At 38.4% G+C, this 72,089-nt stretch overlaps 3 protein-coding genes, 1 non-coding gene and 1 pseudogene across 22 annotated transcripts; all 5 read left to right on the top strand.

Annotated features, from left to right (window-relative positions):
• Window positions 1–2,066: 2,066 nt before the first annotated feature.
• On the top strand, window positions 2,067–7,558 carry LOC142163339 (uncharacterized). The gene is made up of 6 exons (XM_075220613.1): window positions 2,067–2,185; window positions 2,266–2,554; window positions 2,795–2,933; window positions 3,069–3,120; window positions 3,165–3,360; window positions 7,469–7,558. The coding sequence occupies exons 1-6, from the start codon at window positions 2,067–2,069 to the stop codon at window positions 7,556–7,558; spliced, it is 885 nt and encodes a 294-aa protein (XP_075076714.1).
• Window positions 7,559–35,387: 27,829 nt separating this feature from the next.
• On the top strand, window positions 35,388–46,971 carry LOC107765513 (RNA-binding protein 2). Of its 19 annotated transcripts, none has more exons than XR_012694246.1 (9): window positions 35,388–35,699; window positions 38,424–38,545; window positions 38,621–38,855; window positions 38,933–38,994; window positions 39,193–39,274; window positions 44,013–44,189; window positions 45,589–45,668; window positions 46,079–46,151; window positions 46,731–46,971. XR_012694246.1 is itself a non-coding variant. In XM_016584173.2 (7 exons), exons 1-6 carry the CDS (start codon window positions 35,606–35,608, stop codon window positions 42,498–42,500), a joined length of 699 nt encoding a protein of 232 aa, XP_016439659.1. In that variant the 5' UTR covers window positions 35,390–35,605; the 3' UTR covers window positions 42,501–42,518; window positions 42,625–42,969. The 19 variants fall into 19 exon arrangements, 3 of the variants coding, with proteins under 3 accessions (XP_075075797.1, XP_075075796.1, XP_016439659.1); XR_012694244.1 differs by having other exon boundaries at window positions 46,725–46,971; XR_012694245.1 differs by having other exon boundaries at window positions 46,071–46,151.
• LOC142163721 (U2 spliceosomal RNA) lies at window positions 40,729–40,895 on the top strand (annotated as a pseudogene).
• A 2,263-nt stretch (window positions 46,972–49,234) lies between the features above and the next one.
• LOC142163710 (U1 spliceosomal RNA) lies at window positions 49,235–49,395 on the top strand. Its single transcript, XR_012694652.1, has one exon. It is a non-coding gene; the product is annotated as a U1 spliceosomal RNA (small nuclear RNA).
• A 1,869-nt stretch (window positions 49,396–51,264) lies between these two features.
• On the top strand, window positions 51,265–53,417 carry LOC107765512 (rhodanese-like domain-containing protein 14, chloroplastic). The gene is made up of 6 exons (XM_016584172.2): window positions 51,265–51,546; window positions 51,638–51,684; window positions 52,549–52,641; window positions 52,719–52,857; window positions 52,936–53,038; window positions 53,130–53,417. Exons 1-6 carry the CDS (start codon window positions 51,342–51,344, stop codon window positions 53,242–53,244), a joined length of 702 nt encoding a protein of 233 aa, XP_016439658.1. The 5' UTR covers window positions 51,265–51,341; the 3' UTR covers window positions 53,245–53,417.
• The last annotated feature ends 18,672 nt before the right edge of the window (window positions 53,418–72,089 follow it).

The raw sequence follows: 72,089 nt of genomic DNA, 5'->3' as shown, positions 1-72,089 counted from the left end.
ATGCATCGCTCGCTCTACAATGGACTGAGTTTATAGTTTTAGACAAGGTTGGTGAAGAAGCTGAATGGCTCTAGAATTTCTTAGAAGACATTCCATTTTGGCCCAAATTTTTGGCACCTGTATGCATACATTGCGAGAGTCAAGCAACAATAGGAAGAGCTGGGAGCAATATGTATAACGGGAAATCTCATCACATTCGACGAAGACATAATACTGTTAGACAACTACTCTCTAGTGGAATTATCACAATTGACTATGTAAAGTCAAAAGATAATGTATCGAATCCGCTTACAAAAGGCCTACCTAGAGGGGCGGTTGAGAAGTCATCAAAGGGAATGGGACTATGGCCGAGGATAGGTCACTATGGCGGTAACTCTACCTAGAACACTGGAGATCCCAAGATCTAGGTTTAAGGAGATCAAACAAAGTCATTAGTGACGGTTCAACATTGTCAAATAAAATTTTGATCCATTCTCATGATGCAAACAATATTCAGTACCAAGGATAAAGTGTTAGGACTTTTTAATGGTTTCTAAGTTTGATACGGGGTATATCAAATAGTGTATCTACGGGATAATACATTTAGGAATCACCTATATAAGTGTGAAGTGTAAGGCGCTTCAAGGATAATGTTGTAAGGCCAGTTCTCTACGCACTTATAAAACCAAGCGGTGTTCATGGCTAAAACAAACACAACAATGAGAACCAAAGACGGTTAAGGGTTGATTGTGTGACATATGGTTGTCTAGGTATACACCAAAGTTTGACAGTTCAAAGATATCAAATCTACCGATTGAACGAGTATATCCGACATATGTTCACTACGGAAAGTTCAAAGGGAAACCTACTTATCAGATGCGGTTAATCCTTACTTGCGAATCACACACAGTTTTTCATGCATATTTGTTTCAGATAGCCATTCCCCATTCATGTGGGGGATTGTTGGGTTTTGTTATTATTAACAAAAGAGGTGTAAATGAAAAATTGTGGGAAAAGAAATGGAGGAAAGTGAAATTTTTAATTAGTTCACTGTACAAATGCACTTTGTCCCTCATTGGAAGAAGGAAAGAAAATCTTTGGGTATAAATATAGAAGCTCATGTTCTAGCTCTTAAAGAGTTAAGAAGAAGTGGTGCCTCGCATTATCGTCATCGTCGTCGTCTCTCGCTCGGGTCGGCTTCGACTTCGGATTCGGATTCAGATTCGGATTCGGATTCGAATTTGAATTTGGATTTGGTCAATTGATATGATTGATTGATTATTTTTTGGACCAAATTTATTTCCTTTTACATTATTTAATATTTTCTTTTCTAAAATAATTTCGCGTTGGAAGATCGCGGGATCATTTTCGCGCATTGGAAGATCGCGGAATTAATTCGTGACCAATAGCTGAAACATTCCATTCAATAGTTGAATAGACACCTTATCATTGAACATGCACCTTTGCACCTATTGGGACTCAACCTTGCTGACTATAAATAGAGAGGTTTAGCCTCATTTTCACTGCCAAAAAAAATCTGAAATCACTCCCCTCGAACTTCTGCATTCTGCATTGTTTTTTCAAAACCAAAAACGTAAGCATTTTATGTGATTTGCTCCCCCATTTGAATTCGCCGAAATTCTGTGATTTGAAGTGTCGTTATAATAGAATAGTTATTCCGGTCTATCTTGGGAGGAATTAATCTACAACCTTAAGCATTGTGAGGGGTTAAATTCCTTAAGGAAACACAAGAAACTTGTGGGCTCGGAATTTTTAGCTTTCGTATTTAAAATAATGTTTGTTCATTTACTGAATTTGAATACAGTGTTCTAACAAGCTTAAGGAATTTAACGTTTTATTTCTGTATTCAATCTAACTTTTTGCTTTGGGAGACTAAAATCTAATTGATTTTCTACTTCCATTTTGGAGATTAAAATCTTCGAATTTTCTACTCCAGTTTGAGATAAAAGTCTTTGTGACTTTCTACTCAATCCGAGATATTAAAACTCGGTTGTTTGTATTTGGTTTGAAGATATAAAAACTTCACCGAGATACTAATTTTATTTGTCAATTTTTTTGACAAAAAGATGACAACGAGTGCGGAACCACAGAATAGTTCTGTTGGGACTATTGTTGCAACGACAAATGCGTCTTCAAGTCGCACAACTCCTGCACTGGCGATGGCACCGGCAGAAAAACTCGAAAAGTTTTCCGGTGTCGACTTTAAGCGTTGGCAGCAAAAAATATTTTCTACCTGACCACACTCAGTTTACAGTGCTTTATCAGTGAAGATGTTCCAGTTCTAGGAGAAGAAACTCCTGAAAATGAACGATTTGTGGTCACTGAGGCATGGAAGCATTCTGACTTCTTATGCAAAAACTATATTTTAAGTTGCTTGGAAGATGGCTTGTACAATGTTTATAGCATCATGAAAACATCAAGAGAATTATGGAATGCTCTTGAAAAGAAGTACAAGACTGAAGATGTTGGACTAAAGAAGTTTGTGACCGCCAAATTTTTGGATTTCAAAATGGTTGACGATAAATCTGTCATAACGCAAGTCCAAGAATTGCAAGTTATTGTTCATGGCCTCCTTGCTAAAGGTATAAAATGAGTAAATGATTTTATTCAAGATATTGATTATTGTACTAATTATAAATTTATGATTGAAGGTATGGTCATAAATGAAGCGTTTCAAGTTGCGGCATTTATTGAAAAGCTGCCTCCACTGTGGAAGGACTTTAAGAATTACTTGTAACATAAGCGCAAGGAGATGACGCTTGAAGACCTTATTGTTCGTCTACGAATTGAATAGGACCACAAGGCTGTTGAGAAGAAGTCTCGTGGAAATTCAACAATAATGGGTGAAAATATTGTTGAGGAAGCTTCAACGAGTAAAAAGAGAAAGAAGCCATCTGGACCAAAGAATTACCCAAGCAAGAAGAAGTTCAAAGGTAATTGCCACAACTGTGGAAAGGTTGGACACAAGGCTTCTGAATGTCGTGCACCATAGAAGGACAAGAAGAAAAGTCAAGCAAACATGATTGAGAAGAATGATAAAATAGATGATTTATGTGCCATGCTTTCAGAATGCAACCTAGTCGGAAATCCTAGAGAATGGTGGATTGAGCAAGTTGACATGTTTGTGCTAACAAGAAGTTGTTTACTTCTTATGCTCCCGCTAGACCCAATGAGACAGTGTTTATGGCAAATCCCTCTACTGCAAAAATTGAAGGAATGGGCAAGATAGCTTTGAAGATGACTTCTGACAAGATTGTGACTCTAAATGATGTTCTTCATGTTCCTGAAATGCAGAAGAATATAATCTCGACATCACTTCTAGTCAAGAATGGCTTTAAGTGTGTTTTTGTTTCCGATAAGGTTGTAGTTAGTAAGAATGAAATGTATATAGGAAAAGGTTACCTGACTGAGGGCCTTTTCAAACTCAATGTAATTGCCATTGATATGAATAAAATTTCAGCTTCTTCTTACTTGCTTGAGTCAAATAATTTATGGCATGAACGTTTAGGCCACGTCAAATTCAAAACTTTGTGAAAAATGATTAGTTTGGAAGTATTGCCTAAGTTTGAATGCAATAGCTCGAAATGTCAAATATGTGTGGAATCAAAGTATGTTAAGCATCCTTATAAGTCAGTTGAAAGGAATTCAAATCCTTTAGACTTAATTCACATAGATATTTACAACATGAAGTCAATACCATCTTGCGGTGGAAAAAAGTATTTCATAAATTTCATTGACGACAGTACTAGATATTGCTATATTTAATTACTCAATAATAAAGAAGAAGCAATTGATGCATTCAAGCAATACAAAAATGAAGTTGAAACGCAACTAAACAAAAAGATCAAAATGATAAGAAGTGATAGGGGTGGCGAATATGAATCTCTTTTTGAAGAAATATATTTGGAAAATGGCATTATTCACCAAACAACTGCCCCTTACTCACCGCAGTCTAATGGAATTGCAGAAAGAAAGAATAGAACGCTAAAGGAGATGATGAATGCCTTGTTAATAAGTTTTGGTTTACCTATAACTTGTGGGGGGAAGCTATTCTTACAGCTAATCAAATACTGAATCGAGTTCCCCATAGCAAAACGCAATCTATTCCATATAAAAAAAATGGAAAGGAAGAAAGCCCAACTTAAAATATTTTAAAGTGGGGGGGGGGGTTGGCTAAAGTACAAGTTCCTAAACCCAAAAGGGTAAAGATTAGACCAAAAACCGTTGATTGTGTTTTCATAGGATATGCAACAAATAGTAAGGCATATTATTTTCTGGTTCATAAATCAGAAAATTCCGACATTCATATTAATACGGTAATTGAATCCGATAATGTTGAATTCTTTGAGAATATTTATCCGTATAAAATGGAATGTGAGTCGTCTAATGAAAAATCTAAGCGACCTCAGGAAGAAACAAAGGAAAGTACTTTTGATGAGGATAATCCAAGATGTAGTATACGTCAAAGGACAACTACTTTCTTTGGACCAGATTTTCTGGCATTCTTGTTAGAAAATAAGCCTCAAACATTCAAAGAAACAATGTGTCCCTCGGAACAACAATACTGGAAAGAGGCAGTCAATGGTGAGATAGAATCCATATTAAGTAATCATACTTGGGAATTGGTTGATCTTCCTCCGGGAAATAAACTTTTGGGTTCTACGTGGATTTTCAAGAAGAAAATGAAATTTGATGGTACTATTGACAAATATAAGGCAAGATTAATTGTTAAAGGATTTAGACAATGAGAAGGTCTTGATTACTTTGACACATACTTGTCGGTAACAAGGATTACATCTATCCGAGTGTTAATAGTGTTAGTCGCCGTGTATGGCCTTCAAATCCATCAAATGGATGTAAAGACATCCTTCTTAAATGGAGATTTAGATGAAGAAATCTATATGGAACAACCTGAAGGGTTTGTAGTTTCCGAAAAAGAAAAGAAGGTGTGTCGACTTGTTAAGTCACTTTACGGACTAAAACAAGTACCAAAACAATGGTATGCGAAATTTGACCAAACAATGATGTCAAATAGTTTCAAGATAAATGAGTGTCACAAATGTGTTTACATTAAGAATACCCCAAATCAAATAGTCATTATTTGTTTATATGTGGATAATACGTTGATAATGAGTAATGACATTGCTAACACAAACGCTACTAAGCGCATGCTTACTAGTAAGTTTGATATGAAAGACTTAGCAGTTGCCGATTTAATTTTGGGAATTAAGATTCTTCAGACTCCTCAAGGTCTAGATTTTTCTCTATCTCATTATATTAAAATAATTCTTGAAAAGTTCAAATATTTGGACTTTAAAGAAGTAAAAAAACGCCAATTGATTTAAACCATACTCTTGTAAAGAATAAAGGTCAAAGCAAATCTCAGTTGGAATATGCTCGAGTGTTGGGAAGTTTGATGTACATTATGAATTGTACATGACCTGATATAGCTTGTGCAATAATCAAGCTTAGTCGATACACAAGTAATTTCAACCAAGCTCATTGGATAGCAATGAAACGAGTTTTGGGATATTTGAAATATACTCAAGACTATGCATTGCATTACAATAATTATCCCGCAGTTATTGAGGAATATAGTGATGCAAATTGGATCAACAGAAATAAAATCCACAATTGGATATATTTTTACCATTGCTGGAGGAGTAGTGTCTTGGAAGTCATCCAAAACGACATGCATCGCTCGCTCTACAATGGAGTCTGAGTTTATAGCTTTAGACAAGGCCGGTAAAGAAGCTGAATGGCTCCGGAATTTCTTAAAAGACATTCCATTTTGGCCCAAACCTTTAGCACCTGTATGCATACATTGCGACAGTCAAGCAGCAATAGGAAGGGCTGGGAGCGTTATGTATAACGAGAAATATCGTCACATTCGACGAAGACATAATACCCCGTTAGACAACTACTCTCTAGTGGAATTATCACAATTGAATTTGTAAAGTCAAAAGATAATGTATCGAATCTGGTTACAAAAGGCCTACCTAGAGAGGCGGTTGAGAAGTTATCAAAGGGAATGGGACTATGGCCGAGGACAAGTCACTATGGCGGTAACTCTACCTAGAAGATTGGAGATCCCAAGATCTAAGTTCAAGGAGATCAAACAAAGTCATTAGTGACGGTTCAACATTGTCAAATAAAATTTTGGTCCATTCTCATGATGCAGACAATGTTCAGTACCAAGGATAAAGCGTTAGGACTTTTTAATGGTTTCTAAGTTTGATACGGGGTATATCAAATAGTGTATCTACGGGATAATACATTTAGGAATCACCTATATAAGTGTGAAGTGTAAGGCGCTTCAAGGAGAATGTTCTAAGGCCAGTTCTCTACGCACTTATAAAACCAAGCGGTGTTCATGGCTGAAACAAACACAACAATGAGAACCAAAGACGGTTAAGGGTTGATAGTGTGACATATGGCTGTCTAGGTATACACCAAAATTCGACGGTTCAAAGATATCAAATCTACCGATTGATCAAGTATAGCCGATATATGTTCACTTCAGAAAGTTCAAAGGGAAACCTACTTATCCAGATGCGGTTAATCCTTACTTGTAAATCACACACAGTTTTTCATGCATATTTATTTCAGATAGTCATTCCCCATTCATGTGGGGGATTGTTGGGTTTAGTTATTAATATCAAAAGACGTGTGAATGAAAAATAGTGGGAAAAGAAATGGAGGGAAGTGAAATTTTGAATTAGTTCACTTTACTAATGCATTGTGTCCCTCATTGGAAGAAGGAAAGAAAAATTTTGTGTATAAATATAGAAGCTCATCTTCTAGCTCTTAAAGAGTTAAGAAGGAGTGGTGTCTCGCGCCGTCGTCGTCGCTCGCTCAGCTTCGGCTTCGGCTTCAGCTTCGACTTCGGCTTCGGATTTTGGTCTATTGATATGATTGATAATTTTTTGGACCAAATTTATTTTCTTTTCCATTATTTAACATTTTCTTTTCTAAATATTTTTCGAGTTGGAAGATCGCGGAATCATTTTCGCGCATTGGAAGATCGCGGAATTATTTCGCGACCAACAGCTGAAACGTTCCATTCAATAGCTGAATAGACATCGTATCATTGAACAGGCACCTTTGCACTTGTTGGTACTCAACCTTGTTGGCTATAAATAGAGAGGTTTAGCCTCATTTTCACTACCGAAAAAAATCTGAAATCACTCCCCTCAAACTTCTGCATTCTGCGTTGTTTTTCCAAAACCCAAAACATAAGCATTTTGTGTGATTTGCTCCGCCATTTGAGTTCGCCGAAATTCTGTGATTTGAAGTGCCGCTATCACAGAATAGTTATTCCATTCTATTCTGGGAGGAACTAATTCGTAACCTTGGGCATTGTAAGGGGATTAAATTCCTTAAGGAAACACAAGAAACTTGTAGGCTCGGAATTTTCTGCTTTCATTTCTAAAACTAACGTTTGTTCATTTACTGATTTTGAATACAGAGTTCTAACAACACCTTCAGTTTGAGAAATATAACCAAAGGCTTAAGATTTAGAATTAATCAAGTAACACGCCATGTGAAAGCAGCTTGAGTTTTTCTGACCAAAAGAATAATCAAATCCTTCCACGATCTCTCCTTGTGTCGTTACTTTTGACATTTACAGTTGCTATTGCTTTCTTGTTTGGCAAATATTTTTGATTACATAGAAATCAAAAGGGGCATGTTTTACAAAGTGATAAAGCAATATTGTAGTATATTTTTTGAATTGCTGTTCTTGGTATTTCCAAAGTTTAGTTCATCATTACCCTGCCAACTCTGAAGTCTAACACATTTCTTTGGCCAAAATATAATGTTCCCAATATTTCTATGTTTTGCTATACCTGCATCCCGTCTCGTTCAAGTGCAGCACGATTGGCTGATCTTGCAGCCATGCCTGACATATAAGTAAGCTCATTACTGAATTCTGCTTCAGTTGTTGTCAAAGCAGTATCAAGAGACGCCATATGTTCCAGTCTCCTGGTAGGATCCTCACAAGGATTGAAGGGAAGCAATCTTCTCCCCTTCTTCGACACTGCCAAGCTACTACTACTACGTTTTCGTTTCTTTTGGCAATCTAAAGAAACAAAGGATCAAGATCACTCACTTTTCAAGTAATAAGAGGCATGGAAAAGTAATGAAACCATAAACAAATGAAGAACACAATGACGAGACCTTGAAACGACTTTTACCTGGATTAAGCTTGTCAATGGAATTTGTTGGTCTCTGAATCCGGAAAAAAACAACAATTTTTGTCTGAGCAAGAGGAAATTCTGCATATCACAGGAAAATGAAGCTATCAATCACCAAAAGGAATAGATTTGAACCAATCATGGGGTATTCTCCCTTATATTACGGAAACAGCAAAATTCAAGATACATATGCTTTACATGTTGTGAAGTTAGTTGTTGCAATCATCTATGGAAACCAGGTTTCTGTAAGACAAGCACAATTGTGATTATCCGCCTATATACTACTTAAAAAAGATTAAACTTTCAAATATAATCTGGTTTACAAGTCCGAAGTTGAATCCCACGGAGAATTAACCTATTAATTACAACCACTAGTTTCGCAAGAATTCAAGTAATCAACTTGCAGAAATATTGGATAATGAATTGAGTGTTTACTAACTAAAAGATAAGTAATTAAAAAACTATAATTTTATTACTAACAAAGCAAATATTTATAAACAATATTGGAAAGGTCTAGAGTTATGATTTTCCCCTTCTTCGAAATTCTCCCCGCTACGTTTCCTATAAATTTGCCTAAGTATTTTCTACCGATCGTGAGTACTTTGGGAGTCATAATTCTCTTCCGAGCAATTACCATAATTTACTAGGCGTATTCTTTCGAACTACGCTAGCTGGCATTAGTTCACTGCTCACTAAGATAGCATAAATGTTTCTTTATTCCTAATCCAACCTTTAAACCCTCCATATTTAGTCCTCATTTACGTTAAGAGTGATGTTATTCAACAACTACCTAAATGTGTACTCTTTTTCAAGCAATACACAGTAAATAGGCACAGTCAATTGAGGACCCTTCAATCAACTACAATAATCACATAGTTGAACAAGTAGAGAAAATTCAATGGCAAACTTATATTAAACGTAATGGAATTTCGTTCTCCAAAAGGTTCCTTCAAACCCTAGATAAAATAGCTTAGCTACTTATAATTGTTTGCACCCAACTACAATATTAGAATTCATCACCAACAATATAAAAAGGAAGAAGAAAGATAAAAACACGTTTTCGAATTTTCCACCTTGCTCCTTGCTTGTTCTTGCCTTCAAAGATAATGTCTAACCCTTAAAAAGTCATTCTTTGATGTATTTATATCACTTAGGGCTGATATGGGGTGGAACTAATCAATCCAAACTCGAACGGAAAAGGCTGGAATCCATATCTACGCTCGCACGCCCATGGACGCCGATTTAGCTTTTGAAATTCTTTCGATTCGCGAAGCGATCCGTGCCTCTGCTTCAGTTCACTGTTTTGTGCCTTTAGTTTTCTCCTTTTTTGCGTCCGTTTCGTGTCACGCTCAAGATAGACGAGCTCTCAATCCTTCCATTTTTTTCCTTTTTGCAATAATTTGACATCTTTTGATCCATTATCATTAGAACTCACTCCTACACACAAGAAACACATAATGAGTATATTTCACTTCAAAAATTATGTAATCTCCCATAACTCACACGATAAATAAGATGAAAATACCCCCAAAGTCATGTACTTTTGGTCATTTATCACACTCCACACTTAGACTTTTGCTCGTCCTCGAGTGAATAAAATTAAGCACATCGCAAGAAATAAATTTCCAAACCTACTCAAGCATCATGCCAATGATAATGATTTATACTAACGCTTAGAACCTAGCATAAGCACTATTCATACTTTTCCTCAAGATTTTCGTCATTCCAAACTAATTAAAATAATTGTGTGACTCTTTCTAAGATCCTAGCCTCAATATTTGACTCCAATACATTTTAAACTAAGTCTCGCTTATTGTGCTAGCTCAAAAACCAAGGACTTTACCAATCTTTTGCAAATCATGTGCCCTCACCAACAAACCAAAGAGAGAAAGTAGTTCACAAACTCAAACATATGTTTGAGTATATTTTAAGGACACTCAAATCGAAAGGATTCGCCTATTCTCGCAAAAATAACCCATATGCCACCCAAGTTCGTACTATGGGTATGCCCATAGTGTAAGACTAGGCTAATTTTAAGCTTGCACATGCTCGGATCAAGTAGGACTTCATATGTTGTAATGAAGGCTACAGTACATGTAGTATATATTTGGAAAAAATTGGGATTACCCCTGCTAAGCACATTAACACACTTTACTTCACTTTCAAACACCTTCTCGTCACGACCAAGTCAATGTCATGCCACGAACCAATACACGATTAGGCCCTTCTTCTTTAATCATATCATCACGTAGATGTTCACTAGCCCGGATCAAGACATGGGAGGTGTACTATAAATTTTTTCTTTTTTTTTCTTTTGCGTTTTCTTCAATTTTTGAACACTCCCTTTAATTTTGGTGTTTCCTGCTAGCAATTCACTTAAATACAATGCACCTTCTCGGCCTTCTTGTGGTTCAACTCAAAAGCTACCCAGTCTCTCTCTCTTTAGTCTTATAGCGACTTAAGTGCTTTCAGAGGTAAAGGGTGAACAAGATTTGGTTAAAAACAAAGGGAATTCAACTTGTAATGTGGGCGCCAAAGAAAAAGTCAACAAGCTCAAAAGGATTGACTATGGATAATATTAGCACTAGTAGGCAAAAGAGGCTCAATAATCAATCAAATAAATGCCTATATCATCTTCTAGTCTTACGAGACTTAATCATTTTGCTTCGACTCAGACAGGACAAGTTCTAGACTAGCCCGGGATGGCACAGAGTACAATCAAAATTCTCACCTCGCCAATGTACATGACCCACTCAAGACGGCTCAGAACCGACTCTCAAGTGAAAGTAACTAAGCATCGTCATCATAAACTAAACCATATCGAAAGTACATAACAGGAGTCAAAATATGAGCCCAAGAGTCAAAATAAAGTTACATATATTATCAAGGCACATAATCGGTAGAATTACGAGGAAAGTGCTAAGAACAAATGTTCCAGGTCTAAGCCTTGATATAAAATATGTCACGAAGCACAATACTCAAGCTTTTCCCACTCCAATATCAGTTCAAAACAAACAAAGAAAAACAATCTTTTTGTATTTTTTTTCTTTAGTCTTTAATCCCTCAAGAAGACTGCCTAGAAAATCCATCGCCGGGCAAAGTCCACCAATTTTTTACAAAGTTAACAAAAGCTACCTAAAAGAAACTACCTAGTTTAAGAAAATGTCATCCTCGGGAAAGAACCGTAGTTTTAAGAAAACCCAGGACTATGCCAATAAAAACCTAACTATGATTATACAATTACGATGTCCTTAAGTGTGATCATAACAAAATATATCACTAGCAATTAAATACATGCCACAAAAATCAAATTCTAACAACCCCACCCCACACTTAAGAGAGTGCATTATCCCCAGTTGCACAATATCACAAAAAACATACAAAAAATGATCAATAGTAGAGTGGGTGTCAGAAACTCCCTCATCATATCTCAGGTTGCCGGGAGGATCGGTCGCGAACATAGATCCTTAATGCTGATGGATCCTCCAATGCGGCACTAGATGTGTTGACGGCTGCTATTAGATCACCCTCCATAGTTGAAGCAGCAACCCCAACAACCTCCTCTCGAACCTTAGTCAGCTCCTTAGTAGCAGTGTCATCAGTAGCACTCAAAACAGACAACTCTGCATCTCCCAACTCCTCAAAGTCTTTCTATTATGTCGTTGATCACGCCCAACTATGCCTTATAAAAAGGACACGCGGACATTGCAAATATAATCTGAGTATTTAGCCCAGAGTCGAACCTACAAGGAATTAATCTATCAATTACTCTCGTTAGACTTACTAAATTCCATGGAATCAACCTCCCAAACGTTGTAAATAATAGTTGAGGGTATTTCTACTAACTACGAAAGAATACAAATAATCAACTAAAAACTAACTATGATTGAGTTGTAACCAATTAAGAGAAGGTTCTAAGGTTATGATTTCCCCTATTGATGGAATTCCTTCCGGTTATGTTTCACATAGATTTACCCAATAATCGTCTCTATCAATCATGAGCACTCTTATTACCGTAAATATCTATCGAGCAATCACAATAATTTACTAAATGCACTCTCCCGAGTTACGCTAGCTGGCTTTATTTATTACAGCTCACTTTAGATTACACCCAAGGCTTCGTTATCCCTAATCCCACCTTTAAACCCTCAGTTATTGATCCCTCATATACTTTAGGAGTGGTGTTGTTCAACAATTACCTAAATATGCACTCTCTTCCGAGTTATGCACACTAAATAGGCACAGCTAATTGAGGATCCTGTCAATCAAGCACATAGTTGAACAAATAGAGATTAAACTGGGCAAACTATATTAACATAACAAGAAGTTCATCCTTCAATAGGTTCCATCAAAACCCTAGACTAGGAAATTAGCTACTCATGACAAAACAAGATAAAATTACTAAATTATTCATAATGGGTAATTGCAAGAAAATAAAAGGAGATAGAAAAACTCTAATGTTTGGTTGATCTTCTCACACTTGTTCTTGCCTCCAAAGTAGTCTAAAAACAAGCTTCCCCATGTCTTGGGCGAACTTCTAAAGTTTATAAGGGTTTGGAATAAGTTTTTCCCGAATTACACTTTGGTCCTCAAATTTCTGGCACGTGAACAGTTCACCGCGGTCGTGGCAAGACCGCGGTTCGACCGCAGTGAACGCTGAACATTCTTCCTCGAACACTTGGTCTACCGCGGTTCCACCGCGGTCGCGGTGGAATTCACTCAGTCCATTTTTTGCTTCTTTGTGCTCGGGTACTTCTTGATTGGGCATTTTCTTCACATTATTGCCTCCAAAATACTCTGTAGTGCTTCCTCACTTAGAATATTCCCTGCGAAGTAAAAGAACACCATTTAGATCATTTTGTTATCAATTTACCTATAAAACAACAATAAAGCATGATAATATTAAGGTGTAAATATCATCTATATAGCCTAATATCAACACCCCACACTTAAATCATTGCTAGTCCTCGAGCAATCCACTGCATTCTACCAAAAAAACTCCCTTAAGCCGTTCCCTTAACGATTCACACCTTGAACAATTTACCAAAATTTGTACCTAGTGGTGAACAACCTTTGCCTCAACAGTCGAATCTCTCGTACCATGCAACACTCGCACTCACTCAAACTACTCTATACAAGAGTCGAGACTTACCTTTCCTTTGTGAATCACATGCCCTCACATCACACAAGAGAGTAGTTCCACATATAATGATATTTAGAATAATTAGGAACCTAGATGGACAAAATTCTCTCACTCTCAAAAAGAATATTCACATGACACAAAGATGCATCATAGGCTTGCCCGTAGTGTACTACTCTACTAATCGAGCTCACTCAGTCTAAGATCAATAGGACTGCACTTGGTTGTAATATAGGCTAAAGGACGGGTAGGATATATTTGGATAGTGACTAACCTCCCTAAGCACTTTTAATACAAAACACATTAACACTCCATATCATTCTTATGTCAACCAGACATTTCCCACAATGTATTATAACATCCCATTCCTTTAGGTGCATTTGCATCAAGCTACCACTTATCAACCATCATATTTATTTACAAAATTTTGTTTGTTTTTTTTCTTTTCGTGGTGTTTCTTCTTTTATTCTTCAAAACTCTGCACCTTTTCTCTATTTCAATGGTTCCACTCGAAAACCAAACCACCACTCCACACTTTTGCTTTTGCATAATTTCAATACCATTCAAGTTCTTATGGGAGGTAAAAGGGTTCAAACATAAGGCTATTCAAACAATTGGGTAAGGTTCGCAATGTGGTTGCCAAAGAAACAGGATTATAGGGTCAACGGGGTTAACTAAGATGTATTACATTCAGGTGGATTTATGTTATATATATCTGGCTTAACAAAGAAATGCCTATATCACTTCTAAAACTGAATGAAGCTATTATTTCGCTTTGCAGACACACATGGCAAGTTCTAGGCATCAAATGTAAAGCATAGAATACAGTATAGCTCACACACACGGCACATGACTCACTCCGGATTGATTTATCAAGACATCCTCTTTTGAGTGCTCAAGTTAGCTACAAACATACAACTTTAAGGCACTTTAGCAAGATCCAACCATTGAGACTAGGCATTACACTCTAGTGTCGATTATGTTCAGGTGTACTAACGCTAAGGGATTCTCTTACTATTTTAGCTCTTAGCCCATCGATGCTAGCTAAAACAAACAAACAAAATAAACAAAAACTACCTACATCCGGTTCAAGCTAAACTCTTGGAAAAGGACCGTGGCCCAAAGAAAAACCAAGGAGGAGTTACTACACTACCCAAAAAAATCTTTTTGGTCTTTTCTCTAGACTTACTTCCCTCAAGAATTGTTTCAAATATCCGTCATCAGGAAGAGTCCTTAAATTCCTTTTTTTTCCGACTTAGTCCCTCAAGAACCCCGTCGAAAGAGATTCATCATCGGGACAAGTCACTTACCTACTTTAACTTACCTAATGAAACTATTACTCAAAACACCAAAAATGATTAAAGCAAAACACAAAAAGAAATCAAACAGCCAAATTGTTACAAATATATACATACATTGAAGTATCCCCCACCCCACACTTAAAATGTAAACATGTCCTCATGGCATACAAAATTAAAGAACAGTGAGGTAGACGAACTTCCCTAAAAGATCACTCCTGATCGGAGACGGTGTCTGGGTTCACATTGCAAGCACGACCCAAAGCTCTCAGCCAGTCAAAGAATTTCTTCTCCGACTTCACCTGCCGTTCAGCCACCGCGTCTATGCAGGCACCCAAATCATTGACTGAGGTATGCAACCTCGTCATCTCCTTCTCCAAAGCTATCATGCGGGTACTCCGGCGGGGCTGTGATGGGCCTGCCTCTTCAACTCTCGAATGTGGTGGACCTCAGCTGCCTCAGCATTATTATCATCAGATTCATCATCTGATTCATCAACATTCACCACCGGATCTATCCCAATTCTGATTTTTCTTGCCAGGAAAGGGGCTTTCAGTGGCAATTTCCCATCAACCCTAAGGTCTTCAGGGACTCTAGCAAGACGGCACAGCATGTGACTAGAGAAGGGAAGTAGAAGCCTTTGAGTAACTCTGGTGATCTAATAAGCATCTCATCATGGAAGAGTCGGGCCACATCAAACTCTCTGTGAGACAATAGATCGCTGACGCCCGTGGTAGATTGACATCAGTCGTGTTGCTGGAGGGCAACAGCCAACTGTTGATAATAGTTAGCCAACACTTAGCCTCCCAATTGAGAGACTGGGAGTTAAGTGTGATCCTGGGCTTTATCCATATGTATTCTCTGTCTGGTACACAGATAGTTTCAAGAAGAGTTCCCCACAAGGCACTTGTTCGGCTAAAAGTACGATACGCATCAACTTCTCCCCTGAACACTGGTAGCTGGTATACCCTGTGGATGGTCTCGAGGGACGCATTTACCCGGGTATTGGCACAGTAACAACCCCATTCTCATGCTCTGGGGAGTTAGCATAGAACTCCCTGACCATCTGAACATTGGGCTACCTCCGGTACCTCGAAGAAGATGTCCAGCTGACACCTCCTCAATTCATTGAAGATATTCGGGCATTCCACCTCTAAGGCATGTCTGTCAATATGCACCTCATGTAACAATATCTTTGCTGCCTTTGCATTGTACCTGTCCTCCGCCAGTTTGGAGACAAACCTATTGCTGTCAAACTATGGCGCACTAGCCTTGACCCCTGGCCCTCTAGGAGCTTCCCGGTCAACTAGCGGAGGACCCGGTGTTGCGTCTCTTCCTAGATGGATTCATTGTACCTGTCAAACAGAGAAACGCTTATCAGTGAGTGTGTGAAATGTGTGACTATGGGTGGATACTCAAACTTCACCACAACCATGTCACATTAGCCCTTATAACTCCATTGAAGCAATTTCCCAAATACCTTGTGGGCAAGACAATTTCTTCATACATATAGCCCATATGAATACATCAACGCTTCCCCCAAATCACCAATTCGACTACACCATTACACCTCACACAATTAGTGCAATCACCCATAAACCTCCACCTTACCACCACATTATACACACAGACCCTTCACCAATAAGTCTAAAAACAAATTTCAAAAGAAAACAAGAAGAAAACTAACAAAAATCTACTAAAAATTACTACACAATTAAAAATCACTACACAATGACTAAAAATCATACAACTACACAAAACACAAAAAGAAAAGATAGGGGTGGGTGAGTTGCATACCTTGATGGAGGAAGGAGTGAGAGGAATGGAGATGGGGGAGTAGTGTGAGTGAAGAAGAAGGAGGAGAAGAGAGAATTTGGGGAGTTAGGGTTTAGAGAGAGAGAGATTGAGATTGAGGTCTATGGGGCGGGTGTTTTCTTTTGTTTTATTAAAGGGGGGGTGTTGATTAGGGGTAAAAATAGAAGAAGAGGAAAAGAATGGGAAAAAAATAACCGAACCTGGCGTCCAATGCGGTCCCACCGCGGCCGCGGTGGAATAAAATTTTTGAGGCAGAAAAGTTACGTCTCAACGCAGTTTTACCGCAGTCGCGGTGGGTTGGGCGACGCGAGGCAGAATACTCGCCTCTCACCGCGGTCTTACCGTGGTTCTGCCGTTGTCGCGGTGCTACCCAGTTTTTTTTCCATAGGAAGTTACTTAAGAAAACACTAACAACGTTCGTGGGTTGCCTCCCACGCAGCGCCTGATTTAACGTCGCGGCACGATACAGACAAGCGCATTTAAGGCTCGCTCAACCTCTGATGTTCCGTCAGGTGGATCTCTGACACTTCCTTTGGTTCTTTCATGCCTATGTATAGCTTCAATCTCTTCCCATTGACTCTAAATGTGTGAGAGTCTTTCTCTGAGGACTCGAAACGGACCAGACCATCGTGACTTAAGCATACCCGGGAATAGCCTTAATCTTGAATTATAGAGCAATACCATGTCCCCGGGTTTGAAATATCGCTCAACAATGTTCTGCTCGTGCAACCTCTTCATTCTTTCCTTGTACAACCTTGTGCTCTCAAAAGCAAGATGTCAGAACTCGTCAAGCTCATGCAATTCGGTGATTCTAGTTGTGCCCGCAGCCTCAATGTCTAGGTTCAGCTGTTTTAGTGCCCATCAAGCTTTATGTTCAAGTTCCACTAGCAAGTGGCAGGCCTTCTCGAACACCAAATTATATGGTGACATACCAATTGGTATTTTAAAAGCAGTTCTATAAGCCCAGAGTGCATTATCTAGCTTTTTCGCCCAATCAGTTCTTATGGTGGTTACAGTCTTGGTCAATACACTCTTTATCTCTCCATTAGACACTTCTACCTATCCACTGGTCTGTGGGTGATAAGGGTTTGTCACCTTGTGGCGTACATCATACTTTGCTAGCAACTTCTCGAAGGCTCTATTACAGAAGTGGGTGCCTCCGTCACTGATAATCGCTCTCGGGGTCCCAAAACGGGTGAATATGTTCTTCTTCAAAAACCCCACCACCACTCTTGCATCATTAGTGGGCAACGCTGCAACTTCTACCCATTTGGACACGTAATCCATAGCAACAAGTATGTACTTATTGCTAAAGGAGCTAACGAAGGGTCCTATGAAGTCAATCCCCCAGACATCAAACACTTCCACCTCTTAAATCGGGTTCATGGGCATCTCATGGCGACGGGAAATGTTCCCGGTTCGCTGACATTCATTGCAGCCCTTCACCTATTGGTGCGCATCTTTAAACACTGTTGGCCAAAAGAAACTGGCCTCTAGCACTTTCGCAGCTGTCCTAACTCCTCCAAAATGCCCTCCATATGTCGATGCATGACATGCCTGCAAAACAGAAGATTGTTCTATCTCGGGGACGCACCTCCGGATCATATTGTCAACACATATTCGAAACAGGTAAGGTTCATCCCAATAATACATGCGGCAGTCATGATAAAACTTTTTCTTTTGTACAGAGGAAAGGTCATAGGGAACTATACCACTGGCCAGGTAATTTGCAAAGTCTGCATACCATGGCACTTCCTCAAGACTAGTAGCGAGTAGCTGCTCGTCTGGAAAGGTTTCCAGAATATCCTCAACCTCAACTAATTTTTCAGCTCCCTCAAGTCGTGATAGATGGTAAGAGACTTGGTTTTCTGTGCCCTTACGGTCACGAATTTCGAGGTCAAATTCTTGCAGTAGCAGCACCCAACGAATCGGCGCATCTTAGACTCCTTCTTCTCAATCAAGTACCTGAGCGTTGCATGATCAGTGTATACAATTACCTTAGAACCAATCAGGTACGATCTGAATTTGTCGAAAGCAAACACCACAACCAACATCTCCTTCTCAGTCACAGTGTAGTTCAACTGGGCTCCACTCAGCGTTCGACTGGCATAGTAGATTGGATGCATTAGCTTGTCCTTCCGCTGTCCCAGCACTACTCTCACTGCGTAGTCACTAGTGTCACACATGAGATCAAAAGGTTGCTCCCAGTCGGGGGCAACAATGATGGGTGTTGTGACTAGCCTCTTTTTCAACTCCTCGAATGCTACCCTGCAATCATCAGAAAACAAGAAGGGGTGATCTTTTTCTAACAACTTACAGAGAGGGTTGGCAATTTTTGAGAAGTCTCTTATGAATTTCCAATAGAAACCAGCATGCCCGAGGAAGCTCCTGATTGCGTTGACTGAAGTTGGAGGTGGCAATTTTGCTATCACGTCAACTTTCGCGCGATCCACCTCAATTCCTTTGCTTGACACCCGGTGCCCCAAGACTATGCCCTCTTATACCATGAAATGGCACTTCTCCCAATTAAGAACCAGGTTAGTCTCAATACACCGTTTCAGCACACGCATCAGATTTATTAGGCACTCATCAAATAAGTTCCCCACCACTGAGAAATCATCCATGAATACCTCCATTATGTCCTCTACCATGTTTGTAAATATGGCCATCATGCACCTTTGGAATGTGGCGGGTGCATTGCATAGGCCGAAAGGCATAAATGCCATATGGGCAAGTGAAGGAGGTCTTCTCTCTGTCCGCTGGTGAAATGGAGATCTGATTGTACCCTGAGTACCCATCCAGAAAAAAGAAGTGTGACCTCCCTCCCAATCTGTCTAACATCTGATCAATGAAGGGAAGTGGGAAGTGGTCTTTCTGGGTGGCCAGATTTAACTTTTTGTAGTCTTTGCAAATTCTCCAGCCCGTGACGGTTCTTGTTGAAATCAGTTCATTGTTATCATTTTTGATAACCGTCATGCCACCCTTCTTAGGCACACATTGCACTGGGCTAACCCAGCTGCTGTCAGAGATTGGGAAAATGATTCCCGCATCTAACCACTTAATCACTTCTTTCTTCACCACTTCCTTCATGTTTGGGTTCAACCTTCTTTGGTGTTCCTTGGGCGGTTTGTGTCCCTCTTCCAGCAGAATTTTATGCATACAGTAGGCAGGGCTAATCCCCTTAATGTCTGCCATGGTCCACCCAATGGCAGTCTTACACTCCTTGAGTACCTGCAAAAGTTGTTGTGCCTGTACATCTAACAAACTAGATGAGATAATAATAGGTAATGTGGAGTCAGGTCCAAGGAACTCATACCTGAGATGGGCGGGTAGTGGCTTCACTTCCAGCTTTAGTGGTTCTTTGATGGATTGCTTGGCTGGAGGAGTTTCTCTAATTTCTAAGTGCAAGGGCTCAAATTCAAGAGTTTTATCCCAGAACCCTCTGCCCTCTAATGTCAACACCCATTCTGCCAGTTCTTCTCCATTCACCTCATCTAAATTCATCAGACATGCAGCAAGAGGGTCCTCAATAGTCAGCATCTCATCATCAATTTCTACAATTACATCCACGGCATCAATAGGAGAGCAATTGGCGAATTCACTTGGTCGCCTCATAGATTTTTGCATGTTGAATGTTATCTCTTCATTGTTCAATCTCATATTGAGCTCCCCAGTCTCACAATCAATGAGAGCTCTCCCAGTGGCTAAGAATGGCCTTCCCAAGATTATGGGAATTTCTTCATCCACCTTGCAGTCTAAGATCACAAAATCTGCAGGGAACACAAATTTCCCTACCTGAATCAACACATTATCCAGGATACCAGAGGGTCTTTTCACAGTCCTGTCAGCCAGCTGCAACAACATAGAAGTGAGTCTAGCTCTTCCAATCCCTAGCCTCTTATAAATCGCCAGGGGCATAAAATTTATGCTAGCCTCTAGATCACAAAGTGACTTAGCAAAAGCAAAATTACCAATGGTGCAGGGAATTGTGAAACTCCCCGGATCAGATAGCTTCTCAGCAATTGGTCTAGTCACCACCGCACTGCAGGTCTGAGTAAGAGTCACTGTGGCCAGGTCTTGGAAATCAAATTTTCGGGACATCAAGTCCTTCATCATTTTTGCATACCCAGGCATCTCTTTCAAAGTATTTATCAATGGGATATTTACCTGGATTTGTTTCAGCATCTCCAAGAATTTCTTGTATTGCTCCTCTTTTTGGTACTTTGCCAGCCTCTGAGGGAATGGTTCGGGAGGTCTCTTCTTCCCAATGATTTGGGATTACTCTTTATTAGCTGCCACCTCAACTACTTGTTCCTGGCCTATCTCAACTTCTTTCTCAGTCTCAATCTGAATGTTATGTTCTTCCTGGGCAGGCTAGATTGTCACCTTTGTTAGTCTCGTTGACTCATCTAACTCAATGGGCACTAGTATGAGTGTCTCAGCCTGTCTGCTTTCTCGAGCCCTCTCTTGCTCCACGTCTATATCTCTGCCATTCCGTAGACTCACGGCCATCAGCTGCTTTGGGCCTTGATCTTTTGGGTTTATTTGAGTGTCTATAGGTAATGTCCCATGAGGACGATTATTTAGAGACATCGAAATTTGGTCCATCTGCACTTCAATATTCTTGATAGCTGAATCATGAGCATCTACTCTTTCACTAATTTTTGCATTAGACCCAATAACCTGCTGCATCATTGCCTCAAGTCTAGCAAACACATCTTCCTGTCGTCCACCATGCTGCTGCTGAGGAGGGTGATACCCCTACTACTGATTTTGATTGTTATATCATGTGGCCTTGGGTAAGGTGCCATATTGTTAAGGGGTCTCATACCTCTCATGTTCCCATTGTTGAATTGTGGCTGGACTGGTCGGTACGGCTGATTTTGCTGGCCCCAATTCTGACCACCCTATCTCTAGCCTCCATAATTAGACACATAGTTCATGTCTTCAGGGTAGTGATGATGATCATGTTCTGCATTCCACTGGTTACCAATTGGCTGACTAATGCAAGATGTGCACAAGTCCCCATTGATAGTATCTATGATGTGTACCTACTGCTTCTGCCCTGACTCTTCCACCTTTTTGGTGAGGATACTCATCCGTGTCAATAAGGTGGCCATATTTTCAGCCATAGAGCTGGATGGATCTAAGGGCACTAAGTGAACCACTGGAGTGATAGGTGCATTCCTGGTTGTCCATCTCGAATTCTGTACCATCTTGTCAAGCAGACTCTGGCCTTCTCTCCATGTTTTGCTCAAAAATGTTCCACCATCTGAATCATCAACAATGTGTTTCATGCTATCTGACAATCCCATGTAAAACCGTTGTCCCAACATTAGATTTGGAATACCATGGTACGGACATATAACCAGTATCCCTTTGAATCGTTCCCATGTTTGATGTAGTGTCTCCGTTGGTATTTGTTTGAAACTCAAAATTTCATCAATTTGTTGAGCAGTCTTGTTGGGTAGGTGGAACTTGTTCATGAATTACTTGACTAACTCCTCCCAAGTTGTTATGGAATTAATGGGGAGTGAGTTTAGCCAGGTCTGGGCAGCTCCTATCACTGAGAATGGAAACAATAATAGCTTGATTGCTTCCGGAGTTATGTTGGGTTGCCTTTGGGTTTTGCATATTGACAGGAATTCTTCAAGTGCTATTGAGGATCTTCGACTTGTGTCCCCGAAAATAGTCTGCAACAAGTGCAGCATGTTGTTTGTGATTTGGAATGATTCAGCCTCTATCTGCGGGATTAAAATCATTGTGGCCAGATTTTCAGTTGTGGGTTGTGCCCAGTCATAGAAAGCAGCCTCTGGCACAAGAGGTGCCACTGGCGCTATTGGTACAGCTAGGTCTACTTCGTGATCCCCCATGTATAGTTCGAATTGTTCAGCTGTTTGTTGTTGTTTGTTTTTTCGGTTGGCCCGATTCAAGGCCTTGAAAACTCTATCGGGATCTGATAATGCTTCAAATACTTCACAAGTTCTCGATGAGTTTCTAGGCATGCACCTGTACAACCAAGTCAACAAACGTTAAAATTTCAATGTAAAGATTGGGTATAGAGAAAACTGACTACACTAAGAATTTTTGTACTTCTTTCAATTGTAATTGATAACACCGTTAATTCCCTGGCAATGATGCCAAAATTTGATCACACCCAACTATGTCTTATAAAAAGGACACGCGGATGTTGCAAATATAATCTGAGTATTTAGCCCAGAGTCGAACCCACAAGCAATTAACCTATCAATTACTCTCATTAGACTTACTAAATTCCACGGAATCAACCTCCCAAATGTTGTAAATAATAGTTGAGGGTATTTCTACTAACTACGAATGAATGCAAATAATCAACTGAAAACTAACTATGATTGAATTATAACCAATTAAGAGAAGGTTACAAGTTTATGATTTTCCATATTGATGGAATCCCTTCCGGTTATGTTTCACATAGATTTACCCAATAATCGTCTCTATAAATCATGAGCACTCTTATTACCGTAAATCTCTCCCGAGTAATCACGATAATTTACTAAACGCACTCTCCCGAGTTACGCTAGCTAGCTTTATTTATTACAGCTCACTTTAGATTACACCCAAGGCTTTGTTATCCCTAATCCCGCCTTTAAATCCTCAGTTATTGATCCCTCATATACTTTGGAAGTGGTGGTGTTCAACAATTACCTAAATATGCACTCTCTCTCGAGTTATGCACACTAATAGGCATAGCTAATTGAGGATTCTGTCAATTAACTACAACAAGCACATAGTTGAACAAATAGAGATTAAACTGGGCAAACTATATTAACATAACAAGAAGTTCATCTTTCAATAGGTTCCATCAAAACCCTAGACTAGGAAATTAGCTACTCATGACAAAACAAGATAAAACTACTAAATTATTCATAATGGGTAATTGCAGGAAAATAAAAGGAGATAGAAAAACTCTAATGTTTGGTTGATCTTCTCACACTTGTTCTTACCTCCAAAGTAGTCTAAAAACAAGCTTCCCTATGTCTTGGGCGAACTTCTAAAGTTTATAAGGGTTTGGAACAAGTTTTTCCCGAATTACACTTTGGTCCTCAAATTTCTGGCACGTGAATAGTTCACCGCGGTCGCGGCAAGACCGCGGTTACCCTGGTGAACGCTGAACATTCTGCCTCGAACACTTGGTCTGCCGCGGTTTCACCGTGGTTCCACCGTTGTCGCGGTGGAATTCACTCAGTCCATTTTTTGCTTCTTTGTGCTCGGGTACTTCTTGATTGGGCGTTTTCTTCACATTATTGCCTCCAAAATAGTCCGTAATGCTTCCTCACTTAGAATATTCCCTGCGAAGCAAAAGAACACCATTTAGATCATTTTGTTATCAATTTACTTGTAAAACAACAATAAAGCATGGTAATATTAAGGTGTAAATATCATCTATATAGCCTAATATCAGCCGTACTTGTCTCCGTCCAAGAACAGCCTCGAGCAGCACAACAAACTGCTCTTGCATCCACTGATCTCTAGCCTCTTGTGCGGCTAGCAAAGTACGATTTTGTGCCTCTAAATTTGGCTGCAACTGCTGAAGTGCTCCCTCCATATCAGTGATGTGCTCACCATATCCTTTCTTCTATATAGTCACTACCAATGGGCCTTGAATAGAGCAAATATCATGGAATGCCGACTTTGTGCCTCCACATATCTCATCATCCTCCTCAGTTAACTTGTATTTCCCAAGGAAAGTAATCAATTTATGTACAAAGTAGAGCATCCACTGCATGTTCTTCCTGGTCTTCACCATTTGACTTTGCAAGATAGCTCCAATATTCACCAAAATACCTGTTATCAGGGCATATACTAAGAACACTTTCTCCCAAATCACAATAGACTTGTGCATTGCTGTCATCAATCTATTGCATACCCAATTCAATCATGCTCAAGCCTCTTTGTTTATGTACGTCTTTTCCAAGTCCCAACCCATCATTTTTGTCCACTTGGCTCGTCCTGATCCCCCACACAATATCGTAACTATATGGTTCAAGTTCGGCCTCTCATCTCTTCTCCAATACTCTAATTGGGACTGCGAGGGTATACGATAGTATCTACTTATTGTTGTGGGGGAGATGTCAACTTCAATCCCACGAATCCAGACAATATCATTGCCACAGTCAGGATCCCAATTTGCATACAACTGTAACGACCCGATAGGTCATTTTGAGCGTTCGCACTTTGCTCGGTAGTTTGGGGACATGAGTAGCTCATATGATGTATTAGGAATTATGTGCAAAATTTGAGTTCATTCCGAGTTGATTTGATATGTTTCGTCGCGAGTTTTTGGAATTCGAAAGTTCATTAAGTTTGATTTAAGGTGCGTTTCGTCGTTTCGATGTTGTTATACGTGATTTGAGGCCTCGAGTAGGTCCATTTATATTATGAGACTTGTTGTATGTTCGTACAGGGTCCCGAGGGGCTCGGGTGAGTTTCAGATAAGTTTGGGTTGTGTTACACTCATTTTTCTTATGTTTCGACGTCGTTTCTTCAAGCATAAATAGTACCACATTAAACAAATAAACTTCGATTTCTATTTTGATTGAAGCATTAGATCTGTATCGTAATTATGGAGCCATAGCAAAAAGAATCATCGAAGAACATCGTATGGGGATTTTGTGGTCATTTTACTAAGAATTGGGTTGCCAGATTTTTCAGAGTAATTACGAAATTGTCACTGACTTCGTATTTAAAAATCTACATTATTTCCAAATATTGAAACTAACATATCTCCTTCATTATAAGGTCAAATGGAGTGTTTCAAAAGTCTAGCTTGACTGAAATTTCACAAGGAATCCATTGGAGGCATCAAAAGTGAGTTTTGGGATCGTTTGGCACATAAAACGAGGTATAACAGTTGGGCAAAAATACTTAATATCGAAGGTTTGTTCATTTGGTCATATTTTTGAGTTCGGGAGCTCGGATTTGGATAATTTTTGGAGGCAATTTTCACCATGGATTGGGGTATGTGTTCTATACTCGATTTTGGTTATATTTTATAAAACCATCTTCATTTTTGGTATCTGATTGATGATTTCAAAGTGAAATTTGGGGGGTTTGTCTAAAATTTTATATAAGTGAATTTTTGAGTTTTAAACATCAATTCGGAATCGAGCTTGAGTGAAACTAGTATGGTTGGACTCGTAATTGAATGGGTTGTCGGATTTTATGAGTTTTGTCAGGTTCTGAGGCACAGGTTCGTGTGTGACGTTTTGATCGATATTGGAATTTTGATTAAATATTCTACCTTTATCGATTGAGTTTGTTTTCTTTGGCATTATTTGATGTATTTGAGTTTCTTTTGGCTAGTTTCGAGCCGTTTGAAAGTCGGTATGCACGGGATGGCATTTTGGAGCATCATTTGGCTTATTGGATATTGGATATTGGATTTGGCTCGTTCGAGGCAAGTAACACTTCTAAACTTGATGTTGAGGGTATGAAACCCCGAATTACGTATTATGTGTTTGGTGTATAGGTGACACACATGCTAGGTGACGGGCGTGTGGGCGTGCACCATGTGAATTGTGACTTCGTTATTCTTGTGGTACTGTGTAGTTACCTGATCTTATCTGTAACCATGAAATCTCTACGTACTAGAGCTATTGAGCTGTGATTCATGTTAGAAACCATGTCTAGGATTCATGCTTATTCTATTGGTACCCACTGAGGTCATATTGTTGTTGAATTATTTGTTTAAATTGCATTTTCATACTCACTCATGTTCAATCATTTCATATCATATCTCAGTCTATGTTGCTATTTATTGACACATCATATCATTATTTTGGGCTAATTTCATGGCATTGTGAGCCCGAGAGACTGGAGAGATTGAGGATTGAGTGATGCCGAGGGCCTAAGTGTGAGTGATATTATAGGATCGAGATACATACCGCAGCATGTTATAATGATTTATACCTAGATCTAGCTTATTATGGCGCTTGGGCTGAAGGAGCCCCTCTAGAGTCTATACACACCCGTAGTTAGCGGGGCTAATATATATTGGGGATAGATCTTCTTTGGGCATGGATCTTGCCCGAAGCATTTATATTTGGGGATGAATCTTCCCCGTGCTGCATTGGCCTTATACAGTACTGAGTGACTGACTGTCATTTGCTATGTATATATTCGGGATGGATCTTTCCTGAGCTGGATTGGTCATATACAGTACTGAGTGACTAAGCATGTCGAGTGGTTGAGCATGATAAGTGAAAAGTGTGTGACAGTGAGATTGAGTACTCTGAGAGTGTGATTACATGAGTTTATCTCTGAGATACATTGCATTTGACATGCACACTTGGCATACAGGCATAAAGATGCATTTCTCCTCATGTTGTACGGTATCACGACATTCATAACTTCTCACACACATTGATATATAGGCATACAGATGTATTTTCCTCGTGCCATTCAAAAATAAAACATTTACCTATTGAAAGCTTTGGGAAAAACTACAGTTTGCAAACTTACTCATATTTTTGGCGATTTCGGTAAAAGATTTGGTTTTCACTGATATACTTGAAAAGCAGACCTATTTTTCTGCAACTGTGAACGAGCTGAGCATTTTATCTCTGAGTTACTTGTTTTATTGCTTTCATTATGTTGTTATGAATTGTTGTTGGCTATTGGTGTTTGACTCTAACCTATGTTCCAGCTCGTCACTACTTTCAACCTAAGGTTATGTTTGTTACTTATTGAGTACATGGGGTCGGTTGTACTCATACTATACTTCTGCACCTTGCGTGCAGATATTGGATGCTGATGTTGTCGTGTTCGATGGGAGCTGGAACTGAAGACGTACATGCTTTCCAGTTGCATCTGCCTATTGTTCATGGTAGCCTTAGATTCATAAAAATCTATATGTATACTTTGAACCAATGATATATTTATTTCATACTAGCTTCGTAAATTCTAATCTTAGAAGCTCATGATTTTTACTACCAGTCCTTGGAGAATGTGTAAGATTCAGATATTTTTTTTTTACTTAATTATCTTATTAAATTTCATTAGAATTGGATAATTGTTGGCTTACCTAGCGGATTAGGTTAAGTATCATCATGACTAGTAGGATTTTGGGTTGTGACAAGTTGGTATTAGAGCTCTAGGTTCATAGGTTCTACAAGTCATGAGCAAGTGTCTAATAGAGTCTTGTGGATCGGTATGATGACATCCACACCTATCTTCGAGAGGCTACAGTGCATTTAGGAGAAACTTTCTATCTTTCTTTCCTTACCGTGTGGCATTGATTCAGCCTGAAGCGTAGCTCTTTGAATTCCTTCCACGCATTCGTATGCGCATGTGAGCACTCGTATCAGCTGTACATTGACGACTTGTGATTCCATGGAGAAGGTGCAAGATATGATTTCTATGTGCTGGTGATGGGCCATTCTGGAGGACTTGAGGCCGAGTTGTGACCATAACTTGAGCACGAGGATTTTGGCTGTGTGAACATGTGCTTTTGGACTTATATGTCTGGTAGTGTCCCTATTAGTGGAAACTGTGGCTCGATGAGTGGTTGGATGGCTATATGATGAGTATGACATGACTGTGAGATGTGTTCAGAGGATTGAATGTAACGAGAAGAGTTTGCTTGAGATATAAAAAGGACTAACGAGTGCTTGATTCTTTGTCTTGATGTGACGTATAGTCTCGGGTTATGAGTGTATTGAAGGATCTTGTCATGACCCAAACCGATGGGCCGTAACGAGTTTCCGAATTCTACCAATCGAACACCCCTAAGCATACGTCCAAGATATAAACATGAAATAAGTGTAGGTCATGCATAACGTCTAGAAATAAACTACTGATTCATATGAACAACATACGTGGGAAGATATGCCCATATATATATGGAATACGGTAGGGCGAGCCGACAAGGCCACACACTATCCAACTATACATGACTATCGACAGACCTCTAATAGAGTGTATAACTGTATAAAGGACGGGATTGGGCCCCGTCATACCCATAATGTATACAAAAGTATCGTACCAAAAATCAATAACAGCTCCGGATCAAATAGAGCACACCAACTCTCGCTGAGCAAGGATCCTAATATGGGGGACTATGAGCCTGTCTACCTGCATCTGAGGCCATGAAACGCAGGGCCCAGGCAATAGGGGCATCAGTACGAATAATGTACCGAGTATGTAAGGAATAAAAAATAGTATATAACATACATGAAAGAAACATGGAGTAAATGGCTCAACCTGTAAGTCTGAATAGCTCTGTGAATCATGTAGCTAGCTCATGGCCCTTTGAATCCCTCTCAATTTTGTGAAGATGAAAACATTGTTAAAGAGAATATGGAAAAATATGAGAAAGAAAAGAATGAGAGGAGTAACAGAGTGCATGTTTACATCCCAAGAGAGGAAAAACGAGAGATTGTATTGAGCGAAGAGAATGAGATGCCACGTGAGAAAAATAGTAAACTTGAGAGAAAAGAAAAGGGAGAAGGCCATGAGATAAAAAAAAAGGTCGTGAGGTAGAGAGAGATAGAGAAACAAGAGGGTTTGAGTAAAGAAAAAGACGAAAACTTTTGTGAGAGAAAAGAGGCATGGGTGCAGAAAAATTTTGTATTATGATAAAAGCCAAAGAGAGTATAAGCAAAAAAAAAATTCTTTAATTCCTAACCCATTAATTATTTATTGTTTTAGTTTTTGTGATTTTGTGCAGCCAAGTATTGAAAACCCTTTTGTAAGGAAAGGTGAGGCGCAAGAGATGGTGGCAAAGGATCCAATTGAATTCTGAGATGAATTAGGCAAAATCAATTTTGTTTGATGGTGAAAGATAAAAGCTAGGCTAATTTCTTTTTTTATTGAATCTTTTAACTATTTTGATTCTTGTTTACTTGTTTATTACATGGAGTTTCCTAAAACATTGTTAAGTTGGAGTCACTGCATAAAAAATATAAGGCGATGATGTTCTATTATGTAAATAGCTCCAAGTATGGTGTGTATAATTGATTTATTCACATTCTTAGGCTTTCTTGAACACCTAAGGTATTTATGAAGGTAATAAACTATACTCTTATTTTTTATATTGGTGGTTTTATTATTTTTGAGGATGATGATATCTTGATACATATCAAGTTCTTAACTGTAATATCTAAATTCAAGTGCAAGAGTTAGTTGTTTTCTTTTGAATTTGAGTATGACAAAAGTGATTATGCATTCGAACTTGGTGAAAAGAGGCGGAGTATTTATGAGGAAAGACCTAAGAATGAGTTAATTGTTGCTACGTCTTTTATTCAAGTGTCTAATGGGTTTTATGTTATAATTTATTGGGATATAATTTTTGCAGTACGATGGAAAATTATTCTTAAAGTCACCCTGTCAATTGTGAACTTATAAAAGTGCTTGATACTAGTGAAGATGAGATGCATGGTTATGGTGACATTAGTGATCAAATACTCTTTCATAAACCTATTTATATGACTTTTTGGGTAATTGTTTAGAATTCATCAATTTGGGATTATTATTGGGGGAGGTTCCAATCATGAGTTTGAATAAAATAAATATTCTACTTTGGCATTTATGAGTTCTTCTAATATTCTCTAGGATTTAAGTGCTATTTGAAAAGCTTACATGCAAAAGAATCTAGATTTGTAATTGATGATGATTGGCTCTACCATAAAAGTGTTCTATTTGATGCATGTTGTATAGATACTTGGACAGAATGGAGGCATGATCAATGTTTTATAGTTTCTTTGTCATGAAGAATCTTGGACTATTTTATTGGCAAAACCAAATTGGAGTTGCAAGCTTCATTGCTTGGTACATCTAAGAGAGATTTTGTTGTACTTATCGAAGTAGGCATAAATTTTATAGGGATGATGATGTTCATATACTTTAAAGAGGTGTAGTTATACATGTTAGGCTTAAAAGGATTAATTGAAGACATTATCATTATCTTGTGTTATTCCTACCATTTTTTCTAATTAGTGGATGTCATTTACTAATGCGTGTCTTCCATTTCTTGCAAGGTCAAAATTCGATTACGAATTTTCTTCAAGACTAGGGGAATGATAGAATCCTAGGAAGCTCAACTCTATTCAAGTACAAGGATGAAGCTTTGAAATCTCTAATAAGGTAATTAAAATGATCTCAAGGTAAAAAGTTGCAAAACAAGGTCATTGGACTTCAAGTGCAAATAAAGAAGTTGTTAATTTGGATGAAGCGCTTAATGCTAATGGATATGAATTAGCTGGGTGTTATAATTATTTTATGGCCCAATTTCAATTCCAATAAAAGGTGGATTGAAGCTCAAAACCGGCCTTTGAAGGATGTCCAAACCAGTCCACTTTTGGACCAACTTGGTACCTAAAATGTGTCCAAACATGCCGCCCAAGGAGCACCACATGGAGTCACATTTTTAGCCATGTATTTGAGCTTACTTGCTGCCTAAGAAGCCCTCAAGAGGCGCCCTACATCAAACAAAGAGAGGCTTTTACTTGCCACCCAAGCTTGGAGAGGAAAAGTCAAACTTTCCTTATTCTTTCCCTAATTTGTTATGAAACTATTTCCTAATTAGATATGACATATTTAATGCTTTCTTAGATAGTTAAGGTTATATTTTCCTATGATTATTGGGATTACTTTCCAAGATTGACTTGATTTTTATTTTCTAATCTTTTTTCTTTTCCTATGGTAGTTAGACTTTTTGTCCAAAGTAGTGTAGGACTTCATTTCCTTGTTTTATGCATAATTTCGTGACCCTCTATACCTATATAAATGATGTCTTCTTTGTATACATACTTATATTATTATAAACTATTATCAATAAAAATTGTGAGATTCTTCTTTAACTTTTGTGTTCAACCTTCAAGACTCGACTTAAGGTGGTAAGATTAAACTCTTTTCGAAATCTTAGATCACTACTAGGTATTCAATAAAGGAGATAAATTTTAATTTATTATTGTTCTTGTTATTATAAAGGGTCGGGTTTTACAATCTATTTTTGTCATTAATTCTCTATCAAATGTGATTAGTTCTTCCTTGACTAATTGTTATTGTTAGGATTCGAGTCAAGAATAGACCTCTTGAATTCAAAAAACTCTTTTTTGAATTCACTCTATCTTTAATTCTTGTCTTCTTTTTCGTTTTTTAATATTTTCTTCTAACTTCCACATGTTTTTTGATTTTTTTTTCTTTAATAATTTTTGGACCCTTAACGAGTTTTTATTAGAGTGAGAGCTTTTTCTCCCTATAAAACGAGTTACACGTGATTTGATAGCTACATTGTTTTACTAATTCAGGTCGACTAGGATCCCAATCTTCAAACCAATATATTTGTTCGTCAATCCACTTCACTTATTTTTTGAACAAGCTACTGTTTTTTGAGCTTATATTTAAAAGATTAAAATAATTTTTGTTACCACTTAAAAATACCAGGAAATTATGTCGGAGTGAAATTTTTAGAACTATTATTTAAGGTTTGATCCCGTTAAGAAAATTTTAGAAAATAACCCTGTTACCCGAATTTTGAAGCACGTTACCAGAATTTTGAAGTATGTTGCCAGAATTTTTCCATGTAAAACTTTTTAAGGGTTTATCTTGTGGAAAATCCTAGTGATCATCGTATAATTATTTTTAGCGATTGTCATATTTTTGCTAATTCTAGTGATCATCATATGAAATTTTCTGGCGACTGTTATATTTTTGCAAATTTTGGTAATCGTCATATATGACAGTGATCATATTTTGTGTCAAATCCTAATGATCGCCATATAAAAATTTTTGACGATTGCCATATTTTTGTGGCATATGCTGATGGTCACCATATCAAAACATGTGGCGATTGCCGGAAGCACTTCCCAAAATTCAAATAGAGGTTATTATTCGATTTTTTTTTCCGAGGTCAAAAAATTAACATTGACATGAAAATATCCTTTATGACATTTTCCCTAAAACTAATTATTTATTAGCCGCTAAACACCATCATTCTCTTTCTCTAAATACGCTAAACTAAATCTTACCACATACATAAACCTTTTGCCCTTTTAGTAAATGAAAATAGGATTAATAGCCTGTTTGGCCAAGCTTCTTTTTGGCCAAAAGTGCTTTTTTTGGACAAAAGCACTTTTGGCCAAAAATTGAGGTGTTTGGTCAAGCTTTTGAAAGGAAAAAAGTGCTTTTTGAGGAGAAGCAGAAGCAGTTTTGGAAAAGCAAAAAAAGTAGCTTCTCTCCAAAAGCACTTTTTTGAGAAGCACTTTTGAGAAAAATACACTTAGAAACAGTTTTTTAAAGGAATTTTTACCTCCTATAGCAAATATTAACACCTTATTTATTTTAAATAAATACCATTTAAAAAAATTATATTCTATAGATACCTTTTCAGATTTATAGCAAGATATTTAATTTTGGTTTCCTCCTAGCCCTAAGTCACTAAATACGTTAATCAGTTACACTTTTTTCTTTCTCTCTCTACTTTCATACATCTCATTCTCCCAAAATTTCGTAGACCTCTTCCTCTAATATCAACTCTCTCTTCTCCCAAAGTTTCGTGGATCTCTTCCTCTAATTACTCTTTCTTTTTTCCAATATTCTCATCTTTGATCAAAGAAAGAAGATATGAAGAAGAACAGTGCATACGAGAATTCATGGGCTGATCAGTGGGACTACAATAATACAGAACCATATTCCAAAAACACCAAAAAAAGTAATTCCGGTGGCGGCGGAGTACCTCGTCAATATCTCTTTTAGCAGCAGCCATGGTTGAAACTTAACACGACGGCTATTTCTGCTCGACAGTATATTAAACAAATTCTTTCCTAACTCAAACGACACAAAAGCATCAATAGCACCATATTCAACTTGTTCATAGCACAAATCCTCTGCATTCCAACTCAAAGTATTATTCAATTGCTTCTCCATAACTTTCCCAAGTACTTCTTTCGCCATTCTCTTCAAATCTATTTTTCCATAGATTTCTTCGAATACCCATTTTCACTCCCGGCTTTCGGTGAACGGCGGATTCGCCGGAAATTAGGGTTTGTTCTTGAACAAAGACGATGGAGTTTGGGGCTGAGCAACTTAATTTTCTGTTAATATATTTCAATGTATTTTCATGTATTCATTGTCTTTTTTTTTCATTGTAATTCAATGTATCTCGTTGTATTCCATGTATTTTATTTTATTCACTATCTTTTTTTCTCATTGTATTTCAATGTATTCTATGTATTTCATTGTATTCACTGTCTCGCTATATGCCATGAATGTATTCATAATTTTTTTTAATTAATATAATTTATGTATTCAGATGTATTATATAATTTCTCTGAAGATTGCTATGTTTTTGGCGTATTTTTCGGTTGAGAATCTTTTTTATAACTGAAAATACAAAATTTGTGTGTTATAATTGAGTTTGTTGAGTTATATTAGGAGTCTGTTATGTTAATTGATTCACTTTCCGTTTTTAAAACAGTGTAATTCCCTATTTCACGCCGTGAATACAGTCGAATACAATAATCTGTCCAGCTGTAATCCCATTTTCACTCCATGAATACAGTCGAATACACTCGAATACAACAACTGATTAGTTGGACTTCCCTGATTCACGCCTATTTTTGCTACTGTATTCATGAATACAATAGCTTAAATACATCAAATACATCTTATAACCACATAAAATGTATCTATAATCCGTAATATAGCAGATGGTATCTATAGATGGCTAATTACTACTAAAAGATAGTGCTTTATGAAAAATTCTCCTTTTAAAGCTTGGCCAAACACTAATTACTGTTCAAAAATGCTTTTCAAACTAATTAGTCAAACACAAACTGCTTCTCACCAAAAGTACTTTTGAGAAAATCACTTTTGAAAAAAAACACTTCTCAGAATAAGCTGATTTTTGCAGCTTGGCTAAACGGGCTATAAATTACATACATATACCTTTTTCCCTTCTAGAATTAAATTCGTCATTTTCTTCGCCAATAAATAAAGGTAAAAATTGCACGGGGCACCTATTTGGTCGCTCCCATTTAACATATACCCATTTTTTAAAAACTTTTAACTTGTACCCACTTTTTAAATAACTTCAGCCTCCTTTCTCCTCATCCCCCTCCTCCTTCTTCTTCTTCTTCTTCTTCTTCTTCTTCTTCTTCTTCTTCTTCTTCTCCTCCTCCCCCTTTCTTCTTCTTCTTCTTCTTCTTCTTCTTCTTCTTCTTCTTCTCCTTCTTCTCCTTCTTCTCCTTCTTCTGCTCCCTCCTTCTACTGTTGTTGGTGCTGCTCTCTTACTACTATGGCTTTTGCGAGTCTGAATTTTGTAACAACTAAAGATAATTATTTGAATCCCTTCCTATTTTTCCTTCACAAGATAGACGAATCGGGATCACGACTCGAATAATGGTGTTGACTACGCAACAACAGGAGCTGTAGCTGCATTTGTTGTAAAATAAACAAACTATATTTTCTGATCGAAGCACAATTGTTATTATCGCATTACCAGTGCCATCTACATTCCCGTGAGATATGTTATGGCATGAAAAGTTGATTATTAATAGACAAAATTTTAATAAAAGTTTTAGTAAACAAAACAATTACTATGTAAATGACTTGATAGTTCGGACAAAAACTTCAGCTCTAGAGCTGAAATTAGCCAGTTACAAAACAAAATCTTCAGCTCTTCGCCAGTTACAAAAAAAAAACTTTTAGAGCTGAAGTTCGCCAGTTACAAAACAAAAACATAAAAACAAAAATTTAGAGCTGAAGTTCGCGAGTTACAAAACAAAAACTTCGTCAGTTACAAAACAAAAACTTCAGCTGAACTTCAGGCCCGACTACTAGAATGCTGAAGTTTTGCGTGATTGTCTTTGCTATTTAAGCCTCGTATGCTGAAGTTATGCGAAAAAGCGAATAAGCTTCCAATTTTTTTTTTTTTATAAAGCACGCACAAGTTAACACCCCACAGAGTAGAGATGCAAATGGCCCTAAATAAAGGCGGATCCTCTTTGGCTCTTCTTTTCCATTCGTTTTGTAGTCCTTAATTTATCGAACTCGCAGAGCAGCTGAGAAAGGGCGCAGCGGTTTCCTTTTTCTCCTTCGATTATAATCGAAATTGAATTCACCCTTTTCGTTACTTGTTGTCTCTCTCTCTTCCTCTCTCCCACAGACAGTGGAGTGACATGGCGGATGCTTACTGGAGGTACACCAGCGGTGGGCAGCAGGCGGCGACCCTTCCTCCTCAACTCGTCGCAAAACGTCCTCGCACCGAATATGGTATCTTAATCAACTCCCGCTCTCTTTTTGTGTCTAAATAATTCGAGATCTCTGCATATTTTTTCTCAACTTAGGGTTTGTAAAAGCTAGGGTTTATTCATTTACTACCTTTTTCAGTCAAGAACTTTACCTTTGTGGCTTTTCATGTGTTTGAGGAGATAGTTATGGTAGGAATTGGAAGAATACTCACCAAAATGTCCTGGGTATTGCTGAAGTAAGAGTAGGAAATAAAAAAAAAGGTACTTTTAGTATTTTGTTATTGGTATCGCTAAAGGGGAAAATGACCAAAAAATGTGATAGCTATGGCCTATGTTAGTTATCGGAAGCGTACTTGCCAAAAGTGATTTTAGTTGTTGCAAGTAAGAGGAGGAAATAGGAAATCCAGTATTTGCTTATAGTCCATCTAAAGTGTAAAATGGCAAAAAGATCGACAGTTATGATAGGGATTAGAACAATACTCAAGAGTTCATTGGTATTGCTGGAGTAATAGGAGGAAATAAAAATTGTAGAATCTGGTTATAGGCCCCTCTAAAGCGGAAAATGGTCAGAAGATTGACGGGTAAATTAGGGGTTGGAAGAATCTTAGTATGAAGGAGAGTTGGTATTGCTTGCTATAAAAAATTTCCCCTTAGGGGAAAAAAGGTTAGAGAGATTGGCAACACAAGTCATAAATTGTGGTATTGTTAATGGACAAGAATAGGAAACACGTGATATTATAGTGGAGCCCGGACATAGGGATAAAATTGGAGAGGTAAAACAAGTTGGAATATGATTATCTCATTAAGACTTATATGTGAATAAGACAATCAATGTTATAATACTTATTCTAGAAATACAATTAGATACAGAAACTGGAACTAAATTTTGAGAAGATATGGACACATTGGTCTAAGAGTTTCTAGGGGACCAACATATTTTTATTAGGAAAGATCTGAATAGTCAGACTGATTCGGCCAAGTACACAAGGAATGTGGTTTGGTACCAGAAATGATGAAACAAAGACTATACTATAGGTGAAAGACTATACTAGAGGTTGCTTTAAATTATGATTTACTTGTAGCTACACATATCTGAAAGAGAGAAAATCTCACCTAATAATACTTAGGAGTGGGATAATCATAGTTAAACAAACTTTATCCTTTTCCGAAGACGTGATAGAACAACATATAGGGATTGTGATATTGTACCAAGAGAAGCTATGGCGGCCTATCATAAACTGGTGGTGTTGGATGTAAAGCAAAAAAGAAGAGTTAGAAAGTTGATGAGTTGTAACAACTGAGATTTCGGTGGTGGGAACTAAAAGGCATAAACTAGTTAGCATTTCAAGAAAAACGATAGAGGAAAAACCGTATGGGAATGGAGACATCATGTGGAAGTAAATGTCAAGTTGCATTAAGAAAGTAGCAAGTGAAGTGTTAGGAGTGTCTAAACGCGCAAGACCTCGACCACAAGATGTGGGTGGTGGAATGCGGAGGTGCAAAGAGCTACTAAAATAAAACGAGAGTTCAGCTGGAAGTTACCAAAAACACAACTTGGAAAAGCCTTTGAAAAGTATAAAAGAGCTAAGAGGAAAGCTAAAAAGTCCATTACCAAAGCTTGAGAAGAAGGGCTAGCTTGCTTGTAACAAAAGTTAGGGATTAAAAAATGGGAGAAACAAATGTATAAACCAGACACCCGAGAGAGAAGAGCATAAGGACTTAAGCCAGTTGAAGTGTACTAAAGACGACTCTAAAAAAATGTTGTTTGGAGATAATGAGATCACAAAGAGAGATAGAGAGGCTATTTCAATCAATTGCTCTTGAATCACTAGGATAACTTTATCAATCTCAATACATATTTTTCCAATAGAAACTTTAGCTAAACTTGTAGAATTAGGCAAGTAGAAGTAAATAATACCGTGAAAATATGCAGATTAGATAAGTATGTAGTCCATATTTGAAGTGTATTGCATTTGTTTCGAGGTGGTAGGATGTTCCATGAGCGGAGAAAGAGTACATTGATTCCAATATGTAAAACAAAGGAGATATTCAAAGTTGTGCAAACTATTGTGGCTATGAGCAATGCAATAATAATTTAGGAAAGAGTAACAATTTACCTTATCAAAAAAAAATTTTTTTTTTAGGAAAGAGTAATAAGACGTAGCCTTGGGGCACTACAAGAGTGATAGAGAACCAATTCGATTTATGCCTAAAGGATGCACCGGTTTGTAGGACCTATCTAAGAATTTCTAGTGCTAGAGAAACTAAGTTTTATAATATTGGACGGATATCGGTTTGAATGAACTACGTGAACAGTAATGATTCATATAGCCAATCCCAACTTGCTTAAGATTTATGCGTAATCATGTTGTATTTATATAGATAAAAAGTACGGAAGTGCAATGATATTATTGGCTTGGTTGTGTTAGCCCACAGATGTTGGTACTAAAGATTCATAAATTGTAACTCTGCATGACCACAAATTGCTTTCACCTAACTAGACCTTTAACTCTTTTCTCGAGGGAAACTAGGATAAAAATCGTGTCAAGTAGCTGGCTTGGTTTCTATTTTGTTATCTTTTGCGCATGCTGATAGTTGTTGCACTTCAATTAGCTTCATTTTACTATTCTTTGCTTGTTTGTTTGTGGTCATATATTACCCGAAAAAAGATTATTTCTTTGACACATAATTTAGTGCTTGTTTCTCTCTTTCTGTAATTAATTTCTTTTGGTGTTGCCCTTTGTAGATGTTCCAAGTGGTCCCGAGTTTCCTGGCTATTATGGCCGTGATGATGAAAGGGGAATGCCTCGTGTCATTAGAGACACAGATCCTATAGAAGCATCCTATGAGCGCTACCTCCGTAGTGGGGTAATTCATTTTTATTTTCTTTTGAACGTGTTTCCTCGATACCGTATAGGTCTAATGTATTGGTAAAATTTCCAGCAAATTTCCTCCCATGTTGCCAGTGAGTCTGCAAGATCCATAAATAGTGGAATTAGTGGCCATCCTATTGAAGATCCACGTGTTATGGGGATTGGGGGACCTGACCCGCTGGCTTTAAAAAGCAGGAATGTTGGAATGGTAGGTGGCAGACCAGAAATTTCCCTTCCTCCGGATGCTAGCAGTACATTGTTTGTAGAGGGTTTGCCTGCGGATTGTACAAGAAGAGAGGTGTCACGTATCCTTGTGTGGTCTGCTTCCCTGTTTTATTGTTATACGTCCCATTCTACTTTTCTCCTTGACTTTTGTTTGCAGATATATTTCGCCCTTTTGTAGGTTACAAAGAAGTAAGGCTGGTACCAAAAGGATCGCGACATGTAAGGATACCTTTTGCATCTTATCTTACTTCAACAACAACAACAATTACGCCTCATTCCCAAACAAGTTGGGGTCGGCAATATGAATCCACATGCATCTTATCTTACTTCGTCCAAAAAAAAAAAACTTTTACATCTAGCAAGGCCTAGTTCTGTCTACTATTACTTTGAAATTCACTGCACTATCGACTTATGCAGCTCGGAGGCGATCCTTTGATTCTTTGCTTTGTTGATTTCGTGACTCCACTTCATGCAGCTGCTGCAATGGATGCCTTGCAAGGTGAGCTTGATGCACCCTTTTATTTTGACATACCCATCTGTAGTCTTATCTCGTGACTGCTAGTAATACAGTTAGCCTTCATATTCTTTCACCTTTTGGAAGCCTGTAGAAACAATTATAAGAATACCTTTTGCATCTTATCTTACTTCAACAACAACAACTATGCCTCAGTCCCAAACAAATTGGGGTTGGGGTTGGCGATATGAATCCTCATGCATCTTATCTTACTTCGTCCAAAAAAACAGAAGAACAGAAACCTTCTGCATCTATCAAGACCTAGTTCTGTTACTATTACTTTGAAATCCGCTGCGCTATCAACTTATGCAGCCCTGTAGAAGCAACTATAAGAATGAGGTTTTCAAAGTTTAAACAAGAGCAAAAACAAATATTTTTTGCTTCTAAGTTGCAATATTAATATCACCTACAATTCTTGGTGGATCAGATTAGTTAAACTTGAGACCAGGAAGAATAGTTTCCGTTTGCAGGCTTGTCAGTCAGCTCACATTCTTGATTGTTGTGTGGTCTTGCATTTTGTATTCCTTAAGAAATGAGGAAGTTAGCCCAAGTGTTGACATCTCCTTGATGGCCTGCTAGGCTTTTGCCTTCTTTATTAAACTGAGTCCGTTTCCTCCTTTTCAGCCACTGTATACTCTGTTTTGCATCAGCTTTTACTATGCGTACACCAGCCCAAGCCCCTAGTGCATTTCTCACTTCAGAGATCCAACTACAATCAGCAAATAGATGATAGCTTGTTTCAATACTATCTGCTTCACAGAAGCACCGTTTGTCACTATCCATTGGGTGTATTCAGTCTGTACGTCCTCTCCTTAGTAAGTAGCATCTTGATTTGCTAGCTACACTATCATCCGCTGTTTTTGGCTGCATAACTGAACTCCATAATAAATCAGCTTCCTTCATTCTTGTAATAGTTCCCAGCATAGCTAAATAGCTACTTGTCACTGAGTAATATCCTTTAGCAGTCAGGCTGTATGTTCCATTTTGGTACCACTCTTGCATCTGACCCTTCAGAGAGTTTAGTTTTTTCCATTACCAGCAACAATCTTGTGGTGGTATGTGACTCCAAATATCCCCTTTTGCTTTCATATAAACCTGATTTACTTATTTTACCCATAGGACATCTTTCTTTTCTGTCAATTGCCATAATATTTTTGCCATTGATGCTACATTCCATTTCCTGCAATTTTTTATGTTCGAACCCCCAAATTTCTTAGGGACACAGACTCTTTGTCCCATGATACCAGTGCAACTTTCCTCTTCTCTTCAGAGCTCCCCCATAAGTACTATCTACATTTTCTGTCCACCTCTTTCTATACACTGAGGAAGGATGAATACAGCTCCCCAAAAGTTGTATATAGAGAAAAGCACTGTATTGATAATTTGTAGTCTTCCAGCATAGGATAAGTGCTTGGAGTATGCTTCATTAATTCTGACTGTGAACTTTTCAACTAGTGTAATCAAGTGTAGTAGCTGTTCTTATCAGTTTAATATCTGATGTGTGGGCCATCGGCTCACATGATATTAACTCTTTTTACTTTTTGTTGTCAGAGCTCTTGATAAAAACTTTTCCATGTATTCTTTAGAGCTGACATGGGTACCTCATTTTGAGTGCTGGTTGTAGAGAATCCTCATTTTTCATCAGATAAACAAAATGCTAAATACTGTGATTATTCTAAAATTTTTAAGGTGGAGCAGAGTCGGAGAGTTTGTAGCTCTGTAAATTACCGTACTTCTTAATTATCTTATGGTGCTGTTTCTGGACAAAGACCTAGTGCTTATGGATTAGTGTATAAACAGTGTCAGCGCTTCACCAATTGTCAACTTTGGTGGAAGAATGCAACTTTAACTATCATTTTCTAATATTACGAAGTCTAATGGCTAACTGATAAAAGGTAAAGAAAGATCATGATCCCGTGCTGAAGGATCTGACATAATATTGGCTGGCGGATATGGGTTCCATTTGATGTATGGCTTTGCCCTTCTGCTCTAGGCTTTTTCTCCTTTGGCGTTCTTGAGGATTCATATGGTGGGTCACAACTATTTTGGGATTGAGTTAATTGACTGATCGTTTGCACTTTTGGCATTCCCTTTAGGCACCATTGATTATGCATAGCTTGTCATTGTAAGGCCTTTTGGTTTATTACAGACCCAATTTCTGGCTCGTCAACTATTCTTTGATTTTGCCAAAAGTCAAAAGAGTTAATGGTGCTATAGAATTCTAATTAAGATGAGTTATTGTGCAGTGGGTTGTAATTTAGTTATTGGCTTGTGGAATTATCCTCCAAACCAGTTGCCATGAAATCAATAATTTTCTGGAACTGAAAAGAGAAAATAAGGGGAAAAGATGGTGATTTTTGGCGAGCCTTAAAGTTTAAGTCTGATTCTATCTACCCAAAGTAAACGCATTAGCAATGATTGAAATTGGCACTGCTTGCTTAATAATTTGGGGAATGTTATAGGAGATAACATAAACTCCAAATTTTGACTCCTCTGAGGACCAAGACTTTATTTATGCATTCTGTTAACTTTTAACTTCTTATTTACAAAAAAAAAATCAAATTTTTTGAGTCTTTTGGTAAGAGATAATTTTAATGGGTGACAGCTTGTAGATGGTTTGTGCGAAGAAGCCATTTTATATACGTTGAGTCACTCAGTGTGATGATCCTTTAGGTAAATGTTATATGCACTGAACAAGATTAGTTTATCTCGGCGTTGCTGTCTCCGAGGCTCAATCTTAGGACTTAGGCTTACTCCTCCCTCCCCTACCACCTCTTCTGTAGCCCTTTCATCTTATTTCATGTTGTGAATTGCATGTTAAGATCTTTGCCTTGGCAATTTAAGGGGCACTAAACTTTCATAAAAGTTGAAGGACGTTTGCAGACTGCACTATTGTGCAGCTCTGCATGTGCCTTTGACTCTGCCATAGTCTGCTGAATACCTGTTGCGTCAGTTGGTTGCATAACAAAACTTTTTCTGCTTGATAGCAACTCCATGTCCAATTGTTGGGCAATGTATGCACATCACATTTTTGCTGGTGTATATTTGAGTCGTCAGTGAAAGAGAAATTTGTTGCGCTGGTGAGGTAGTAAAACTAAATCTTGCAGGTTATAAATTCGACGAGCATGACCGTGATTCGGTCAGCTTAAGGATGCAATATGCTCGCAATCCTGGTGCGAGGTCAGGTGGTGGGAATCGCGGAAAACGTTAAAACTATGCCTCTTTACAGGTGACATGCTAGACTTCCATGCGCTTGACCCTTTATTATCGATGGCCATAACATATGCTAGAAATTCATAGATCAAACTAAATTGTGGAACTATACTTCTGTGTAGGACTTGCCCAAGTTTGGAGATTTATGATACTTAGAGACGTTATGCCGGCTTTGCAGTTTCGTGCGCGGCGTGTTTCTCTGATCGGGGGCTTTCGTTAGGACCAGCTTTAAATTACTACTGGGTTTTCTTTATCCGGGGGAGGAAGTGATAGTTGCGATAAGGCGTTTAGCTTTCGTTTCAAATTCTATTTTCTGCCTCGACTTTACTGGACCCGCTTTGTTAAATTTCATATCTGGACAGACAAGAGATGATATTGCTTGAATCTTGCGTTTAGGATGTTACAATGTACGTGTAATGTTAAGTGGAGTTGCTGCATAGCAGTTCTAAAAGTTGGTTGTTCGATCATGCCATGAATTGTTTGAATTCATTTTTAAATTCACTAAGGCCTCATTTATTTGCACTTAATGGAGGTCTGAATCTTAATCATTTAGATCTCAGATATTAAGTGCGTTTGTTTTTAAAGTCTGAATCTTAATTATTCAGATCTTAATCATTAAGTGTTTTTTTTTTACTTCACAACCACTTAATGGGTTTGAATAGGTCTGTATGATAAGATCTATAACAAAGACTTAATTTCATTAAAATGCTATCACATATTCATTATCAACTGCCGCCACCGCCTACCATTATCAACTGCCACCATGCCACCACCACCACCACCATACTCAACCACCATCACCACCCCACCACTACCACCTCCACCACCACACCACCATCATCCTCGATCATAGCCGCCACTATTATCAACCATCACCACCCACTATCCCCACCACACCGACCACCATCATTCTCACCCACAATCAACACTCATCCACCTCAACTACCACAACTGACCATCCCATCACCATCAATAACCACAACCGACACTACCCATCATTATAACCTCCCACCATCCACCCACCCACCACCTTCCTCTCAGTCACAACTACTACCACCACCTGCCATTATTAACTATCACCACCCACCACCACCATCCTCAATCATAATTGCCACCGCTACCAATCACTACTAGCTACTAGTATGAACCACTATCATCAACCAAAACTACCACCAACCACCGCCTCTAATTGGCATTCACTCGTTAGCCATCACCACCAACTATCATATTTTAAATAACTATATATTTTATTGACAGAACATTAGATTAATTAGTATTTCATTTGAATTTTATGTTTATTAATTTCAAATAAAGATAAATTTTATACATTCAGATGTTAAAAATCAAACAGTCTTAATTATTTATATTCAGATCTTAATATATTCAGATGTGTATTCAGATTCAGATGTTCTTAATCTTAATACACCTTGATATTTAGATGTGTATTCAGATTCAGACGTTTTAAGCGTTAAAAAACAAATGAGGCCTAAAACACTTTATGATTTAGTAGACATTGCAGGGTGTTGTATGATGGGCATTAACATCTGCTCTGTTCATGAAAGAGCTGGGAGGCTTTTCGTGTCAATTTTGTTGTTTGTTGCTATCATTTAGGCGTGGAGACTTTTAAGGTTGATGAGACAAAGAAAATCCAATACTTGTCCTTCTCCAAGTAAAACTTTTCTGACAGGTACTAGAGGAACTATTTCTATTATTTTTTTTGGGTTTTGGAGGGGGGGGGGGGGGCACTGGTGGTAAGGGTTTATTTGGACTCTATGAAAGCATCTTACAATTGTACTTATAGAGTCCCATGTTCCTTCAATGTGTGTATTCCATCCTTTTGTGGTTGGTATACGACTCTGACGGCAAATTCTAAAAAAAAATAAAAATACGACTCTGAGGGCAAAAAAGTAGTCGACTTTCCTAGTATTTTCATCTATGCATACCATCAACTATCACTGTGATTGCTGTTTGTTTATTTTCTTCATTCTTGGAATTTGCAAAGTTTAATCTAACTTCATTGTTAACGGTTGATGTACTTGGTTATGTGGCTCAAGTTGAGTTATTTTATGTTGATTCATCACATGGTTAAAAGTCTGCGCGGCATGCTCATTCTATTACAAAGCAATGGACTGCCTTTATTTTTGATAAATCTTTATATTTACTTGTATCATATCAAAGCATGATCGTCTGTGATGTTATATATTGTCAAACTTTCACCACCAAAGGATGTGGTGCAGCGGATGAAGCTGTTCTTCCCTTAACCAGAGGTCTTGAGTTCGATCTCTGGACATCGAAAAATCCTTGGTAGGAAGTGTTTCCCCCCGAATGAGACCCTAGGAACTGTCAAACTTCCCGCAATATTTTGACTAATGAATGAATTTTTGCTGTAAAGCCTGGAGCTGGGAACTCACTGTGAATGAAATACTTTACAAAAAGAAAATACATCGGCAGATGACTTTGGACGATAAGGACTGTAAAAAGCGTACTCCATGAAGGTTTTAGAGCCATTATCTGGTTGTCTATCATGTGCTCAGATTTTTTGTGTTGTTCTTTCGTCATTTATATTTCCTTTTTATTTTTGGAAAATCCAAATAAATTATGAAAAATAAAAGGAAACGAGGAAAGCATCACCCAGCAATAACTACATATTTTTATTTATTTATTAAAGAACTGTTAAAGACGGCTAAAGTATTTTCTTAATAGCAAATTCTGGAGTGGTTAATGTGTAAATAGTCGAACAGTTTTCAAAATGCATAATCGCACTTTGACTAGTTAAATAAAAATATTTTAATCTTGCGTAATATGAGAAGTGAGGGTCATGACGCTCTTTTTCAATCGAGTTGTGTGGAACCGTCTAAAAGCACGTCAATGTATATTGTTACCTGCTAATTCCGATGGGCTAATGTCTTAAAATTAAGGGTTTATTACGTATATACGCCATTTTAAGGGTTTTTCCCCTATGTCTAAAGTAGTGGGTTCGGCTGAAACTGTTGGAACAGGCTAAATTAACACAAGATCAATCAATTATTATTTTTGTTTTAAAAAAACTGATACTGACGCCTGATTTCTTGTTGATGGTCTAGAAGAGAGCTAGTGAATCCCATCCATGGCAGAGTTACAAGAAGATTTTGCTGATCTGTTTATGCGACTCACATATCGACTGCTGGTAAGCTTCACTTGGTTTTAGTCCTGCATTGCTTCTCATATAATTTCTTTTTCCATTCTTTAAGTATTTGTTAATTTGAGGACAACAATTTTTTTTGTGACGAAAGTGAAGTTCTTCAAAAGTTATCTTTCTCGAATTCAACCAAGCAAAGAGTCCCAAAATACCTTTGTTTTTTGGTTGGAAAAATCAAGTGATTTTACATGTTTGCATAGGAATTTATGCATGTTACTACTTAGGAGGTTCTGGTTGGTGAATGATTAGAAGCTTATTAAATATCTAGCTACCTAACTTGAGTTGAGAGAAGCCATATGCACACAAGTGGCAGCAGAATGTGATTAAAATTGCTGCCTTCTTAAAGAAAAAAGGTACTATTGTTTTGACCTTGTTGCTCTATGCACGTAGAACTGCAGATGTTTTTAGCTTTTGGCTGGATAATATTTTTCCTCAAGAAAGATGTCGTGGCCTGACAGTTTCGTTATTCAGGTACCAGCATGCATTTAGCTTTTGTAATGATTATATGAGACTTTTCGATTGAACTCACTGGCGGAGCCAAGGCTTATACAACAAATAACAACAACAACAATCCAATATAATCCCACTTAGTGGGATCTGGGGAGAGTAATGTGTACGCAGACCTTACCCCTACCCTGGGGTAGAGAGACTGTTTTCAAATAGATCCCCGACATCCTTCCCTCCAAGAACTTCTCACCTTGCTCTTGGGGAAACTCGAACTCACAACCTCTTGGTTGGAAGTGGAGGTTGCTTACCATCCGAGCAACCCCTCTTGTAAGAAGTATTAAAATGTCACACATGGATTGGCAATTCTTGAAACCCTTTGCCACTTCACTAGACTTTTCCTTACACCAAGGGGATCACCAACTTATATATAACGAAAAAAATTGTTTTGCGTTAATATTAGAATATAATTTTTCAACTAAGGAGATTCAATTTCTTCCACCTAGCTCCGCCATTGGGTTGAAGTGTCCATGGAGGACCATATAATGATGTATGGATTTGGTTTAGAATGATTAGTTGGTCACATGATTAACATTTTAGGTGCAGGGTCATGTAAAAGAGAAGGGAGGGTGGCCTAATGCGGACACATGAGTTGTTCCTCATAGCCTTTAATTACAGCTTTGCATACTACATTTTCTCTGGTTAAGCAATTTTGGTTACAATTGCATTGTACCCTGTGGCTGGTCCTTCTGTTGCCACTGCCAATGTAGTAGCTGATTGTAATTTATGTGTTCATCCTTGTAATGAACAACTTTACAATGCCAAATTAAAGACAAATTTTCATAAAGCACTATCTTTTAATAGTAATTAGCTATCTATAAATACTATTTGCTATATTACGGATTATAGATACATTTTCTGTGGTTATAAGATATATTTGATGTATTTAAGCTATTGTATTCATGAATACAGTAGTAAAAATAGGCGTGAATCAGGGAAGTCCAGCTAATCAGTTGTTGTATTCGAGTGTATTTGACTGTATTCATAGAGTGAAACATGAGATTACAGTTGGACAGATTATTGTATTCGACTATATTCACGGCGTGAAATAGGTAATTACACTGTTTTAAAAACGGAAAGTGAATCAATTAACATAATAAACTCCTAATATAACTCAACAAATTCAATTATAACACAATTTTTGTATTTTCAGTTATAAAAAAGATTCTCAACCGAAAAATACGCTAAAAACATAGCAATCTTCAGAGAAATTATATAATACATCTGCATACACAAATTATATTAATTAAAAAAAACATATGAATACATTCATGGCATATAGCGAGATAGTGAATACAATAAAATACAATGTGATACATTGAAAAACAATGAAAAAAAAAGATAGCGAATACAATGAAATACATGGAATACAACGAGATATATTGAATTACAATGAAAAAAAAGACAATGAATACAATGAAATACATGAAAATACATTGAAATATATTAACAGAAAATCAAGTTGCTCAGCCCCAAACTCCGTTGTCTTTGTTCAAGAACAAACCTTAAATTCCGGCGAATCCGCCGTTCATCGAAAACCGGTAGTGAAAACGCGCCGCATTTGTGGAAATTTCAACAGATATCTAGAAGAGAACATTGATTGTAAATAGTTACTGAGTTTCTTTAGACGTCCCCAAATGAAATGTTATGTGGATCAACAAAAACAGGGAAAAAGATATTTTCTTTCTTAAATACAAAGGATATGCCAAGAAAACTAACCTACCCTACAAACAACGCATAATTAACACTTTTCATTAGGGGATGCTCTCAAACATGACACCCTTGAGATCCAGAAAGCCTAAAGTTCATACAATTCATTGGTACTTACATAAAAATTGAAAGTGCTTTTGTTTCTGAGAGACTAGGGACTGTTCCTGGATTTTTCAGTTGAGAAGATGCCGTTAGAAGGAGGAGGAGAGCAGAAATTTTAATGGTATGGGGGAAGAGAATGAGATGTATCAAAGTAGAGAGAGAAAGAAAATAGTGTAACGAAATAGCGTATTTAATGGCTTAGGGCTAGGAAGTAACCAAAATTAAATATTTTACTATAAACCTTAAAAAATATCTATAGAATATAAGTTTTTTAAATGATATTTATTTAAAATAAATAAGTTGTTAACCTTTGCTATAGGAGGTAAACATTTTCTCAAGTCTCATGGATGAAACTCTGTCCGTCCATAAAGCTGGCCTATGTGCAATCTGACGCTTTCTCTATAGCATTTTGATAATTTACGCGTAACATATCTTATGATATATAAAGTAAGGGGTACGTGTATATAATCGAGACTAAAAGTTCCTCTACATGTGCTATTGTCAAGATTCATTAATGCATCATAAATTAGGGTTACACAAAACTTAAGGACAAATAACAACAATGTATTTGCATCGCATGTTCGAGTTAGTCAAAAAGTTGCTTATTTGACCATTGCAATATTTTGTTTTAACAAACAAGAACTAGATCTTAGTCTTTTGCAACTAATCAAGTTCTGACTCGTACCATCATATTATAATTTAGTTTCTAATGTCATCCCTCCCCTGCCTTCTTTTCATGAAGAGCAGATAATATTTTTTTCATAGTCGCAAACCATCTAAAGCTGATGTGATAGTGATCCTTTATGCATAAAATCATTTCTTTCTTTCTTTCGCCAAATATACAATGCTACAAAATATTGAAGAGTTTATTAAAAAGAAAAACAGTCATGTGAAAAATTCAACCTAGTTTAATTTACAAACATTACTGGAGACTTGTTTCAGACATGCCATAAAGTGAAAAGTTAATCATGGGGAAGTTTAGCTTGTAAGTTGTATTTGTTAATTCATTTCAGAAGGCTATTTTAGTGCGTTTATCTCTTGTTGTAGGTAAGAATTAGCTAATTTTAGTTAAGAATTTGAACTGTTCTATTCAACAATGACAAAGAAATTCTTCCTTGAGTACGTGTGTAATGTGGCGAACGAGAGAAGTCGAAACCAGTTTTGTCCCACATCGACAAATAAAGAGGATGGAGGCTGAAGAAGGTAGTATAAGAATGGGCCAAGTAGGAAGAAGAAACATTCTTACCTGGACGGGGTCAATGGGAGATCAAGAAGGCCCATGGCCTAGGCTGGTGTCCTCCTTTACACTTTGGAGGGGTACCCGCCTAAGGTCAGCCCAAGTGGTCGAGCCTATATCATAATTTGTTGTAGCGGGGGCCTGTGTTCGCGCGGCCCCTACCCAATTCTAGTTCAACCATTTTAGGCCCAGTTATTTGCGGCACCAAATAAATTTTGAACTCCAATTATTTGACTTCAGAAAATATGTAGAAGAATGAGTACTTCGACATCATTTAATCTATTTCCGTACGTTGCTTAACTTAAGTAGAAAGTGTGAATACAACTAAAAATATACCTATAATTCTTAAATTCCTTTTTCAAATGTTGATCTTTTTGTTAAACTAATTAAATAAGGAGATTTTAGGTAAATTTTAACCAACGATAATTTACCCCGGATCTAAGATAGAAGATGAGAACGATAATTTACCCCGGATCTAAGATAGAAGATGAGAGCAAGCATAGCACCGATCTTTAGCAAGGTAGAACCCCATACATTTGATATGATAAGACTAACAATATATATTGATGATTTGAGCTTCCTTTGCTTCTTTCTCCTTCGTGATTGTTTATCATAAGACTAACAATATATATTGATGATTTGAGCTTCCTTTGCTTCTTTCTCCTTCGTGATTGTTTATCGTGAAAATGGTAATAACAATTAAATTTGTTTATGGGACTCTAAAAATACGTGATCTATTTTTATGCTAGTTTGCTAAGCAGCTAGTGCCCAGCGTACGAGATCTAAAGACGAAATGGAGTTAAGGAGGGAGCTACAATCGAACCGGTAGGCTAGCTACTCGGGGCCTGAGGCTCGCCGATTCTGGGCCTCGAAGGTCGATCCCGGGCTCGATTACGAGCTAACAAAGGCGGCCGCTACATGACTAACGGTTACAATAGAATCAATGGAGGCTTTTTATGGCCGATGACAAGCAATAAATGATGAGCAAATAAGAAGATAAGAAATGAAAACAATAATATTAAGAGAGTATGCGAGAGAGCAAAGAGAGTGTTTTTCTATATTTCTTTATGGAGTAGCGGGAGCAACAAAGTTTATAAAGTGCAAAGGATCCCCCTTATATAGGGGGAGCGGGGAATTCCAACATAGTACAAAATACATTTTTGATAAGAAAACGGGATGGGGCAGCTGACTAACTTCATGATGTAGGTTTAGACTAGCTTCAGATTAGCCTGACAGATTTTTTCGGCCCCGGCTGCACTCTACGGAAACTCCCCATACCCGTTGGAGTCACGACCGACATTATTCCTAGGTCGGATGTCAATAGACCTCGAGGGGGGGGGGGTACTCGGTCTGTGGTCTCGAGCCTTCGAGGTGATCTTCCGAGACGCCTTATTAACGAGAATTTGGTTCCCCCGATTTCACCGTATACAGTGGTGGAGAGAGAGAGATGAAGATTTCTCCTCCTTTCAGGAAACATGTCTATGTCTGGATTTGCTCCTGCCCCCTTTCTTCTTCTTCTCACTTAGTTTATATACTAGGTCTTCTCCTTTACCCAACGGTCATTAACCATAGTACTTAAGTCGTTTGACTATATTGTGGGCTGACCCCTTGAAATGCCGTAATATCCAATTCGCCTCTCAAGCGTTCTGAATACATAACCTCGAACGTGGCCGAGGTGCGTGTCATTACAGCGTGGTGTGGATACGACAGTCCCAAGTAACTTTTCACCGTCCCTTCCCACGCCGATTTTTGTCTGGTCAGATTTTGATCCATTCAAGGTTGACATTCGAGTTACGCGTAAAATAATGTTAATTCATGAGATTGAGTGGTAAAAGGAAAAAAAGAAAAAAAGGAGGTAATTTTGCATGTACCGTAAACGGAGAGTGGCTTATATAAATCCTTACTTGTAGGGAAAAAAGGAAGATGACATGGACACAATGAAATCCAAATAGCATCACTAGCACCACAAACTGAGATTGCCTAAAATATCCACATCTCTAGATATTTCCATTTCAAGACAAAAGAGAAAGCAGACACATCAAGTTTTCATTATTCAGTCTTTAATTAGAAGGTCCAAATTTCTATCAAACACATTGTTGTGGAGATATATGGCTGCTGTAACTTCAGTTAGCGCAGGCTCATCTCTACAGCACCGATTTCATTCTATTACTAGTAGTTGTTATTCAAGTACCAAAGAATCTGTGACATATGGCTTAGCTACAACAGTAAGCAGAAGATTTTCATTGAGGCTGAGCTACTACCCCTCGACCCTCAGAATCAGAAATGCAGCAACCAAACCTGCAAAATCACCAGGTACCCAACCAACCCCACCCTTCTCTCTTTAATATATTGCTAATTAGTGTTCCAAGTTAATCTCTAACTACTTTGTTATTGGATCAAATAGCTGAAGAAGAGTGGTCAACTAAACGGGCATATCTGCTTGAAAAAAGGGTAAAATAATCTCTCTCTTTCTGTCTATCTTCAACACAAGTCGTGATCACCAATTAATGCATAATAGAAATTGAGAAACCAAAATTATATTAACACAACACAACCATATATGCGCTTGTTTTGTCATTGGCTCATAAAATCGATGTTTCTCAAGAATTGATCGATATGACCTTTATCCTAGTTCTATGCAGAAAATGCTTCCCTAAAGAGAGGCAGAGCTCCTCTTCTCAAAATAAGAAAACATAGAATAACAATGTAACGTAAAACAATGTACCTTACCGCTAAGTTGTTAGCCCTATGGAGGAGCTTTTGATTACAACTTAAGAAATATAACTCAAATTTTCTGATTCCAGTAACTCAGTTCCTTAATTTCACCATGCACTAATAAGCTTCCATTTACTTCGTTGCTTGAAGAATACAACTAATAATCGAATATCTTTTTATTTTTATTTTTATGTATTCAATAAGTAAATATAGTTTATCGTCTATCAGTTTCCCTGCAGCTATATTTTAGAGGATATAACATCAACAACAACTATGCTTAAGGGCTTAAGTCCGAAACAAGCTTAGGTTGGCTATATGAATCCTTACTTCTTCATTTAAGCTCAACTTGCAGGGGCGAAGCTAGCATACTGGTTACGGGTCCGACCGTAACCAGTTGCTTTGGTCTAAACTCTATATTTGTCTAAAGAAATCCATTGAAATGTACAAATTATAAACTTAGAACCTTACAACTTAAAAAGACTAGAATCTCAAACCCATTAGCTTCAAATCTGGCTCGTCAACTCATATCCATCATCATACAAATGCATGGGATTGAAGTGTGGTAGTAGTAGTTGTTGTAACAAGGCATAATAATTTCAGGTGAGGAGTGTAGAGCCAAAGGAAGCGCTCAGACTTCAGCAAGAGAACAATTTTGTGATTCTTGACGTACGACCAGAGGCGGAATTCAAAGAGGTGAGTCAGTCAGTCAGTGTTTTGATAGAGGAATTATATGAAGAGAGATTCAATATAGTAAGATTTAATGAATGCAGGCTCATCCAGAAGGAGCTATTAATGTCCAGATATACAGGCTAATAAAGGAATGGACAGCATGGGACATTGCTAGACGGGTTGCTTTTGCCTTTTTTGGCATATTTTCTGGAACTGAAGAGAACCCCGAATTCATACAAAGTACAATTTACTACTTAATCCCTTCATATTTTCTGATTGATTCAGTTAATAACTAACATTGTTGATATCCTCAAGCAGTGGTTGAATCTAAAATAAACAAGGATGCAAAGATAATAGTGGCTTGCTCATCCGGGGGTACAATGAAGCCTACCCAAAATCTTCCCGAGGGCCAACAGTCAAGGTTCTTCTTTTCTTTTTTGCTTTAATTACCAAGAAATTGATTTATTGAATCTTGTAAAGGAAATATAAATTTTGTTGATCACCTTGTGCAGGTCACTAATTGCTGCATATTTGCTAATTCTCAATGGCTATACTAACGTATTTCATTTGGAGGGAGGGCTCTATAATTGGTTCAAACAAGGATTACCAGCAGTTTCTGAAGAGTGAAGTTTCGGTTAACTTGTTGCACCAATTTCCTAATTTGTACAGAGAATTAGATATCGAACCCTCCATTATTTTTGCTGAGATTGATATTGTAGATTATCAAGTTTTGAGAGTTTAATGCTTTCCATTCATGTGTCCACTACCATTTCTAATATACATATTCACTGTCTTTATTAGCGACACATGCAATGACAAAGAGGTCTACAAGATTTTGGTAGAGACTATACTAGTTGAAAAAACAACTATGTCCATTGAAAAAGAGTTTTTATTCAGCCAAAACTTTCGTTTAAGTTAAACCAAAAACTTAAATACATCGTCAAGTTAATGAAAAACATCCTAAAATGTTCTTTCATAAACCTAACAGATCAAAGATTTAATGGAAGACCTAACAAATGATCCTTGCATTACTAATTCTCTTTTCCATAATCGAGCTATCTGTCGATGTCTTTTACGTCATCCAAAAGATCTCTGCCCATGTGCATTTAGTTTCATGTGTCAATATGTGGAAACCGCCTAACAAAGATACGCTTATTCCAAGTCCTGTAAAGGGAGTTCTTTCTTAGCAGCTACAAGTTGCTTCTACTAAGGCATGCCACAGTGAATCAGCTATAATTCCAAGTTATAGCTTTGACAAATGAAGATGTACATATCCCCTAGATTTTATGAGTCTGTTGCCATGGTGAAGCGTCAAAATCCTTGTAGTTGACTTTGTCTAACAGCATGGTTAATCAGGTTGGATATGATGCGTCAATCGTGACGCTACATTGATTTCATCTATTGACTCAGTCTACAACAGTCAGTCAGGTTGAATGATGCATATGTCGTGATAGCCATATATGCTGTTACGGGCTGCCTTTTGTTGACTCTCGCCCCCGTAATGCTGCACGCCCCGAGTTGGCTGTGCGAGTGTCAGCCGTGCATGCCCAGAGGCATATCCAGTTTGTGGGATATGAGTTCACCTGAACCCATACTCCTTTCCCTAAACCATGTATAACAATGTTATATTTCTTCAAAATTACTTAAATATGTGTGTGCACCCATGCTGAAAAACTCCTATGGTGTAATTATTATTGGGTGCACATCTACAAGTGAAATTGACAGTTCAAATTCCACTCAGAACGGTCTTATTTTCGACATGGAATATAAACATATGTGAAAATTACCAAATTTTAAGAAGAATATAATTTTGAACCTATAATTTCAACAGTTTGGTGGGTTCACAGTAACAAACAAAAGTTAAACTCGCCAAATATAAATTCTAGATGCACCTCTTTACAACAACGCACCCATCCTCTTGTAATCCTGATCAGCCTCTGTGCATTTCGCACGCGCTGACAATGAGCTTCAATAAGGAGCATAAGGCAAAGGGACTTTGCGGGAGGCAATGACAATCTAGATATGTTGTATTGCACGTCCTAAGAGTGCCAAGGAAGTATACCAAGGACTTGGAAAGAGTCCAAGGGTCTACCCTATGGGCAATGGCCGCATGCGTGCCATGAATGTCAGCACCGCAGGTTTTCGAGTTATAGATGGAATATAAGTATTTCAGCTGTAGGCCTAATTCCTAATATGTCCTTATATATGCTCAACAAGTTTGGCGTCATTTTGGAGTTCATTTACCTATGGGATTGACTTAGCCAAGTTCAGTGGCATTGTCGTAATTAGCTGAATTTTGCAATGGCTATATCTCTTTCCTAAGATATGGGAATGGAATGAAACATCATGTACATGTGAAGGAAGTCAAGACAAATCATTGTGAATAAACGGTGCCTCATTCAGAGGTGTCGGAGTAGAGAGAAAGGTCCATTATAGTTCTCTGGCCAAAACATGTTAAGTTGGGGAGCATGGACATTTTTTAAAAGCATATATAAGGGGGACAAAGGTGTTGAATGCTCAGCCAACCTCCCCGGTGCATGTTGCAACTAAGCCGCACCAAGTGAGAAACCTTGAGGGGGAACCTAAAGGGCCTGCCTAGGCATCTCTAAGGATTTTCCAAGGTGTCCATACGAGCTACGGAACTCTATGGACAGTGCCACACCTTAGGGCTAGCGTTGGGTGCACAACTAATGCCAGAGGCTTGCCGTATGGAAAGACTAGACCCTGCGGGCTACCGTAGGAAAGGACAACACCTCAGTGCCGATTGGGCACTCGAGGCGCCACTTTTAAGATCCTTGTATGTCGTCTTGTGAGCATGGCTTGGGTTCAGCCTTGCAAAAGCAAGGGTTCGTTGGCCTAAACGTATAGTTGTGGGGCGATTATGCATGCACTATGTGGGATGGAAGTATATTGCGAGGTCTACGTTCGCCAATGCCATACGAAAACCATATGCATATGACAAAGGCCAAAGATTGAAGGTTGCCTTACTAGGGCAAAGCATAGCCACGTGCCAAGGCACAACGCAAATGTCAAGCTTGGGGATTTGACTGTGCGTGCGAGAGCGACGCTCAGTGCTAGTGAGGGACTGACAATGTCCGTAGCCAAACCCAGGTGTGCACAATGTCAAGACCCAGCTTATAAAATGCGCCACATGAATATGTCAACGAGACAATGCTAAAGCCTTGGCATCAAACGAGCTGCACATGAGAAGCTAAGCCTCTGGGGCAAGCTCCGACATAGGCACAAGATCGTTCTAGAAAACCTGGGATAAGAAAAATGATAGCTTGTAGTCAGGTGGGGCTACGAGCGCCGTATGGGTTATTTGTGTTCCGCTGACACTTTGGAGGAGTCGGTCCATGATAGTTGGTATCAAAGAAAAAAATTGCATTGTAACGTGAGATGAAACCATTATGTAAGGCTCATTGTATGGCTGAGTTGATGCCATGTAAGATTGATAGTAGTGCAAATGGATCGCCATGAAACTTTGGTTGAATGTCATAACTTATGAGGGCTAAAATTTAGCGATCGATGGAATGTCAGTGCAGATATCACATCAAAGCAGGAATTATATTCTTCATGCCATTCGAGTTAGAGAACCCGATACCGCTGGTTATAAGGGATTGGTTGTGTACATTATGGTAGCTTTTTTTTTTTGTCAGCCATGAACTACGACTTTCAGTGTCAAGCCATTTCACAGCCGTTGTTTCCGCCATCCTCTCTGTTTTAGGAGTTAGTTTTGGGGCATCCTACTTTGAATGTGCTATCATCAGGGATGTCTTCCGTGCAGTTGGTGCTGTTTTTAGAAGGATTCCATTAAGACATGTTTGGTTAGCTATAGCTCTAAGTGAGATTGGTCCACGATTGTACCATTATCTGATGCACCAATATTCTTGATTGTGATAATCCGACAGTGAGTAAGAAACTCTGTTAGCAGCTTAATTGAGCGAGGCGATGACTTGGCTAGAAGCAACGGCATCTTATGAAAGGCGCACATGACAAAGACCAAAGGATTGAAAGTTGCCCTACTCGGACAAAGCACAACCAGGCAAGTGTCAAGCTTGAGGATTGGACTGTGCGCACGAGAGTGACGCTCAGTGCCAGGCGAAGGACTGACATGTCCGTAGCCAAACCCTGGGTGTGCGCAATGTCAAGACCTAACTTATGAAATGCGCATCACGAATATATCAACAAGATAAGGTTGAAGCCTTGGCATCAAACGGGCGGCACAGGAGAAGCTAAGCCTCCGAGGAAAGCTTCGATAAAGGCAGAAGATCGTGCGAGAAAACCTAGGATAAGAAAAGGCTGGCTTGTAGTCAGATGGGGCTACGAGCGCCACACAAGCTATTTGTGTGCTTTTGACACTTTGGAGGAGTCGGCCGCGACAATACTGGTGCAATGAGTCGCACCTACTCGGCGACGTCCCTAGTTAATTTTGGCCTCCACGTTGACCATATGATTAGCTAATTCTAGCATAACACCACAAAAATTTGTCAGGTACGCTAATCAAGTCTTTGGCTGAAATGGATCCCCATTTAAATTTGTAGACAACATACGAAAAAGGAGTAAATTTCATGGGTGATCATTCAATTTTGTGTTCATTATGCAAAATTACCTTTTTTTTTGTTACGTAAAAATCATTCAATTTTGTGTTCATTACCCAAAACTCATTTTTCTTTCTTTTGTTATATAAAAATTATTTTACTTTGCTCTATTCATCACAAAAGTCACCTTGGTAAGATTTTATAATACTTTTACTTGAAAAGTCTATTATGTCCTTGGCGTTAATCCACTCATTTATGTAATACCTTCTATATTATATACTATATAATATATTTTTACCTAGGTATTTTACTTATAATTAAAATAACTTTATATTTTTATAATATATCCATACATTTAAGTTTTTCATAACACTCAATTTATTTAATCATATTCAAACATGAACAAATATAAAAATGATTAAAAAATATTTTTTTAATATTTATTTAAAATAATAAAAACAGATTTGTTTAACAAATGATAATTTTTTATAATCAATAAACAATTTAAAGAAAAAATTAAAGATATTTGTGTTTAATATTAAGTTTTTTAAAGCTTTATCTGTTACTATATTATTTTTTTTGAAAGTATTAATCTGATGTGTCATTTTGCTAAATGTGAGTATTTTATTTATTAAATTAATTGGTATGGCTTGGCCGATAAATCAATGAGTTTTAATTTTTTAATTTTCATTAAACATATTTCATTAAGCATGATTAAGAACGCGGACTTCAGATTTGTTCACAGTAGTGTTACTGACAAATTTAATAATGCTACTTATATATCTTGAAAATTAATATTATGAAAAAAATTAAATTTACCAATATATTATAAAAATAACAAAAAAATAATATTAAGTTATTTTAATTATAAGTAAAATACCTGGGTAAAAGTATATTATATAAGTAGCATATAATATAAAAGGTGTTACATAAGGATTTATAATGTCAAGGATATAACAGGCTTTTCACGTGAAAGGTTTGTAAAATCTGGTCAAAGTGATTATTGTGATAACTAGAGCATAGTAAAATAATTTTTGTGTAACGAAAGAAAAAAAAGTGACTTTTGGATAACAAACACAAAGTTGAATGACCACCCATGAAATACTCCGCAAAAAGAGAAAAGTTAACTATCGGCGGCTTACAATTATAAAGTCTATGGCTCCTCGCATTAAAGAGAGTCATTAATCAAAGAGATCAATCAGAGCAAATGCAAAGTAAATTCTTTTTGTGCGTATGTGCTCCTTTTGTTAATTGGCTAAGCTAAATAGACTTTATACCTATACTGGTGCCAATCCACATGATAAATATAAAATATTCATATATTATATATTTAAAAATATATTACTTTAAATAAAGTATTTATATAATATTCCGGTTCTCTATATTTTTTAACATGTAAAAATTGAGACTGTCTTGTAATATATTATCAAGTGAATTCAACGATTCCCAACACTTTTTAAATATAAATTTTTCAGAAGTTGTTTTTATTTAAGTAATTTACAAATTCAAAATCCTACTCTTTTCATCAATTTGGTTCTCTCAAATAGTAGCTAAAATATTACAAGTTTGTAGTATAGATTTTTCAATCTCTGTGGGACGATATCTTAAACTATATTAGAATTTAATTAAGCACGAGCAGAAAAATCCTATACACATTGGCCTCGTCAAATTTTTGGCGCCGTTGCCGGGGATTGGCATAAATCTACTTCAAATTAAATATTTTATTACTAATTTGAGAATTTATTATTATATGTATTGGTATCCTTATATTTGTTAGTATTATCATCATCTACTAAATATTTCTATAACTATTACTATTATATCTATTCTAACGTTTTTTTTCCGTAGTAATATAATAGTTTTTTTTCTCTTTCTTTCTGATTGTTGTAACTATTACCTACTGTTTTTATCATTAAAATGTGTAGCTATGATTAACATGCATATCTATAACACTTATACTATTGTCAACAACTTCACGTCATAACTCATAGTACTTTCATCATTGTACCATACTATTTGTACCAACTATCCTTTCCTTTACTATTGATATTTATTATCACTAAGTGTACTAATCACTACTATTATTTTTCTTTTAGTGCTACTATTATTTTAGGAATTAAGTTAATCGTCTTTTAAAAAGAATAAAAAAAGGAGCTTTAATTTTCTTTACTTTAAAATTTTTCACTTAGTTTATGACCCGCTCTCCTACAAAAGAGTTGGCGCGTTACGATCCTATTGAAAGATCTCTTCGATTACGCAGGAAAAAACAAACATCGTCTTCTCAGAGCGTAGCTTGTGAAGGAATGAAAAACCAGGGAGTAGAAGATATCAATCCACCCGAAGTGCCACCACCAGTCCATTTAGAAGATCAATTTGATGAAGTGGCGCCAAGACCAGCAAACAAAATCCTAAGGGATTATGCTAAGCCTGACCGCTTCAACTGTGAATCTAGTGTCAGAAAATCCCAGTAGCAGCCAACAACTTTGAAATTAGGACCGGCCTAATTCAAACAATTCAACAATCTTGTATTTTTACAGGAGATTCAAGTAAAGATCCACACAGTCATTTAATTGATTTTTTGGAACTTGTTGAAACTGCTAAGTATAATGGAGTTCCTCCTGAAGCAATCAATTTAAGGCTATTTCCTTTTTCTTTAAAAGGAGATGCCAAAACGTGGTTGCGAAGTTTACCTCAAGGGTCAATTACCACGTGGGATCAGATGACTCAGAAGTTTTTGAATAAATATTTTTCTCCTGCTAAAACAACAAAGTTAAGGCCAAGAAATATTTAATTTCTTATGGATTGATACTGAGCAGTTTATCAAGATTGGGAAAGATTAAAAGCAATGTTAAAAAAATGCCGGCACCATGATATTCCTGAACACATGCAGTTGTATATTTTTTATCTCGGGTTAAAACCCTCTTCTAGAAATGTGATTGATGCAGCTGCAGGAGGTTCTGTGATGGGAAAAACCATAGAAGAAGCATTGTAGTTATTGAATGAAATTTTTGAAAATGCCATTCAATGGCCATATGAGCGTGTAATCATCAAAAAGGCCGCTACGGTAAATCATGTTGATGCTTTAAATACACTAACACAACAGATTGTTTCTTTGGCATAAAAATTTGAATCTTTTCAGGCGAATACAAAACAATCAAGCCAGTCTGAGGCTTGTGATATGTGTGAAGGAAACCATTTGAATCATGAATGCCAAGCAATCAATCAAAATGATGAATAATTCAATGCAATCGGTTACAAGCAGTACCCCTTTGGAAGTCCAATTGGCACATAAACATCCAGGATTTCAATGGAGCAATCCAAATGGTGCCGAGAACTCTTAGAGCTTCCAGAAGCCAAAGGTACAAGGTCCACCTGGTTACCAAAATCAAAACCATGGGCAATCAAATTTCAGACCTTATCAGCAAGAAGCTCCATATCAGCAAAGGCCTCAGTAAACACATCCAAGTCTTGATGACCTTTTGTACAAATACATCAAGGTCACTGATGAAAAAATGGAAAGCCAAAATTCAGCCTTTTAAAATTTGGAAATCCAGCTGAACCAATTGGCAACTCTTGTGTCAGAAAAAATTCAAGGCCCCTTACCAAACAATACGGAGAAAAACCCAAAGGAACACCTTAAGGCCATCACCTTACGATCAGGTAAGGAGCTTGATGAACCAAATAAAGTCAGACAAGAAAAGAACCAGTCAGAACAACAGGTAAATAAGGGTAAGAATGTTGAAACACCCTCTGAACTATTAGAAGATAAAGAAGTCAAGAAAAAAGAAGAGAAAAATATTGAAAAAATGATTCCTCTCCCTGTGACAATTTATTTTCCACAAAAAATGAAAAGAGAAAAGCTTGATGGTGAATTTGCAAAGTTTTTGGAAATCTTGAAACAAATTCATATTAATATTCCTTTCACTGATGCTTTGTTGCAAATGCCTTCATAATTTTTAAAAGAAATTTTGTCAAGTAAAAGGAAATTGGAAGAAGTTTATGTGGTAATGCTTACTGAAAAATGTAGTGCTATACTTCAAAATAGGCTACCACAAAAACTTGGTGATCCTGGCAGTATTACCATTCTATGCACTTTGGGAGGAATATATTTTGAAAAAACACTGCGATTCTAGAGCTTCAATAAATTTGATGCCACTTTCTATCTTTAGAAAATTGGATCTTGGAGAAATGAAGGACATAAGTGTTTCTCTTCAGTTTGCATATCAAAGTACTAAGAAACCTAAGGGAATAATTGAAAATGTTCTTGTAAGAGTAGTGTTTACCGTAAAAATGGTAATAATAATTAAATTTGTTGATGGGACTCTAAAAATACGTGATCTATTTTTATACTAGTTTATGCTAGTTTGTTAAGCAGTTGATGCTAAGTGTATGAGATTTAGAGATGAAATAAAGCTAAGGGGAGAGCGACAATCGAACCAATATGCCAATTACTTGGGGCCTCGGGCTTGTTGATTCTGGGCCTCGAGGTCGATCCCAGGGCTCGGCTACGAGCTATTGAGGGTGATCGAGGTAGGGCTAATAGTTATAAAATAATCAATGAAGGCTCTTTATGGCCAATGATAAGCAATAAATGATGAACAGATGTGAAGATAATAAATGAAGGCAATAATATCAAGAGAGTATATGAGAGAGCAAAGAGAATGTTCTTCTATATTTCTTATGGAGCAGCTGGAGCAACAGAGAGGTTTTAAGATGACAGGGATTCCTTTTATATAAGAGGGAAAATCCCAACATAGTACAAAATACATTAATGATAAACAAATAGGGATGAGACAGCTACCTAACTTCATAGCACATGTTTAGACTAGCTTCAGACTAGCTTGACAGATTTTACCGATCCTGGATGCACTCATCGGGAACCCCCATATTTGTTGGGGTCGCGACCAACATTATCCTTAGGTCGGGAATCAACGGACCTCGGGGTTTGTAACTCGGCCCGTGGCCTTGAGATTTCGAGATGATCTTCCGAGATGCCTTAACAACAAGAAATTGGTCCCTCCGATTTCGCCGTATACAGATAGTCCCCGCATTTCTTAGAGAGGAGCGACAAGAAACGATTTTGACATTCGACTCTTCGGACTTCCCATGATGACATCATAGTGATGACACAAGCCTCCATGATTACCGAAATATTCCGTCGTTTTGCTTCTCCAGGATCATTCAATGCATGGCAGTTTCTCATTCTCCAAAGCCATAATGTCGCTACCGATTCAGCTCCCAGGGATGCATTAAATGTGCCTACCATTACGTTTTTCGAGGGCGATAATGGCGCCGTCTGTTATGCTGCCTCCCTTTCTATAAATGGGGGCCTCCTAGGATCAGCATTTCATCCAAGTATCTTCCCGTACCTATCCATTCTTCCCTTCTCACTATCTTTATTCTTTGTCGTTCACCATGTTTGAGGCCCATGGTCTCATGATTATATGGCGGTACTTCTATCAATCATGCTATGGCCTATCTCCTGGACCTTCTTTGGTCGAGCGAGATTACGTTGTTTTGTCGTTGTTGTTGTTGTTGTTGTTGTTGTTACTATCGTCGTTGGCTCGGGACGATGAAGCAGAGGGCCGATTTCTTCCGACCTAAGGAAATATTTGGACTATACAATGCTGCTCAAAAGGGGGCTCAGACTATACACCGCTGCTCACTTCCCCCCGATTACCCGGTGCGGCGCCTCACTCCCTTTGATTTCCATGAAGTGAGGTGGTACTATCTACTAATTGTTGCATCCTGCATCGGGGCAACATCTCAAGAAGTGTCTTTACAATAATATCCTGGCGAAATCCATACTAGCCAGATTTTTCACCCAGCCACTTCTTCGTTCCTTCCTGCCTCTTCCGCGACACTTTGCTCTTCCCCATCACTTTCCTCTTCGTCGTCTCCCCTTTTGAATATGCCATTTTGGGGGATCGAGATAAGACTCTCGAGGGGATTGTGCTTGGAAGATATTGTCTTTGAGGGTGCATGCCTGAGGAGATGATGCCCGAAAATGTTGCTGCCGAGGACGCACTTTCGAGAATAGGCTAGGCTCTTAGGCCTTTACTATATGTACACCTTCTTGCTTCTTTGTTTCTGTGTAAGGACCCCTCGTGGGCTTTTGTAATTGAATGTTTATGAATACAAAGATGATTCTTCAATTTTATCTTCGATGCTTGCTATACTCCCTTTCATTTATGTTTAAGGATATTCTGAATGCATGGCTCTGTCTGCTGTTGCCAATATCAAACCTGGGTGCGAGTATTCTTTTTGGCCTTCGGTTGATAAAAACAGCTTCCTGCAGAATCCTTTGCTGTTCCTCGGGCCAAACCTTCGAGAGAAGTCCCCGAGTGAGGGTTGACTCAGGTCATTTGGAGACTTGTCTTAAACTTAATGTATGTAATCTTAAGGCATTGCAGATAGGTCCCGGATGAGGGACTGTCTGGTTTTATATGATATCCTGAGGTCAAAACCTTTTGGACGGAGCTTGAGGTGCTTATTCTTCTTGGAGCCTAACTCCTTATTGATGGGGTTCCTCGAGGTGGGGTACCACCTCGGGACCGATGATAACGTCGTGGGCCTTTTAGAGCCTGACTTCTTGCCGATAAAGGTCCTCGAGGTCGCGTACCACCTCGGGACAGGCGAAGGTGCTTTTGGCTTCCTGGAGCCTAACTTCTTATTGATGGGGGTCCTCGAGGTCAAGTAGCTGATAACTAGGAATTATGATGTATTTTACACTCCTTGCTTAAGTTTTAATTAGAAATGTGTACAAAATAGTCCCAAAGGCTCATATGTTGTACTTGATTGCAGGTTTGATCAACAAGGTGACAATTTGTCAAAAATCAACTCAAAAAGGAGTGAAACATGCACAACTACCAAGACCAAGGCCAAGCTCAGTCAAACAGCGCCAGTGCGGCCGCACACCATTTTGTGCGGTCCGCAAAGATGAAGTTCAGAGAACATGCATTTCAGGCAACCAAGCAATGCGGCCGCAAAGTATTTTGTGCGGACCACATTGATTCCATTACAGCCACACTCGACTTTGTGCGGTCCACAGAGCTCAAGATCAGAGAGTTGCCAAGTTGGAGGATAATGCCCAATGGGGTCCGCGGTCTATTTTGTGCGGACCGCAATAGAAGCTACCGCGGCTTTGGTGCATTTTGTGCAGTCTACAATGGCCAACTTCAGAAAGCAGATTAGTCAGCCAAGAGCCTTAGTGCGGCCACACTCGATTTTGTGCGGTCCGCACTAACCCCGCTGGGGTATTTTTGTCCAGAATTTTTAGCCTAGTATAAATAGTTTATTTTCCCATTTTTAGGTCATCAGTTGTATTTTGGACCAAAGCTGCACTCGTGAACAGTTCTCTTTTACTATTTTGAGTAATTTTAGCTTAGTTTCATCATTGAATCTTCAAGTTTTATCTAGTAATTAATTATTATGGGCTTTTCTTCATCTATTTCTTTTTTTTCTTCTATAATCATGAGTAGCTAAACCCATTAGCTAGGGTTGTGGCTCAACTCTAGTGTGGGTAATTGATGGGTCTTGTGTTTTAATCTTGATTGTCTATGAGTGTTTGATATTTGGACTAATTTAGGGTTTTAGTGTTGAATTAGTGGTTGCAAACACTAGTTTATGCCTAGTTGACTTTGGCTTTTCTTGAGAAAGAGAGCCTAAGTCTATGAAATTGGTCCAACAAGGAATTGGGGCGTATTCAAGAGACCGATAGCCCCAATTAAAGGGTTAAACCTAGAGATAGTAACACCCGACTTGAACCTCAATTGCTTGCACAAATTATCATACCCAATTGGTTTTGAGAAAGTCAATTCGGGCAAAATCACTCGAACTACCGAGAGGTATAGAGTGAGTAGAATCGTGCAATGGTTATCTCATACTCCCCAAATATGACAATCTAGCCTTAGACTCAAGAATCCGTCAATTAGCCACCTAGGAGAAAGTCACTACCCTAGTGCCTTTTATCTATTTGGACAACCTTCAATATTTTACTCTTAGCTTCACTTAGTCTAATTGAGCATCTTAGTAGTATAAATTTAGAATTAATATCAAAACCAACAATGCTTAAAAGTGCAATTAGGAACAATTATGCAACACCAATTTAGATATACACTCAACTCCAATCTCTAGCTCCTTGTGGAAATCGATCCCGACCTTCTCGGGTAAAAGCTGTTTCGACCTCTCTTGCTACTTTGTAGTAGTACATGGTTGGCCTCGATCACTTTTTGGCACCGTTGCTGGGGAGCTAACGATTTTGGCTATCTACCTAAATAGTTTTGTGTATTGTTCTTCTTTCCTTCTATGTTGCTAATTTGTGTGTATCACAACTTTAGGTACTAAATAGCAGCAAACATTGCACCTCTTGGAGATATTCCACCGGGAGAGGAGATAGATGACAATATCGATGATGAGGTCCCTGTGGTACCTCAAGCTCAAAGGAGAGGCCGACAAGCTAATGATAATATTCCAGACTCTCCCCCACCACCTCCAAGAGTGGCTCCTCGAGTGCTTCCAAACCAAGGCTATGCAAGTGCAATTGTCCCACCCCGGATCCGGTCAGGCAATTTTCAAATTACCAATGTTATGCTGACATTGCTGGAGCAACGAGGGTATTGCACGGGCGTTGCCAATCAAAATGCTTACAAACATCTCAAGGGTTTTGTGGATACCTATTGGGGGAGCAAGCAAACAAATGTGTCCGAGGATGCACTTCGGTTGAGACTCTTCCCATTTTCACTTAGAGGGAAGGAATTGGATTGGCTTGAGCGACATCCCAACCCTTCCATCACTACCTGGGATGAGTTGGCGGACAAGTTCATTGCAAAAATTTTCTCACCGGGGCATATGGCAGCATTGAGAAGTGAGACCTTGACTTTCAAGCAGGAGCCCACTGAACCATTGCATGAGATTTGGGAGTGCTATAGAACAATGGTAAAGGAATGCCCCAATAATGATATGACTGAGGCGATGATCCAACAGACTTTCTATCGGGGAATTAACACAACAAACCAATGCATAGTGAACCAATTTGCTGGGGAAACTTCATGAAGTTGACTTATGATGAGGCTTGTGACATTCTTGACGAAATGACTGACACTTCTTCTGCTTGGCAAAGTAGAGCCAACGTGCCCCAGGGTGACCCCACGGTCACTCATTTGCACAAGGAGTTACATGATCATGGGCAAGCTATAACTGAGTTGACAACTACAATGAACCAACTAGCAAAGGCACAATTGCAACAAGTTCAAAATCCTCGCCAAGTGAATGCTATGGAGGGTGTCAACATGCTAGTCAATAAAAGAAGACAAAGAGGTCAACAGAACCAAGGGAATTCAGAGCAATTTGACAATGATTGTGGTGGATTCCAAGATGATGGTTATGATGTGCAGAATGAGGAGGTGCAATACGTGAACAATTATTAAGGCCAAAGGGGCAATTCTTCCAACCAACAACAATGGAGACCCCAAGGCAATTGGGGCAATCAACAACAACAAGGCAATGGTAATTGGGGGAACAACAACCAAAATTCCAATTGGGGCAATCAGAATAATAATCAGAACAATCAGGGTAATTGGAATGGTAACAACAACAACTGGGGTGGTAACAACAATCAAGGTGGGTGGAACAATAGCAATCAAGGAAACCGGGGCAAGGCTTTCGAAGGCCCCCAATATACCAACAACCGAGTAGTCCGCCCCCATTTCCATCCCAAGGTCCTAGTTCTTCTAACAATGACATGAGGAGAATTGAAATGATGTTCGAACAGATGATGAAGAAGAATGCGGATTCTGATGCTCAGTTGTCTTCCTACAATACTTGAATTAGAAATTTGAAGGTTCTGTTAGGCCAAATCTCACAGTACTTGAATACTCGCCCTAAGGGGGCTCTATCAAGTGATTTGGCAGTAAACCCGAAGGGTGGGAACAATCATGTTATAGCGGTAACTATAAGGAGTGGACGAGGTGGTGATGTGAATGCCTCCAAACAAAAGCAAATTTTGAGTGATGAAGTTGAGTTGCAAGAAAATGAAGCTCTATTGGTGGTTGAAAATGTGATTGATGAGAATATGAATGAAGAAGTGAGGATTGGTATTCAAGATGCCGAGGTGGAAACTCAAAATGACGTGAACCCGTCTAGGGAACACGTAATAGACATGCCGGAGCCGGTTGTGTCTAAAGCCAAGGCTCCTGTGCCAAGGCCACTTCCACCTTAAAGGCTCGCGAAGCAGAAAAATGAGAATCAGTTTAAAAAGTTCATTGATATGATGAAGAGCTTATTCATTAATGTGCCTTTGGTGGAGGCTCTTGAACAAATGCTGGGCTATGCTAAATTCATGAAGGACTTGGTGATAAAGAAACGATCCATGGATTGTGAAACTATAAAGATGACCCACCAAGTTAGTGCAATAGTGCATTCAATGGCCCCGAAGCTTGAAGATCCTGGTGCTTTCACCATTCCTTGCACCATTGGAAGTGCGGACTTTGCTAAGGCTCTATATGATTTGGGGGCAAGTATCAACTTGATGCCCTACTCAGTTTTCAAGACTTTGGGTATTGGGCAACCGAGGTCGACTTCCATGAGATTGCAAATGGCAGATAGAACGATGAAGAGACCACTGGGTATTATTGATGATGTGCTTGTCCGGGTGAACAAATTTATTTTGCCAGCTAATTTTATGATCTTGGATTGTGAGGTGGATTATGAAGTTCCAATCATATTGGGGAGACCTTTCCTTGCTACTGGGAAGGCCTTAGTTGATGTGGAAGTAGGGGAACTCACCTTCCGGGTGGGTGATGAAAAAATGATCTTTCATGTGTGCAAGTCAATGAAGAAACCCAATAGTTCCGAGGTGTGCTCTTTTGTGGACCTTGTCACGACAGTGATAGTTGATGATGCCAGTGCAATGATCAATGTGGAGGACCCTATAGAGACCGTATTGTTGAATCTTGATGTCAATAAGGATGAAGGCCGAGTGGAGTGTGTGAATGCTTTACATGGGATGGGCTCTTACTCTTATGAGCCTAGAAAACTATCTTTGGACCTTGAGAATAGAAAGACTCCACCAACAAAACCTTTAATTGAGGAATATACGGTGTTGGAGTTGAAGGCGTTGCCTCCATACCTTAGGTATGAGTTCTTAGGCCCTAGTTCTACTTTGCCAGTTATTCTTTCCTCTTGTCTTACTAACATGCAGGTTGATGCCATATTGGCGGTGCTTCAAAAGCGGAAAAAGGCAATTGGATGGACTTTAGCTGATATTCGAGGTAAGCCCCACATTCTATTTGCAGAAGATTATTCTGGAAGATGATGCAAAGCCCTCATTGGAACGTCAAAGGAGGTTAAACGAGGCAATGCAAGAAGTTGTGAAAAAGGAGGTGATCAAGTGGTTGGATGCCGGGGTTGTGTACCCTATCTCTGATAGCTCTTGGACTTTGCCGGTGCAATGTGTACCGAAGAAAGGTGGCATGACCGTGGTTGCAAATTCACAAAATGAGTTGATTCTTACCAGAGCCGTAACCGGTTGGAGGGTAAGCATGGACTACCGCAAGTTGAATAAAGTGACCCGTAAAGATCACTTTCCATTTCCTTTTCTTGATCAGATGTTAGAGCGACTTGCTAGGCATGCCTTCTACTATTTCTTGGATGGGTATTTTGGATACAACCAAATCTTGATTGCTCCGGAAGATCAGGAGAAGACCACATTCACTTGTCCATATGGCACCTTTGCCTTTTCTCAGATGCCTTTTGGGTTGTGTAATGCACCGACTACATTTCAGCGGTGTATGATGACCATTTTCACCGATATGGTGGAAGACATTTTGGAGGTATTCATGGACGACTTTAGTGTTGTGGGTGATTCATTTGATGAGTGTTTGAAAAATCTTGATAGAGTTTTGGCCCATTGTGAAGAAACCAATCTTGTTCTTAATTTGGAGAAATGCCACTTCATGGTAGAAGAGGGCATAGTTCTTGGGCATAAAATTTTAAAGCATGGTATTGAGGTAGACAAAACAAAAATTGATGTGATTTCAAGGCTCCCTCCCCTTACCTCTGTCAAGGGAGTTAGAAGTTTTCTTGGGCATGCGGGGTTCTACTAGAGATTTATCAAAGACTTTTCAAAGGTAGTGAACCCCTTATGCAAGCTATTGGAAAAGGATGCCAAGTTTGTGTTCGATGAGAGATGTATGCAAGCCTTTGAACTTCTCAAGCACAAGATGACCACCACTCCTATCATTACCGCACCTAATTGGAGCTTGCCCTTTGAGCTCATGTGTGATGCAAGCAATGTTGCAGTTGGGGCGGTTTTGGGTTAAAGAGTGAACAAAATGTTTCATCTGGTGTACTATACGAGCAAGACAATGAATGATGCTCAAGTGAACTACTCGATGACCGAGAAAGAACTTTTGGCTATTGTGTTTGCAATGGAGAAATTTCAGCCGTATCTTATGGGTGCCAAGGTCGTATTCCATACCGATCATACCGCACTCCAATACTTGATGACGAAGAAGGATTCCAAAGCTAGACTGATGCGATGGGTCTTGTTACTTCAAGAGTTTGATTTGGAGATTGTGGACCGGAAGGGAGTGAAAACCAAGTGCGGACCACTTGTCCCACATGGAGGAGGAGGGGAGGCCTCGTGATGGCCTAGAGATCAATGATTCATTTTCCGACGAACAACTCCTTTCGGTATCGGTGAATGGTATGCCATGGTTTGCAGACTTTGCTAATTTCCTTGTGACTGGTATAATCCCGTGTGATCTCTCTTCTAACCAAAGGAAGAAGCTCAAACGAGATAATTTGGATTTCTATTGGGATGAGCCGTACTTGTTCAAGATTTGCACGGATGGTGTGATCTGAAGGTGTGTCCTGGAGGAAGAGCAATTGAGTATCTTGGAGGCTTGTAATTCCTCTCCCTATGGTGGCCATCATGGCGGGGCGAGGACATCTTCCAAAGTTCTTAGTTGTGGGTTTTATTGGCCAACTTTGTACAAAGATGCAAGTGAACTTGTAAAGAGGTGTGACGAATGTCAAAGAGCGGGTGGAATTTTGAAGAAAGATGAGATGCCTCTCAATACCATTCTTGAGGTTGATATTTTGATGTATGAGGCATTGATTTTATGGGCCCGTTTGTTAGCTCGTGTGGGAACACATACATTCTTGTGGCGGTTGACTATGTTTCAAAGTGGGTTGAAGTCGTGGCTCTACCCAACAATGAGGCTCGGAGTATTGTTGCATTTCTCAAGAAGAGCATTTTTACAAGGTTTGACACTCCTCGTGCTATCATAAGTGATGGGGGGGTCTCATTTTTGTAATAGAGCTTTTGACACTTTGCTTGCAAAGTATGGTATCAACCACAAAATTTATACTCCTTATCATCCTCAAGCGAGTGGCCAAGTTGAAGTCTCAAATAGGGAAATCAAGAGTGTATTGTCAAAGACGGTCAATGCAAATAGGACCAATTGGTCAAAGAAGTTGGATGATGCTTTACGGGCTTATGGGAATGCTTACAAGACTCCGATTGGTATGTCTCCGTATCGGTTGGTGTTTGAAAAAGCTTTCCATCTACCGGTTGAGTTAGAACACAAGGCCATGTGGGCTTTTAGGAAGTTAAATCTTGAATAGGATGTGGCAGCAAATCTTCCTATGGAGCATCTTAATGAACTTGATGAATCCCGATTCTATGCCTACTCTAGTTCGTCCTTGTACAAGGACAAGATAAAGTACCTTCATGATAAATATGCTCATGGCAAGGAGTTCAAAGTGAGTGATTTGGTTCTCTTGTTCAACTCTCGGTTACGTCTGTTTCTGGGAAAGCTTAAGTCAAAATGGAGTGGACCTTTTGAAGTGGTGTTTGTGACCCTGTTTGGTACACTTGACTTGAAGAACAAAAATGGGGAAGTTTTCAGAGTGAATGAGCATAGGGTCAAGCACTACCTAGGAAAAATTGATAACAGCCATGTGGTGGCACTTCTTCATCTCAAACGATTTGATGGTAACCTGCGTCGTGCCGCGACGTTAAATCAGGCGCTTCTTGGGAGGCAACCCATGCGTTTTTCTTCTTGTTTTTCTTTGATTCTCATTTTAGTGTAGGATTTATTTTTGAACTGACTGGTTGTGAGATGCTGTAGGATTATGTTGATGCAGTACAGGAAAAAATTAAAAAATGCTCACTCTCTGAAGTTGGCAATGCGGACCGCACTCATTTTGTGCGGCCGCAAAGGCCTTTGAGTGAGGGCAAGAAATCAATGTGGACCACACTGGTGATTTGACAAAATTTGGGACTCTCTGAAGTTTTCCACCATGGCCGCATTGCATTTTATGCGGTCCGCGGTGATCCACTGCGGCCACATTGCATTTTGTGCGGTCTGCAGTGGTCAACTTGTCTGTGCCTCATGATTCTGAGCACCGCGGACCGCGGTGCCATTTTGTGCGGTCCGCGGTGGGTAAGTAAGATGGGCCCCAGGACCTTTTTCTATAAATAGGACCTCAGGCGCTACATTTGAACTTTTCGATCCTTCTCATCTCAGAAGTAAAAAAAATCACTGTTCATCTCTCTGAATTGCACACAATCAACTGCTAAGGCTCATTAATCATCACTACATCTCACCTCTGGTACCTTTAATTCCCTCTCATTTGTTTAATTTTATTATTTTCTTTGAATTTTTGTTTTTCTTAGTTTTTCTTCCTTCCCGTCCCGTTTTTCTTTCAATTTTGTAGCTTATGTTAGTTAAATAATGTTTTAATTATGACTAGGTAGTTAAAACACTGAGCCAAAACTTAGGGACTCTTTAATAGGTGAATAATTGGACTAAAATTGAACAAAACATGAACCCTAGGTTGGTATTGCTGCAGGGCACCCAGTGCAGACCACAATGGATTTTGTGCGGTCCGCGGTACCTCTTTGCAGTCCACAGTGCTATTTGT

The sequence above is a fragment of the Nicotiana tabacum genome, chromosome 8, assembly GCF_000715075.1.
Source record: "Nicotiana tabacum cultivar K326 chromosome 8, ASM71507v2, whole genome shotgun sequence".
Taxonomy (NCBI): Eukaryota; Viridiplantae; Streptophyta; class Magnoliopsida; order Solanales; family Solanaceae; genus Nicotiana; species Nicotiana tabacum.
Note: the sequence above shows the minus strand (reverse complement) of the source record. Positions and strands in the feature narration are given on the sequence as shown.

Bases quoted from the DNA above. Each gene is read 5' to 3' on its own strand.
- LOC142163339 (XM_075220613.1), top strand. From the start codon at position 2,067: ATGACAACGAGTGCGGAACCACAGAATAGTTCTGTTGGGACTATTGTT. The intron at 2,934-3,068 runs GTAATTGCCACA...CCATGCTTTCAG, and splicing joins AAGCAAGAAGAAGTTCAAAG to AATGCAACCTAGTCGGAAAT. The intron at 3,361-7,468 runs GTTGTAGTTAGT...TTTTGAATACAG, and splicing joins GTGTTTTTGTTTCCGATAAG to AGTTCTAACAACACCTTCAG.
- LOC107765513 (XM_016584173.2), top strand. From the start codon at position 35,606: ATGGCGGATGCTTACTGGAGGTACACCAGCGGTGGGCAGCAGGCGGCG. The intron at 38,546-38,620 runs GTAATTCATTTT...TAAAATTTCCAG, and splicing joins AGCGCTACCTCCGTAGTGGG to CAAATTTCCTCCCATGTTGC. The intron at 38,995-39,192 runs GTAAGGATACCT...CGACTTATGCAG, and splicing joins TACCAAAAGGATCGCGACAT to CTCGGAGGCGATCCTTTGAT.
- LOC107765512 (XM_016584172.2), top strand. From the start codon at position 51,342: ATGGCTGCTGTAACTTCAGTTAGCGCAGGCTCATCTCTACAGCACCGA. The intron at 51,685-52,548 runs GTAAAATAATCT...TAATAATTTCAG, and splicing joins CATATCTGCTTGAAAAAAGG to GTGAGGAGTGTAGAGCCAAA. The intron at 53,039-53,129 runs GTTCTTCTTTTC...CACCTTGTGCAG, and splicing joins CCCGAGGGCCAACAGTCAAG to GTCACTAATTGCTGCATATT.